At 37.1% G+C, this 72,089-nt stretch overlaps 1 long non-coding RNA gene across 1 annotated transcript; it reads right to left on the bottom strand.

Annotated features, from left to right (window-relative positions):
* Positions 1-17,183: 17,183 nt before the first annotated feature.
* Positions 17,184-58,527, bottom strand: LOC141494998 (uncharacterized). The gene is made up of 3 exons (XR_012470619.1): positions 58,319-58,527; positions 29,678-29,824; positions 17,184-17,420 (listed from the first exon to the last, which is right to left on the bottom strand). It is a non-coding gene; the product is annotated as an uncharacterized LOC141494998 (long non-coding RNA).
* Between the last annotated feature and the right edge of the window lie 13,562 nt (positions 58,528-72,089).

Raw genomic sequence — 72,089 nt, 5'->3', positions numbered from 1 at the left:
CAGTTAGAGATGTATTTTGACAGATCCCTAAGTACCTTCTATCCAGTTTGCTCCCTCCTCCACTCCCACTTCTCTTCTGCCACTGCCACCATCTGTAAACAATTCATCTTTCCTGTTCTGAGCTTGCTGCCTTCTGGTAGGACTAGTGGCATCACCATACATCACCATCATGAAGTAGATTTTCATGAGTTCTCAACAGGAATACAACAATTCAATGGAACTTCATTTTCTATTACAGGTGAGCTCACAATTCTCCCCCAGGTTTTATGGAGCTGATGCTTCTATGTACATATGTATTAATCTTCAAATGAGGTTCATCACCATTCATTTTGGTGATATACCACTGGACTCCAGTGACTCTGGAGGAGAGGGTCAAGTTCATAATGTTGCACAGCTTTGCATCATTTAAATTCAATTTATTTGCAAGACAAGATATCATCTTCTTCATGGCATTGGTCCTCTTGGAGGGTTAAAGACAAACAACAACCTTTTAACTCTCTTGGTGTGATCTGTTATAGCAGAGAATAACATAGTGCTGAGAGCAAAAACCTTGCAAATCATCATGTAAAGCCAATGATATCAAAAGGAAAGTGAGTTGGGGAAAGGAAAGAAAGCTTAAATGGAAGTTTTATTGTCCCTACTATCCAGCGGCTTACAATTTGACTGAGGAGCCACAGTAAAATACCAGTGTTCTGTTCTTTTCTGGTTTGTTTAAAAACCATTGTTTTTAATCATTTAAATTATTTTTGCCATCTAACTAAAAAAACATTGTTTAAAACAATGAATGAAAAAAGAAAAATAATGTAAGGAAAAATAAAGGGCTGGGGAAGTAGCAGGTGAAGGAACAGGAAATAACAGTTAAGGAGAGATTACTCTATAATAAATCAATTGGGGAAGGGGGCAGTTAAGATAAAACATGTGGGGTGAGAGTGGGATTTTAACAAGAGCAAGTGAGAGAGGGAAGGTAGGGTATTCTAGGCAGAGAAGAGCTTAGAAAAGATCATAGAGGTTTTGATAAATTTGGAAGAGCTGTACTGTAGACAGCTAGGGGGTGGAATGGATAGCAAGATGTTGTCAAAAAGAATTGACTTTGAATAATGCTTCAGACACTAACTAGCTAGATAACCCAGGGCATCACATCAGATCTCCCTTCTGTCTACTTCAGTTTTCTCAACTGTAAAATGGGGATAATCACAGCACTCATATCCCAAGGGTGTTTTTAGATAAAAAAAAAAAAAGATAATATGTACCACACTTTGGCAGACATTAAAGTGTTGTGTAAATGTCTGCTATTATCATATAAATGTTAGGTATTATAGTGATTAAATGGCTTCTATACTTCAGCTTGACTATGGAAATGTCTTAAGCTGGCAATAGTTTTTGCTAAAAGATACTTGAGAATAAAACTAAGGATCATCCTTTCTATAGAAGTCATCACAATAGTTGTTTTTGGTCTCTCAGCTAGTAAGACCATGGTTTCTGATCTTTTTGTTCAATAATATTTGACTCTTTGTGACCCCATTTGAGATTTTCTTAGTAAAAGACAGTGAAGTTGTTTGCCATTTTCTTCTTCAGCTCTTTTTACAAACAAGAAACCTGAGATAGTGACCTGCCCAGGGTCACACAGGTGGTATCCGAGGCTGGATTTGAATTCAGATCTTCCTTACTCCAGGCCTGAAGTTCTATCCACTGTGCTACCTAGGTTTCCTCTAATCTTTTAGAGGCTATTTTTTTTAAAAAAAATTCAGTATTCTTCCACAAAGGAGCTAAGAAGCAGTCAGATTTGTTTTCCCTTATTTGTTTTAAATACAGTAGGTGAATAAATCTAGGAAGAAAAGAGAAAGATCATATTGAAAGTCATCAAGACTTGCAGCACCTTGGAAGAGAATGAGTACAGTACTAGAAGTCAGGAGATGTGGATTCTAGGATTTCTTCTGCCAATAGTTACCTACCTAAACTTAAATCTTTGAATGGGTATTGCCTCAGACAAACAGACCTGGGGAAAACCTTGGCTTAGAAAGTCAAGGTCTCCCACTACATCCAGGGCCATTTCCAGTTATCCTGACTTTTGTCTGGCCACTGGACTGACATGACCCTGGAAAAGAGACTGAGGCTGATGAATCTGAATAGCCCTGCCTCACTTAAAACCAATTCACTTGCAAGTCAATATATCATCCTCCTTTGGACCTCTTCAAGAAGGAAGGACAAACAACAGGCACTTGACCGAGTGACTTTATCTCCTCCTGGGTTTCAATTTCTTTTGTCACATGATAAGGAAAATATAGGAGATTCATATAATTATATATATTTTTTAATGATCTAAAGTGGAGGGTGAAAAAAGAGGTCATGATCAAGCAAGAAAACTGATGGCAATTAAAAAAAAGGATCAGACAGAAAGGAGATGCAGAAAAGCAGAAGGAAAGCAACAATGGGACATAATATCCATAAAAAAAGAGTGGGTCTGAGCAAAGAGTTCCAGGAAAAGGATTGGATTTGATCTTGGTAATCTTGGAAAGAGAGAAGAATCCTGACATGGCAGATGTTATTTTGTAGTTAAAGTCAAAAAGACTTAAATTCAATTCATGCCACTGATACCACTACATTAGGCTGGCTAGAGACTTGTATTGGTGGAAGGAGTTCCTACAGAGAGGAAATCATAAAACATTTATCATGATCACAGTCAGGAAATGAATTGGTTCTTTTAGAAGACCTATTAGAAAAGATTTTACCTAGCTATTTGATCCTAGGCAAGTCCCTTAACCCCATTGTCTTACAAAAACAAACAAAAAAGAGATTAAGAAGTGAGTGGATAGAGCACCGCCCAGGAGTCAGGAGTCCCTGAGTTCATATCCAACCTCAGACACTTAATAATTACCTAGTTGTCACCTTGGGCAAGTCACTTAACCCCACTGCCTTACAAAAACCTTAAAAAAAAAGTGAGTGGGAGGTAACAAAGAGGAAGCAAATTTATAGATGATAGAAATCCAGGAAAATAATTAAAAATCATTTAATTCAATTCAATAAAAACTTAGTAAATGTCTACTATGTACAGATTAAGCAATGGGACTATAAGGCAAAAAAAAAAAAAAGGCAAAACCATTACTAGCATGGAATAGTATACATTCAAGTCCTTACTCTCTCTGGAAGCTCAAGGTTGATATGATAAGGGAACACTGGTATAAGGTAATTATGTTGTTATGATAATCTAAGTATTTGTCAAATGTCAACTATATGCCAGTCACTGAGTAGACAGGACACTCAGGATACAAAAAGCAAAAGTAAAAACCTTCCCTTCCCTCAAGGAGTTTACCGTGATGATGAGAAGACAATTCATAGCTTTATACAAAATATGCTATGCCTTAATGGCTACAGAGGTGCTATCCTGCCACGAAGGCAGCTAAAGCGGACTCTTTGTAGCTCTTAGAGCTGGGCCAGATATGGAAGACATCACCCTCATTCACTGCATCCTGGGTGGTCACTAGTCATCCTGACGTCTGTCCTGCCACTGGACTTCAGTGACTGGAAAAGAAAGGGAGGCTGCTGACTGTGCTGCCTCACTTAAATCCAATTCACATACATACAAGACATCCCCTCAAGATTCACTGGTTCTCTTTCAAAACAAAGAACCAACAACTAAGTCATAAATGGGAAAGATTATTAGTGGTGGTGGGGGGGATCCTTTGTTATATAGACTGTTCGTGTTGTTTGTCCTTCCTCCTGGAAGAGGATCAAGGTCTTCAGGAAGATGATGTCATGACCTACAAGTGAATTGGATTTGAGTGAGGCCTGGCTTTGCAAAGTCACCAGCCTTATTCTTTCCCCCCTGAGCTATCAGAGTCCAATGACAAGAGATAGCTCCAGGTGACTGAAGATGAGGAGAATAGGAGATCTTGGTCTTTTTAAGCTAAATTCTTTCCCATGTCTCAGTTTACCAAGAAGCCAGTGATTAGGATATGTAAGAATGAGGCAAAAGAAAGTATTTTTTACCTATTCAAAAAAAAAAAAACTCAGTCTGGAAGGGGAAGACCCTAATTGTTTTTGGCCACAACAAAAACAACTCCTTGGATTTATTACTGGGTCAATGACAGCCAGAGTAATTTGGGTTTAAGGCATTGCCAAGTGGTCCTATTTGAATTCCAAAGGGAAGAAGCAGGGAAGGAAGGAAGGGAGGAGGTAGGGAGGAAAGGAAAGAGGAAGAGGAGGAAGGGAAGGAAGAAAAGAGGGAGAGAAGGAAGGCGAGAGAGATGTATGTTAAGTTATAGGTTTGAAGTTTCCAAGGTAAACAGAAAGGCTTTGGTTGATCACCATAATATTAGAATTGCCTATTATGGAAGCAGGTTCTCCCAAGTCTTCCAAACACAATCTCATGTTTTTAATGCAGTACATAAATATTTCAATTTCATGAATGATATTTAATGTGTGGTTTAATTTAGATTCCATTTTATATCTTCCTCTAAATGCTGACAAGATCAGTTAGTTTTACTAGCTGCAAAAGTTAGGTAAATGGTGATGAATTTTCCAAACAAAAAGCCAGAAAGCAATGATGATGACATCAGGAATTTCATGAGATAAACAATCAGAATTTTTTAATTTTCAAAGTTTAAAATGAAGACTAGGTCTCCACAAAAGAGAGGCTTAAAGAAGACAAAAGTAGGCAGGCCAGTTTATTGGTTGCTTTGTATGTGGAGCTTCTCAAAGTTAGCCAGAAGTAAGTAGGAAGGGCTGTTGGGAAACCTTTTACCTTCCCCCAGCCCCCAGGGCATTTTATTTTACTCTCTACTCAGGGTGCTCTGATATGGATGACTGCAGGGTACAGTGGAAGAAGTGATATCCATTGCTACTCAAATATATAGGAAGCTGAGCCAATTTTATAAAAATTGGAGCTAGTCCCCAATAGATAAATGATCAAAGAAAATGAAAAGGTAGTTTTCAGAAGAAATCTCAATAATCACTTGGAAAAAATACTCTAAATCACTACAGGTTAGAAAAATGCAAGTTAAAACAACTCTTGAGATGCCACCTCACACTTATTAGATTGACTAAAAAAGGAAAATGACATATTTTGAAGGATATATGGAAAAAATTGGTGGAGTTCTGAAGTGATACAACCATTTTGGAGAACAATTTATAACTATGTCCAAAGGATAATAAAATTGTACCAGCAATACCAGTACTAGGCTGAATCCCAAAGAGATCAAATAAAAGGGCAAAGGATCCAAATGCACAAGAATATTTATAGCAGCTCTTTTTATGATGGAAAAGAATTGAAAATTTAGGGGATGCCCATTAATTGGGAAATGGCTAAATATGATTATCATGGAATATGATTGTGTTATAAAGAATGCTGAGCAGGATGCTTTTAGAAAAACCTGGGAAGGCTTATATGAACTAATATAAAGTAAAGTGAGCAGAACTAGGAGAACACTGTACACAGTAAGAGCGATAGTGAAACAATAATCAACTGTGAAAGATTTAGCTACTCTGAACAAAACAATATCCAAGAAGAAGTCCAAAGGATCCATGATGAAAAATGCTATCCACCTTCAAAGTGAGAATTGATGGACTCTAAATGCAGACTGAAGTATGCTTTTCTCATTTTCTTTATTTTTCTTGGAGTTTTTTAATGTGCTTTCTTTTGCAACATGATTAATATAGAAATATATTTTACTTGACTTCACATGTCTAATTGATATTATATCCCAAAAGATAGGAGGAAATGAAAAAATTTTGAACCCAGTTTTTAAATGAAAGTTAAAATTTTCTAATGTAACTGGGAAATAATTTCATATGCACATAAACATACATATATGTATATGTGAAGATGATATTGGTATATTATTATTAATATTATATTATATATAATTGATTGCCAGTCTATTAAGAGGAACTTGGGCTTGAACCCTGTTATTTTTACTACCTGTGTGATCTTGCGCAGATTATTAAACTACCTTGGTCTTAATTTCCTCCTCTATAAAATGAGGCCAATACTAATACCCACTTCCTAGGATTAATGAGAGAGTTAAATGAGGTGATGCAGGTGAAGCCCTCACAAACTTGAAAGCATTGTTCAAATGTGCTTTATAATAGTTCTACATCTCCTAGGCTGGGAAGTTATTGAGAAGAAGTGGAGGACAAAAGGATAGACAAAGTGTAAAAGCAAACAAAAACTAGTAGAGCTTCGGGGAACTGTGAAGTATGAATGCCAAATGGGATCAAGGGACAGTTCAGTTAAGAACTCTGGGAATCAAATGACAGTCAGGAAGAAGAACAATGAGTTTAACCTGCTGGTTGAGCCTTTATCTGGAATCCTGTAGTTTTATTCCTTTAGATTTCTTTGACTGCCTCCTGAGGCATAAGTAATGACTGCCCAAGCAGATAATAATTTCTCTCTAATCTCTAGCCCTTAGGTAGTAGCTTTGGTTACTTCATTCCAACAAGATTTTATAGTTAAAAGTAAAACTTTGGTTGAAAAGTTTTAAACAGTAGTTAATTCATAAACTGGTACTAAAAAAAAAAAAACTCTACTAACTCCAGAGTTTCCCATGGTGTATAAACCAATTTTTCCCCAGTCAGTATCCAATTCAAAACTAATGAGTTTTCCTTTGTACCTTTCTTCTCCATTTTTCTACCATCTTTCTTTCCCCTTAAAAAGACAAAATTTGTGACTTGAATACTGTAAATTTTATAGTGTTTATTTTGTTTTGGGGGGAGTAAGTGATCTGGACTTATGATTACCTCAATGTGAGGAATTCCAAGTAGAAACTCTCCACAATGTAATTCAGGCTCTCCTCTACTTGTAAATTTACACATCACTTTACCTTTACAATTTCCTCAACAATCAAATGAAAATTGGATAGCCTTGGAATTCTTTTCCAGTCCTATCTCAGAATTAGGGTGACCTGGGTTCAAATCCTACCTCAAATATTCAATAGCTTTGTGACCCTAGGCAAGTTGTGGTCCTCCCTAAACTTCAGTATCCTTGTCTATAAAATGAGTCTGTCAACAGTGAGTTTTGCCCTTCTAAAAATTATTTTGCTGAGTCTTTAAAAATCCAGAGTTAGTAAATAATTTTTTGATGAATGAGGTCAAATTTTCCCTTAGATATTAAAGAAAGCCTCCTGGTAATCAGATCAATTTAGCAACTGAAAGGAATGCTTAGAGAGAACTCTCTTAATTGTAGACAGAGCAAAGGCTTGCTTTTTAATCCTATCTAGAGCCCCTAAAGATATCTCCTTTGCTTTTGAAAGTCTGTTAGCATAAGACACTACTTTGACTAGAATGTCTGATGTCAGTTCTCCTGTCCCATGCTGTTTCCCTTCACTCATCTTTCTGAGTTTTACCTTTCCTCCCCTTGCCACCTCTTTCCTGCCTTGTCCTGGTCCCATGCTTCTTTGATTGGATAAGGCAGAGGTGAAGTTTCAGATCACATCTAATGATAAAGGTTATTTAAAACTGACAGTAAGCCTTCATTCTGGGGAGTCTGACTCTCCAGTTAAACTTCCCCATGCCTGCTAAGTAAAACTAGACTTAGAGAAATACCAATAAATGTGCTTGTTAACCTAATTCTGTTTTGCTCTTTCTTAAGGCCTCTGGTAATGTTTGTTCTTAATTATTACAAATTCTGGCAAGGTTAACACATTTATTCTCAAAAGTTCAGGAAGGACCCTTCCTCATTTTGAGGGACTTTTTCCCAACTCGATGACCTCTAAGGTCCCTTCCAGTTCTGAAATCTGTTCCAACGATTAGAGTTCTAGAGACTTTTCTGGAACCCTGAGATGTTAAGAGACTCAACTCACGGTGACTCATCTAATGTCAAGTGTAGGATATAAAACTAGGTCTTAACTCTAAGGCTGACTGGTCCCCTACTTACTATTACTGGCATCTGTCAGTGCACTTGACTTTGGGTATCTACTGAATAAATTATTGTGTTCCTTGTTCTTAAGGACTAGTGATCTAAGCATCTTGCATTTTTTTCAGAGTGCCATACACAAAGAACCTGATTCTCAAGCATTTATCCAACCTCTCAGACCTTGATTCCCTCAACAGTAAAATAAGGAGAATGAAATGGATACTGTTGTGAGAATAAAATATCTCTTGTCAGAATCATAGAATTATAAATACAGAGTTGGAAGGGACCTTGGAGATCATTGAGTCATATTCTCTCATTGGTTTATGGTCTTCATTTTTTTGTGATTTGATTCTCTCAAAAAAAGGATATTTTTCACCTCCCATTTTTCTTTGCTTGGAAATGTGTCAAGAATAGAAATAAAGATCAAAAAATTTTATTGTTCTTAATGCTCAGAGAATTAAACATTTCTCTCTTTGGGAAAATGGTGGGCTCACACTAAATAATATTCCAAACCTACTTCCTCATGTATTGTTCTCCCTTCTATTTGCTTGGCTATTGTTAGAGAAGATGATATTTATCAGTCTTGTGCTATTCTGGGAGGAAAAAAGTTTTCCCAACCTGAACAAGAAGACACAGAAATTCACTACAAGGGGCTCCCAGGAAGTCAGTTTATAATTTCAAAGCAAAGTCTTCTGCACACGCATTATGATCTCCAACAGACTCTAATCGGCATGCTAGGAAACAAGACACTCAGGAGCTTCACCCTAAACAGGATAGTTTATTTAACACACCACTGCATTTTAAACCTCATAGTTCACTAAATCTTAGCCAATAAATACAACATAGCACAATAAATAGACACTACAGGAGTGTTGTTCCTATTCAGAGATAATTCAAGAATCATGTTAGACGATCTTGGTTTTCACAGTGCAAAGTTACAAGACTGAAAAATCACTGAGTGATTTTTGAAAAATGCCATGCATGTCTTAGTTGCTAGCAATTTTGATATTCTGGTAAAGAAGAGACTTCACTCACTCACTCACTCACTCACCAGCAACTGCTGCCAACCTACTTCTCTTATTAGATGTGGGAAAAAGTGGCAGTGCTCTGATCACTCAATGACATTTGCCCAGGAATTTGATCCTGTCTTAACTAGGAGGAGGTAGAGAAAAAGAAACAGGTGGACCAAGGTGGAACTGTCATTCCTGGAGACTTAAAATAGAAATGTTCCAACTTGCTTTAGTTATGTCTTAATTTCTTTGGGGAGAGAAGGAAGAATCAATACATGTGATAACATCAGCATAAGGAACTCCTGATATGTAAATTTTCTTTACATGGATAAGGCAGTCATCTATTAGAGTCTTAAAGAATGATCTGGGGCATTGAGAAGTTCATTAATTTACCAATGGCCATAGAGTTAGTATCTATCAGAGGATGAAACTTGAATCCAACTGTTCTGCTTTTGTCTCTCTACTATGGCAGGCTACCTAGATAGCATAGTACTTGGAACACAGTAGGTACTTAATAAATGATTGCTGATTGATTGCCTCATATATTGGAATAGTAGAATAGATCATTATTTTGCCTAGCAAGGCTTCCTGGAGTTCATACTAATAATGGTCATTCTTCAGTATTGAAGAGGATCACACCAACCAATCAAGTGATTGGCAATGTGATTCACACAATTATGGTTATTATAGGGGCAGCTAGGTGGCATAGTGGATAAAGCTCTGGCCCTGGAGTCAGGAGTACCTGGGTTCAAATCCGGCCTCAGACACTTAACAATTACCTAGCTGTGTGGCCTTGGGCAAGCCACTTAACCCCATTTGCCTTGCAAGAACCTAAAAAAAAAAATTATGGTTATTATGAGGGAAGTGCAATGGAAGGCATCTTTTTCACTTGCCTTTACCATAATCATTCTGCCCCATTGCCTGATTGATAGGAAACAGGACTATTGCTGATGGCCTTGAATAGGTATAACATGGCTCCTTCAGGAGATCCTGAAGTAATCAAAGAACTTCCCTTGCTGAATAGAATAGGAAAATCCAAGTTCTGAGACCTCCTTTCACCCTACCTAAGACAGCTAAGTGGTACAGTGGAGAGAGTACCAGCCAGAAGTTCAAATCTAGCCAAAGATACTTGACATATACTAGTTGTGTGACCTTGGGCAAATCATTCAACCCTGACTGCCTCACATCCAGGGCTATCTCCAGTCATCCTGATTCTAATCTGACCACTGGTCTCAGATGGGTCTAAGGAGAAAGTGAGGCTGGTGATTTAGCAAAGCACTCCCTCACATAAATCCAATTCACTTATTTGCCATGGCTTCACCTCCCAAATATCATGGTCTTCTTTGAGAACAAAGGAAAATATTAGATCAGATCTCACTCCAAAAACTGCAAATGGTACAACTATTTTAAAAAGCACTGTACAGATTCCCAAAGGGAATCCTATACTTATTTCCTCCTATTCCAGTGTTTGCAAAAACACAGATTTAGCTTGAAGAAGGGAAAATTGCCTAACAAATAGAAGTATGCAAAGGTGGATTAGACAACCTTCCCTTTCATTGGAGATTTTCAAACAAAGATTGGATCAACTCTGTCAATTATATTATAGATGGGATTCTATTTCATGTATTACATAGAATAAAAATCCTCTGAGGCCCCTTTCAAAGTCATACTTGCAGACTCTAAGTCTTCTACCTACACAACTTGGAGAGACCACAGATCCACCTGGACACCCCACTCCCTAATTCTCAACTTTCCAGACCAGGTAACCCAGCTCACAATAGCACAAGCATCACTTTCACATCTTTCATAGGCAGCAAGTCTGAGGCCCTTTCTGTATTCCCTGCCTTGTCCCTTGACATCTGGCTGAAGGAGAGAAACCTCTCCAAATACTCAGTGTGTCCTCGTAAAAAGCTGAAGTGGAAAATGACTAGAAAGGAGAGGATAATGTGACCTAAACTGTTGGCTGCCTTGACCTGATTAGACAGAGGGATATATTTCCATTGAACTTCAGCCAAGGAATACTCAGAAAGAGTAACAGGAGGGAATGTCAGAATTCACTGAATTGGAGCTTGGCTCAGTGAGCACCTCTCTTACTGGGAAAATATGATGCCTAAATCATAGGATGACATTACAGTCCACCTCATCCCCCTCCTCTTTTGGACATGCATCACACTGGGGATATCCTTTACGTCACTTCTAATGTGTGATTTTTCCATTGATGATATATCTCTTCCTGCTCAAGCACCTCTCTTCAGCACCCTGTCAGTATCCACAACTATAATTCTTCTTAGAAGCAGGTGTGATGACACAGTGGATAAAGTATGGGGAAGAGTCTAGAGTCAAGAAGAACTAAGTTCAAATCTGGTCTCAGATATTTACTACCTGTGTGACCCTGGGCAAGTCACTTCACCTGCTTGCCTCTGTTTTCTCATTTGCAAAATAGGGATGATAATAATAGCACCCAACTTCCAAAATTGCCTTAAGGATCAAATAATATAATAATTGCTAAGTATTTAGCACAGTATCTGACACATATTATATGTATATAACTATTATTATTATTATTATTATATATGATAGTTATTACACAAATATAATAAATTATTATTATGACCATGACTCAAACTCATAATTTTTTTTGTTTTTGCAAGGCAATAGGTTAAGTGACTTGCCCAAGGTCACAACAGCTACGTAATTATTAAGTGTCTGAGGTCAAATTTGAACTCAGTTTCTCCTGATGCCAGGGCCAGTGCTCTACCCACTGCGCCACCTTGCTGCCCCCAAAGTCATATAATGTTAATAGAAGGATACTTGTCATTAAAAAGATGGGCCTTTACTTTGTGGAAACTAATGGCAATCATTAAATGCATGATATCACATAGCAGCATAATCCTTTAATGTTAGTAGCAAGATAGTATAGTGGATAGTATAGTTAGAGTCAAGAAGACATGAATTTAAATCCTACCTTTGTCATTGATCGTACGATCCTGGTCAGGACACTTAACCCTCTCAGCCTCAGTTTTCTTACCTAAAAAATGGGGATAATAATAACACTTACTTCAGGAGGCTGTTGTAAGGATCAGATGAAATAATGTACAGGATGTCCCAAAAGTCTTAGTATAGGTTTTGGTTTGGTTGATTAAACCTAAGACTTTTGGAACATCTTAATGTAAAGTTCTTTGCAACATTTAAAGCATCATAAAAATATTAATTGTGATTTATTTACCACCTGTAAAACTTTGTTTTATCTTTAAATTGAACTGGTTTCTAAAACTTTGAAAACAGAAGCAAGAAAAATGTTTTTAAAAGCACTGTACAGATTCCCAAAGGAAATCCTATCACTTTTTTCCTCCTATTCCATTATGAAATTAGTTCAATGTCTATTCACAATATCTATCGAAAATATATATGCTGAGCTAGCAGTTCTAGAGGTTGTTGATGAAACTCCATATCATAGTCTGGATAATCAACCTTCTCCATCCACTTGTTTTCTCTATATGAATAGTCAAGTCTAAATCTTCTGAGTGATTATTGATCTCATTAGGAAGGGTCAGCAGGGTTATAAGTCTGATAAAATAAGTACCCAATTTCACTCCAAAACAGGAGTATCTGGGGTCAGCTAGGTGGCGCAGTGGATACAGCACCAGCCCTGGAGTCAGGAGGACCTGAGTTCAGATCCGACCTCAGACACTTAATAATCACCTAGCTATGTGGCCTTGGGCGAGTCACTTAACCCTGTTGCCTTGCAAAAAACCTAAAAAAAAAAAAAAAAAACCAAGAGTATCTGAAGAATTTCATTAGCTATAGGGTATCTTCTTTAGGTTGGACTCTGTTCTAAGCATCAATCAACAAACATGCTTTCTTAAGTGTATACTATGTGCCAATCACACTGCTAAGTAGATATAGGATCTGATAGGATACAAAGACTTTATAAGGAAACTAATCCCTTACATTGAGAGGATTGTGGGAAATAGAACATACATAGATAAATAAATATAAGATATATACAATGTAAATAGAAAGTAATTTGGTGAGGAGTACAATGACCTGGGATAAGGAAGAGAGTTTTGTTAAGAAAGACCTTATATAGGAGACAGGACTCCAGTTGAGTTTGGAAGGAAGCGAGAGATTCTAAGAGCAAGATGAGAAAAGAATGCCTTCCAGCCATGGAAGATTGCCTGTGTAAATGCACAGAGAGAGGAGATTGAATGTTGCATATGAAGAAGAGTACTTTGGCCAATTTGGCAGGAATGCGTAGGACAGGAAGAGGAGAAATTTGCAGTAAATCTGGAAAAGAGAGGCTGGAGTCAGATTATAAACTTTTAATACCAAACAGAGGAGATTGTGGTTTGGTTTAGAAGTAAAAAGGAGCTACCAAAGGATTTAAAGTGGAAGAAGGAAAGGGGCAGATCTGTACTTTAAGAAAATAATATTGGAGTAGTTTAAAGAAGAAAAAGATTTGCATCAAAGAAATCAGTAAGGAGCTGCAATACTCCTGGCAAGAGGTGAGGAGGCCAAAGAAGATAATGATTCAGTCATTATTTTATTAAGCACATGCTAAAAACAAGTCCCTGTTTCCAAGGAACACAAAATCTAACAGGGAAGACAACATGCAAACAACAATGGGCAAAAGAGATATAGATAAGATGTAAGAGATGTTAAAGAGGTGGAACTAATGAGACTTTGAAACCCATTGGGCATGAGGGAATGGAGGGGTTAGTGAAGGAGAATGAAGATCTAAGGATGTCTGCAAGGTTGTTCACAGAAATGTGAAAATAGGTACATTCTCCAAGCCATTGGCAAATACATTTGGAGATCCAGACTCCTTGCTTAATGCATTGCCTGATATCAACATTTAAAAGGTCCTGGAAAAATTATCTGTATACTTATAAAGTGTCTTTTAGGATTTTGTCATATGCACAAAAGAAATGTTGTCAGAAAAGAGTCTTTAAGACGGTATTCTACTCTCTCTTTTACATTTATAGCCCCAAGACTTATCATGATGCTGACACATAATAGATGACTAATAACTTCTTTTTTTAAATTTTATCACTCAGCAATTGATAAGCTCTTGCTAGAATTACCAACTACTATGTTATAACTTGAATTCACCTACAAAATTCATGATTTACTTTAAAAACACAAAATTTTAAAGAAAAAACATTATCATTGGAGTTTATTTGGTTTGCTTATTTTTGTTAGGGGTTTTTAAAGATTGAGATCTCATGTTCTGTGTAGTATCAGTCAGTTATATGAGCATAAGGATCATAACCTATAGAAGAATATAATTTGAGAGAGCCTACCCATTCCATCCTTTATAGTCTATGAGATATAGTCACTAGTGCATTTGATTTCAAGTAAAGAAGAGCTGAATTCAAATTGGACTTCAGATACTATTTTCATAGGCCTTCAAAACTTCCAGGCCTCTGTGCTGCTTCTTAGACAATCACTCAAAGTTGCAACATCTGCATGTCAATCAATACTTTAGAGATATTCTACCATGTGCAGGAGCTTGCCTTGGTGGTTTATGCCTCTTTCTACAGATGTTCAAATACCTGGAAAAGGTTTCCATGCCAGCCAGATTTGATCACAAAGTATCATACCCAAGAGTATGTAATCATACCCAAGAGACAAAGCGAGTAAACACCCAATTTAGAGAGTCAGGAAAAAATGGAGGAATAAGGATGGTTTATATCAGAACTACAAATGATTGGCACAATTTGAGGCAAACTTCCAAAACAAAAGTATTGCCAAAATATAAGTCATCAAAACTACAAATGATGTCTATATTCAAAGTGTACAATTTGAACCAAACTCCCAAACAAAAATACTATCAAAATATAAGTCACTAGAACCACTAATGAAGAACATATTCAAAGGGGCAAATTTGAGGCAAATCCCCAAGACAAAACAAAGTATTGTCAAAATATAACTTGAAGCTGTTGAAGGGTCCAAGTTACTCCTTGGATAAAAAAATTATAACAACACCACAGCAATATTTCTCAACATAGAAAATCTCATGAGAATGACCAAAGTTATTGTCCTATCAGTCCTAAAAGATGTTTCTCTCTTCAGGGAAAACAAATGAAAGGCTTTGTCAAAATCCCTGCTGTAAAACAGCAGATGGATGCTGACCTTACAATATATATTAGAGGTGAAATACTATCATAGCAATACCTTTAGCTCCAATGCAATTTGGCTATCATTGAAATCAAGATGGGTGGTTCTCCAAATTCCTGAAGCAGTTTGCTCTTGCTAGAATTACAAACCCCTCTGTTACAATTTGAATTCAACTACTAAATTCATGATTTACTTTAAAAAACCCCAATTTTAAAGAAAAAACATTATAATAGGAGTTTATTTGGTTTGCTTATTTTGTTGAAGTTTCTTGAAGAGTGTTCCTACAGAATTTTATTAGCAGATTCAAAAATGAGAGTGAATGATTGTCAAATTCAGATAAAGATATTAAAAGGAAAATTGACTACTGACATTTCAGCAAGTTCAAGAAAGTAGATCAGATACAAACCTGAAAGAAAAGAGGTCAAGGTGAGAGTCTGTGTATCAAGAAATTTGTTAAACCTTTATTTGGTACTGCTGAGATATGTGAAATTCCATTGGAATTTTCTGGAACAATATCAACATAAATCCATTAGCAAAATACCTTGAAGATGAGATGCTAGAAAAGGATTACTCTTAAGATTTTCCTCCAGGGAGGAACTTCCTAGTACTGAAGAACCTCTAAGAGATCAAGTGACCTACTTGTCCAGGGGGTCAGAGAACCTAAAAGTGTCAGAAGTGAGACTTCAATCCAGGTCTTCTTGGTTTTGATGCCAACTTTCTATCTACTTTGCCAGAAATGGAATGATTGCCTCATATATCACCTGCTACTGAAGGTCATCAAGTGGAAACTAAATGATCACTCATTCCTGAGAGTGATGCATGGTTCAGGTAGATTTGGGATTAGATGATCTCTAAGCACAATTTGTTAGAGAAAATGAGGTTTTTATTATTAGCAAGTTATGTAGTGGAAGAGGTAACTAGGTCAGTATGGATGAGTTGCAGAATACGTGGAAGAAAATAATGTTTAAGAAAAGGTACTAGATTTACAGTAAGAGAACCTGAATTCAAGTTTGACCTTTACCATTTACTAGCTGTGTGGTTTTGGACAAGTTTTCTCTTTTTGCAAAACTGGGGATCTGACTTGATAATGTTTGTGATCCCTTCAAGCTCAAAATCTATAAACTTTTGGTTCATTACTTTTAAATCTTGTTCTATAGGATAGCTCCCTGCTTTGCATTGATTATGGACATAAGAATTTAGACCTATGGTTTTCTTTGTATTGGAAGATTTGAGGTGAGGAACCTCTTTATCAGGGCAGGTTGGCATCTTCTCTAAAATGTCTCATCTTAGAAAGCTGAAGGTGGGTGATTTGCCCTGAGTCCAGATCCTCTTGGCTTTGAGAGTAGTTCTCTATCCATGCTGCAGCCACATTTCTCAGTGACTAATTAATTCATCTATTCAACTAATAAAGATAAAAAGAAAAACTGCATCATGTGCTTTCCACACATCAACAACCAGCCTTTACTTATTACTTTCCATATGACAGTTCCAATGCTACACAGTGGAAATACAATTCAAAAGCAAGATAGTTCCTGTCCTCAAGAATCTTATTTTCCTTTTTAAAAATACTCTTTAGATCCCACATCCCTACTACCTATGATCTGAGATCATTTTCCCTCCCCTTTCTCCATCAAATTCCTTGAAAAAAATCTATTTAAAGCTTCTATATGCTCTTCTATATACTTTTGATTTTATCATTCAAATGATATTACTCTCTTTAAAGTTATTGGTGATAATACTGACATATTTAATAGATTCCCCCTCTTAATCTTTGTCCTTCTTAACTTCTGTGTAGCATTTAAAACTGTTGTCCATCCTCTCCTTCAAGCTATTCTCTCTCTCTCTCTCTCTCTCTCTCTCTCTGTCTCTCTCTCTCTCTCTCTCTCTCTCTCTCTCTCTCTCTCTCTCTCTGTCTCTCTCTCTCTCTCTGTCTCTCTCTCCCTTTCTCTCTCTCTCCCTTTCTTTCTCTCTCTCTTTCTCTCTCTTTCATTCTCTTCTCTCTCTCTCTCTCTGTCTCTCTCTGTCTCTGTCTCTCTCTCTCCCTTCCTCCCTCCCTCCTATCTGGGTTTTCATAACACTACTTTCTCCAAGTTGTCCTTCTACCTCTCTCATCCCATTTCAGCATCCTTCACTCTTTCATCATCCATGTCATGCTCACAAACTGTGAGTAACTACAAGGCTTTGCCCTGAGTCATCTTCTCTTTTCTTTCTACATTCTCTTACTCTATGAGTTCATCGGTTACCAAGAATTCCTTGTTTGTTGTTGTTCATCCTTCAGTCTCAAAGAAGACCAATGACATGAGGAAAATGATGTCCTTACTTGCAAGTCAACAGGATTGAAAATGAGGCAGGACTGTGCAAAGTCACCAGTCTCACTCTCTCTTCCTGAGCCATCTGGGCAAGATATGGATCAGGATGGATCAGGATGACTGGAGATGGCCCTGGATGCAATGGGAGAGTTTTAAGTTTAATTTAAGTTTAATTTAAGTTTTAATTTAAGTTCCCCCCCCCCCAGGTCTCAGTTTGTTGGAAGCAACACCTATTCAGTGATTAAGGCTAGGCAAGAAATGAAGCAAAAATGGCTTTTGTTTTTTACTTAGTCAAAAAAATCAATCTGGGAGGGGAGATCATCTGGGTTTCTGAACAAAACATTCTCTTGCTTGTCCGAGTCATCAGCTGCCATGACTTCAATGACCATTTCTACCTACACAGATGACTCCCAGATCTACCTATCCAGTCCTATTCTCTCTTCTGAGAGAAAGTAGCATATTCAATTGTCTACTAGAAATTTCAAAATTGATGTCCCATAATCATCCTAAACTCAGCAAGTTCAAAACAGCCTCATATCCAAACTCACTTCTCTTCCAAACTTTTCTATTATTGTTAAAGATGCTACATTCCTTAGAAGCACCAATATTGATAGTCTCAGTGTCATTTGAGACTTCTCAATCTCCCTCATCCAAAATATTAATCAATTATCAAATCATTTTTGTTTTAAACTCTCCATCTTGCTCATATGATACTTCATCACTCCTCACACAGATATCTCTTTAGCGTAGCTCTTCTAAATTTACCTCTTGACTAGAACCTTTGAATAGTCTCCTATTTGGAATCCATGTTTCAATAAAAACCATTATCCATACCCCAATAAAAAGAAAAATAATTTTCCTAAAGCAAAAGTCCAACCTTGTCATCCCCATTAGACAACTAAACATAAATCCCTCTGTCTGGCATTTAAAACTCTATGCAATCTTCTTTCTACTTCTCTTTCTCATCCTTTTTACACATAGTTCCTAGCTATATACTTTGCCACTAGTTGTACTGACCTATTTGCTTTTCTAAACAAACAATACTCCCTCTCTAATCTCTGCACCTTTTCTGTTTATCCTGCCTGAAATTCACTTCCTCCTCACTTCTACTCTTGGAATTTCTAATTTCCTTTAATACTTAGGTCATGAACTACCTTCTAACCTTTTACTAATAGACTGTATGCAGATTGCAAGGAGTTTTAAATGCACAAAGAGGAGTTTTTACTTTATTCTAAAAGTAATAGACAATCTCTGAAATGTCATGAGAAAGATGCCATGACACTTTGGTAACATCAATGGAGGATGTACTGTAGAGGGAAGAAACTGGATCAAATAAACCTATTGAGACCACTACTATAAAAGTCCGGGCTTTTTATCTATCCTATATCCTTTTTTTAAGGTTTTTGCAAGGCAATGGGGTTAAGTGTCTTGCCCAAGGCCACACAGGTAATGCTTAAGAGTCTGAGGCTGGATTTGAACTCAGGATAACCACTACCTACCCTGCCACTCAATCACTATTGTCAGCTAGTGCCAACCAAGAGAATTATATATGTAGGGAGGAATTAACCAACCATAGTAGGACTGGTCTTAAAAAATAAGTCTATTAAATTATGAATAAACAACATAGCTTAAATGTTACAATAAACTCCCTAATGTTCCAGAGCAATCTTGCTCTCTAACTAGATCTTCAAGAATAGTTGACAAACAGGCCTGCTCATCTTATATGAACAGACAGAAAATCTGCCCATTCTCACTCATCTTATTCTTACCTGTTTCTCTAAAGGCATTTGTAACAGTCAGTACTCCACACATCAGTGCTCTTTTATTGTGTTACTTATTTCATTATATGGGAGAACTGAAACATAAGATGAAAGGAAGTACTGATCCATTTTTCCTCAAATTGGATTATTCAAAAATAACCAACTCTACTTTCTCAATTAATCACTGGTAATTTTCAGCCAGCACTAACAAGACCTATCAGTGTCATGATGCTGGTATTCAAACTTGACACCCATAGGAATTTTGTAGGTATTTATGCTGCTTTTATATCTGTTTATATTGTATTTATATCAGTTTTACTGCCTTATTCTATTTTTTGTAATAACTATGATACTATTGCCCACGTCTTTGTTTTTCTTTGAGTAGTAGGGATAGATTCACTGTGATTGATACATAATTTCTCTCACATCTCCTTTGTGATCAATCATTTTCAAGGTGAATGCCTCATAAATGAGAAGCATAGCAAAAGTGAACTTGCTCCTTTTGGCACCAATGCCCTCATTAGAAGAGTAACATTTATAGTGGGCTCTCAATACATTTTATCGACAATGATAACTCATCTACTGAAAACCACAGCCTTGGTTGTGACTCATCCACCAATTCAACTGATTCTTCCTCATTAAGAAGTTTTAAAAACAAGTTGTTACATTATTTATGATGAACCACCAACGCACCAAGAATAAATCTTTCTTGCCACCCATATGTATGCCAGGACTTTATTGCCATATCTTTCATTATTATGAATTATTTTCTTCAATATAATGTTGATGATACCATCTGCCATATTTTTCTCTCCACTTTTGGGTGGTGGCTGCTATGATTACAAATATTATTTTTGGCACCTTTTTTATAAAGGAATAAGACTGATAAGCATTAAAAGATTCACCTTGCAGTAGCTCAACAGGAAAAAGTCTTATAAAATCATCTAATGGCATATGGTATGGCCCATAAACTTAGATATGAGTGTGCAGTGTCACCTAACTTGTATATAAACTATTACATCATCTAAGAATGGAAATAAAATGAATTTATGCTCATCTTCAGGGACTACAAATTAAGTGAAAGGTTTATATGGTCAGAATGTCTCTGTTGGGAAGGATCTCACTGGGTCCACTCATATCTATGCCTGACTTTTACAAAAATCTCTTCTACCATCTTGGTGAAAAGTGATCTCTTCCATACATTTTCCTAAGAGCGCTACTCATATTAGAAGGCAGGGGATTTATTCATTTTCTGTGGCCAAGAGACAACATGATTTTGATAATTCAATAAGAATTGTGATTAATCTTAAGGATATAGATGAAGAATTTTCTGACTAGAACAGACTTACCCATATTAATTTAGAGATCCTCAGGCAACAAAATATGTATTGAACTCATTGAAAGACAACCATATGAAAGATTTGCAATGAGTTGAACAAGGTCAAGCATACATTTCTCAGTGTCTAATTAGGAATACAGTTATCATGAGGACCTAAGCCTCCAAATTTGGATCTAATTTTAGGGGAGAAAAGGATGCAGAAGTTCTTTTTGTCATATATCACATAAAATGTTATCTTGGCAAGACTATAAGGAAGGAATAAGAGCAATTGCAGTCATACCATTGAGACAATAGTAAGTCATGAAAAGGGACCAAGTCCTAGTGGGCAAAATATGCAGGCTGATACCTAGACATATGTGAAGCAGTAAAATCATGGATATTTTTATACCATAAAGCCTTCAGAAAAAAATGATGGAGTTTCATGAATGTCAGGTAAGGGCTGACAAACACTGAGATATTAACTCATTACTATTTGTAATCCCAGCAATCACACCCCAAAGTGAAAACTCGTAGAGTATATATTTGGGATCTAGACCAGAGTACATTAAGATGCAAATTACTTTGCCAATTTGTAGAAGAAATTCCTTCTTTTCTTTCCTAACTTACTCTGAGAAAGAGGGGAATGGGATGATTAGCTCATTTGAGGAATCATTACTAAAAGTGTTTCCATTGCTTTATGCTTCCATTTCTATTCCAATTAAATGCTTTAAAAAAAAGTGATTCTCTGTTGGTGTTTATTACCATGTCTCTCCCTTACTTAATAAACCTACTATGTGCCAGATATTTTCAAAGTGCTGGGGACACATAAAAAGGGGAAAAACAGTCTCTGTCCTCAAGGAGCTCAAAATCTAATGGGAGATCTAAAGTAGAAACAACTGGGTTTCTGTTATCATTAAATGGAATATCTAGACCTAGGTAAAGTCACAAAGAGCCAAGAGAGGCAATTTCCTGGAGAATCAACTGTCATTCCCTTAAAAATGGACCTAAAATTGTAAGGGACCCGTGCTGTCTGGCAAATAGGCAAGAGAAAGGTTAGATTTGCTCTGCTTATTCCCAAGGAGCAAAACTAAAAGCAAGAAGAGATAACAGAAAGGAAGATTTCTACCCAGCTAGCTACAAGGAAAACCTTTGAACAATTAGAGTACTGAAAGTGGAATGGGCTGCCTTGAGAGGTCAAAGGTAAACCCCTCACTGGAAGCCTTCAAGCAGAGATGGATGACCAGGTAAGGATTTTGTGGAAGACTTTCATCTTCTGGGGGGTTTCACCTATAAAGCCTCTGAGGTCCCTTTCAATTCTGCTGAATCTGTCAATCAATAAACATTTATTAAGCATCAGCTTTGTGTCCAGGACTGACATTTTTAGCTGCTTTAAATATGACTGTCATGCCACCTCTTTTCCAGGGTCTTATGACTTTAATTTTTTTAAGTGGCATTACCTACAATACTGTCTGCAGGTCACTCATATAAAACCTTCCATTCCTTTCAAAGTTAACAATTTAGCTTACTGTTAGATGACACCTGGGATCAAGATACCAAAAGCAACTCTGAGATTTTTCTATTTTTCAAACCAGTTAGTTCTGAGTCAAAGACCCTGGGGATATAAGATAATGTCATTTTTCTATAGCAGCTCTTTGTTCTGGGCAAGCTAAAGACTGCCCACCTGGAATGACCTCAGAAGAAGCTAAAGAAGTAGGCTAAGAAAAATCAGGGCCCATCCCCAAGGAATTCAAGACTTAAAGGCATTCTTCCCATATTTTTAAATTTAATTTTTTAAAAATATTTTATAGATTGTGCTCTTGTTTGCCTCTCTATTGCTTCCCAAAGATGAGAAACTCCTCCAATAAAACTATTCTTTATAACAAAGTAAATTAAAGCTACTAATCAACACATTGGTCATATCTGACCAGTTGACTTGTGTACTCATTGCCTGCCACCTTTCTGTGACTGACTTTCAAAGGCATGATATACCATCTTTTGTTTTAACAATTATGAAATTAGGCTGCAGCTACTATTGATATCAAGTGAAGAAGGAGATAGGATAGTCCTTTCTCAAAAAAATACCTTGCTTTGAGAACTGGGAATAGTGGGGGGGCGGGGGGGAGGGAGGAGAGCACTAAATAAAACTGCCTATTTTTGACCTGCCATTATGTTCCTCCTCTCTCTCCTCTCTCTCTCTCTCTCTCTCTCTCTCTCTCTCTCTCTCTCTCTCTCACACACACACACACACACACACACACACACACACACAGCCCTGAATCAGGAAGAACTCTAAGGTGAGAAGCCTTGAATAATTACCTCAATTCCCCAAGATTCTTAGAATGATCCTGAGAAATAAGCACATGCTTACAGATGTGCAGGGAGATGCCCTATAAGATCTACTAGCCAATGAGATAAGTCATTGAACAATCCTTTGAGTTCTTGAGGCATGGCTTCACTATCAGCATGCCCCAATAATGAAGTAATAATCTGGGCTGGAGGTGACCCTCTCCACTAGCCACCACCGAGGCTCCTCTTCACAGCATGAAAAGGAATCTCCCTCAATAAAGAGTGACACAGAGTCCTCAGCATTCCAGGACCAGACAGTGAGATCCATTTGAAGTTAATTGGTGAATAATGAACTTGTGAAGGTTTATGAGCCTTGCCCAAACACTCACACAAAGGTACAGTGTCAACAATTGAAGCATTAATGGCTGATAGAACAGACAACTCACCCTTTCCTTTGCCTGAAGGCAAAAGCAACATTAGACAATTTCCAAAGTGACAAATTCACTTTTCTTGGACAGTCTTATTAAAGGGAATAAAGAACATCTAAACTCTGTAGGTAACCTTAGATTACTTTTTGTTCTAATGTTCAAAGCAGGAGAAAAAGGCTTTTACTATTCCACCATTTGCTTTATAAGGGAACAGGAAAGTATAAACCCATAGGGAAATAGACACATTGGCCAGGATGGTCACCTGTGCCCAGTGGCATTCAAAGCCTTTCATCACCTGACTCTACTGCCATCTTTCCAATCTTTTTATACCTTACATACCACACCAGAGACCTGAGTTGAGGGGGCAGGAAGTGAGGTAGAGCTGAGCCTCCCCTCTGATTGCTAAGGGTTGAGTCCATGCACCTGGTGTGAGATTCATGTATTCACCAGGTGTCTGTTCTCTCACTTGCTGCACCCCCCATGTTCCTCACACAAGACAATCTATCTATCTCCAGACTCCAGGCAGCTTAACTTGCTGCCCCAAATGCTTAGAATTCTCTGACTTTATTTCTACCTCCTAAATTATTTCCCTTCAAGTCCCAGCAAAAATCTCATTTTCTACAAGAATCCTCTCTAAATTTCCTTTAATTCTAGTACTTTTCCTCTCAATATCCAATTCATTACACATATACACACATCATATCATCTTTGTACAAGGTTGTTTGCATGTTGGCTCCCTCATTATACTGGGGTTTTTTGCCTTTTTTTTCCTATCACCAGCTCTTAGGGAAGTTCTTTGTACATTGTCTGTGACTAATAAATATTTCTCAACTGACTGATCAGTGGTATTTACACTTACAGCATGAATTTGTGTATTTGATAAATTCACACAAAATAAATCATGTATGTACATGTACACATGTGTACATGGAGATCTAATTATGTATATCATGTGTAATTATATATTATATTCAGCACTTATGATTTTTATTGTGGGGGGAATTCTTATCCTTATGTAAAACAAAGTTGGTTTATAACTTGAAAAATATCTAGACTAGAAGGAACCTTAAAGATCATCTAATCCAATTTTTACATTTTATGGAAAAGGAAACTGAGACTCAAGTTAAAAAAACCCTCACATGGAGAATTTCAGTGACAGAATTCAAACCTGGACCCCCATGACTCCAGTCAATGTTCCACTAAGTTACTTCTCTTAGAGTATTAGATAGCTATCTGAGATCCAGAGGTCAAGTGTCATAACTCATGGGCAGACCTAGTAAATGAAAGATATTTTATCCAAACTCCAGTCTTCCTGATTCCCTGTCCATCATTTGATCCATTATGCTCTCCTCTATGTAATAATGCAAATAAAATGCATCCTTTTAAGACTACTGACAATGATCTTATGGTATTGAACTTCTACCAATCTTTTCCACCAGGACTACCCTTTAGTTGCAGGCTTCAGAGATATTTATATCAAGTGAAACCATGGAAAAATGTTGAGTCTGGAGATTCCTAAAATTCAGAGGGATCTGGGTCTGAATGCCAATTATTATATTACTCAACATCACAATGTTGAGTAAGTCACTTATCTTAGATCATAGGATCTCAGCTACTATGGATCTCAGAGGACATCTAATCCAATCCTGACATTTTACAGAAAAAAGAAACTGAGACCAGGGAGGTTAAATTACTTGCCCAAGATCACAAAGATAATAAATATCTAAGGCAGGATTTGAACTCCCTGGCTCTACTTCTTAGCTAATGTCTCTTGATTCACAGCTGTTGTTTATCCTTTGTCCTTGAAGGGGACCATCAAGGATGTGGTGCCATGACACAAAGTCAATTGGATTTAAGGGAGGGAGGGCTGTGCAAAGTCACTAGCCTCATTTTCTTCTCCATAGCCATTTGGTCACTTTTTCTCTAAAAGGATAATCTTTGCAATCCTCATGAAGTTGTTAAGAGGAGAGTGCTTTGCACACATTATTACAACTAAGTGACCTGATACATTGCTAGCACAGCTTAATGGAGTACATGAGTCCTGGCTAATCGCTTCAGATGAGGATGCTAACGGCTCAGTCATTAGAGTGGGATACTAATGAGCCCAAGGTCAGAGGGTCCACCTCTATCCAGACCACTGGGTTTAGTTAGCGTTCAGGCGAAGACCGTATTCCTTAGTCTAGTCTGACATCCTGAAAATGTACTTCCTTTGGTCATAGCAGGGGTCGAGGGAAGAAAATTTTGTCAAATCTATCACCAGTACTGGAGGAATTGGTCCTGCAGTGAGGTGAGGCGGTTCAACTTTTAATACAAAGGAGAGAGCATCACTTCTATTTTTAAAAACTACATATTGCACTACAAGGAAAAAGCCAAGTGAATGCAAAAATCTTCAAAATCCAGGCTTCTTTTTCTTGATCTGCTTGGGGGAAAAAAACCACCCCCACCAAAGGACCCCATCCTTTCCCAACTAATTTAGGTTCTCTGAACTGATTTTTCAGTCTTTTCCCCACAACTTTCTTTCTTTTGATCAACTTGAAAGATAAGATTTTTGCTCAGGTCTCTCCCAAAGAGTTGTGGGTGAGAAGAAATGGGGGAAAGGACATTGGCCTAGGATTCTGGAAGCAACTACTTTCGCCTCCCCCCCCCCCCTTAGATCTCAATATTAATTAAAGGGAATGTAACATATCTAACTATCCCCAATCATTTTTCACCATCTTCCTGCCAGGCTTTCTTCTTTCCACCTTTTGCTCTGCCAACAGTAATAAAATCAAAACCAACATATGTTGGGGAAAAGGGTGTCAGTCCAATACTCTATGGTTTTATTCACCCTCCTGATCACTTTCTTTAAACCACCAAAAGTCCCTTCCTTGGCCACCACCCTTTCCATTTCTTGTTTCTTCTTATTAAAATGTAACATCATTTGAAGGTAAAAATGATCTCTTTTTTGTATTCATATCCTAGTAATAAGTATAATACCCAGGACTTGAAAGCTCTTGCATTCTTTTTCACCTCAGACAAAGAACTATCTTCTTCATAAAACCTTTCCTGCTTTACTCCCAGGTGGTAGGGCAGCCCCTCCCCAAACTACTCTCTATTCAGTTTGTGTTCATTCTGTTTATATTCATTTATGTACCTGTTGTCTCCTTGATTTGAATGCAAACTCTATGAAGACAAGAACTGTTCCACTTTTGCTTCTACATAGTTCATAAACTCATACGTATTAACTAAATAAATGTTTCTTAACGGATTAATTTATTTTCTCATTCTTTCATTCATTGGTTATAAAAAGACTTGGGGAGGTTTCCCTATCCCTTTGAAATCAAAGGTCAAACTACTAGATCTATATCCCAAAGAGATCTTAAATAAGGGGAAATGATCCATTATTCAAAAGTATTTACCGCAGCTCTTTTTTGTAGTGGCAAACAATTGGAAATTGAAGGGATACTCATCAACTGAAGAATGGAGAACAAGTTGTGGTATATGAATATAATGGAATACTATTGTTCTCTAAGAAATCATGAAGGGAATGATTTCAGAAAAGTCTGAACCTGTTCACAAGTGAAATGAGCAGAACCAGGAGAATATTGCACATAATAACAAATGTGAGATGATGATAGACTCAGCTTTTCTCAGAAATACAATGTTCCAAGATAATTCCAAAAGACTCATGATGGAAAATTCTATCCACATCCAGACAAAGAAATCTGGAGTCTGAATGCAGACTGAAAAATACTGTTTTCACTTTTCTTTGGTTTTTTTTTCCTCTTGTGCTTTTTGCTTTTTTTGTTCTATTTTCACAACATAACTACTAATGTGGAAAATTGGAACAGCTAGGTGGCTCAATGGTCCTGGAGTCAAGAGGACCCAGGTTCAAATCAAACCTCAGACAATTGACACTTTCCATTTGTGAGACCTTGGGCAAATCACTTAACCCTAATTGCTTCACATCCAGGGTCATCTCCAGTCATCCTGATTGATATCTGGCCACTGGACCCATGTGGCTCTGGAGGAGAAAATGAGGCTGGGGACTTAGACAGTCCTCCCTCACTCAAATTCAATTCATGTGCTTGTCATGGCATCACCTCCCTGATGTCATGGTCTTCTTCAAGAAAGAAAGACAAACAACAATGTGGAAATACAATTAATATGACTGTACATATATAACATATCAGATTGTTTGCTGTCTTGGGGAGGGGGAAGGGAAGATGGGAGGAAAAATTTTGAACTCAAAATCTTTTTAAAAATAAATGTTGAAAACTATCACTACATGTAATTGGAAAAAATAAAATTCCATTAAATGTAAAAAAGAAATAATAGATCAAGATTAAAAAAAAATCTGTAGTTACTGCCTCACAGGGTTGTGTGAGGATTCAAGGAGATACATACGTAATAAAAGTGTTTTGCAACCTTTAAAACACTATATAAATGTCATTCATTCTTACTACTGCACCTTATTCTCTTCCCTTGTAGGATGAAAGGTGTGAATTGCCTTTTGGCTAAAGAATTTACCAGCCCCCTGATTCTCCCAGTTCCATCAGGTCAGGACTTTCTGGTTTATTAGCTACTGCTTGGAAACCGTAAGGGGTGATACCTCTCTTTTTTTGCTGATTTTCATTGTTAACAGCTGATTCAGGCAGGATTGGCAAATACCTCCGACTCAGCTGTTCCTTGCACCTGCAAGCAGACTGGAGCAGGTCTGTGATCTCAGCCTACCCTGGCATGAGCACTGGAAATGAGGTTGGCTGCTGTCCTATTGGGGTCTCCCTCTGGCCAGGCTGCACCATGTTGGACCAAGGCCAAGTATCAGTGGTCACAACCAGCTGGGGTTTTGTTTTCCTCTTCTTTTGGCTAGATCAAACTGAAGGTCTGTCATTTGAACCAAAGTCTGACCTTGTATTAAGAACAATCAACAAGAAAGAATAAGATGAGGCCATCACAGCTTTGGCTTATTAGAATTTTAGAACCTGGGAACTGAGAATGAAAACAAAAAAGGGTTTGCTCTGAATTCATTTGTGATGCAAAAATTAAAGTCAGTGACCTTCATGCCTCTAGTCCAAAAGAATCTGTCTTTTCCCTCCAAAGTGCTTGGTTTTACAGGATTGGTTTTTACATAGAACTATGACGTTTGATTTAAGGAGGGTTAAACTTCATCAAAAAGGCAACCTGATTTCTTTGGTATGACCCATTGGGGTCTTCAACCAATCTCCTACCACTACCTATTTGTATAGGCTGCTCCTCTTGGTTGGATTATTCTTCTTCCTTATCTGTCTCTTGGAATCCATAACTCCCTTCTAGGCTCAACTCAAGTATGATGTTCTTTCTTGATTCTTTCAGAAGTTCTCATTGGCTCCCCACCCCCATTGCTTTGCACTTATTTTGTATAAATTTCCGTTATCTAACATGTGGTATTCTAGAACTGATACGATTTGAAGTAACTGGGTTCAAATCTCACCTGTGATGCCAGCTACTTGTGTGGCCCTTGGCAAATTGCTTCAACTCCCTGGATGTCTGTTTGTCTTTAACCTCTGAGGCCCCTTCCAGTTGTGATTCTTACACTAGGATTCTGAGTTCCCCACCCACTCCCACAAAATATAAGCTCTTTCCAGAAAAGTATTGTTGAGTTTTTGTCTCAATTACCCTACTGCCTTGAATAGTATCTGGGACACTGTAGGCACTCAATAAATGGTTATTGAAATGAATTTAATAGACTTTCTTTCCCAACAATCCTGCTGGGATGTCTCCAGTTTTTCCCACCATTTCTTACTAATCTTAACTGAGTTGGAATGACTTCTCTGAGAAGAGTAAGACATTAGGCAGCTAGCAATTATAAGAACTAGCATTATATAGCCCTTTAATATTTTCAAAGAATTTTACAAATATTATCTCATTTAATCTTCACAATAACACTGGTAGGTGGACGTTAAAATTACTTCCATTTATAGATGAGGAAACTGAGTAAGGAGGAAGCTAAATCACTTGCCCACAGTTATACTAGTAACTTAAAACCTATAAATATATGGACTAGATTTGAATTCAAGTTATTATTCTGTCTACTGAATTATCTCTTTGCTGGGCTTAGAAGATGGGTTAAAAGGGTTTCTCTTTCCCTTATGAATCATTTGTTCTTCTTGTTGCTGTTATTGAGTTGTTTCAGTTCTGTCCAACTCTTTGTGAACCCATCTGGGGATTTCTTGGTAAAGATACTGGAAGGGTTTGCCATTTCCTTCTCCAGTCCATTTTACAGATGAGGAAACTGAGGTGAAAAGATTTATGTGACTTGTCCAGGGTCATAGTAGTATAGGAGCATATATATATATATATATATATATATATATATATATATATATATACACACACACACACACACACATACACATACACATTCCCTATGTTCTATCAGCTTTGAGTTGGTTGCTAAGATAAGTAAGACATAGTCTCAGCTCCCATGGATTTACAATCTAAACAATAGATTGTATTAGCATACAAATAGAATATGGATGCCATAAAAAAGGCACAAAGAAATTTCTATGGAGGGAGAAAGAGATCACATCACATTCTTTTTTTTTTTGTGGTCCTATGGGAGGGGATAACCTTTACCTTCTTTAGAGATCTGAGATAGCAACCAAGATGTCCCATTTACAGAGAGAAAGATGGTGCATTATGTGGGCATTGCTCTTCTCCCCACCGCAAACTCCAAATCATGTGATGATAATCAGCCAATAGACACCTCCTATGTGACAGACCCTGGAGATATAAACACAAAGAATTAAACAGTCCCTACATTCTAGGTGCTGTGTGACCCTGGGCAAGTCATATAATATTTCTATGTTCTTCTAGGCACCTTGGATAAAGAGATTAAAAAGCCATATTCCCTGCCTTCAAGGAACTAACATTCTACTAAAAGCCAAATAATGAAATGTGAATGGATCAAGAAAACCAGTGAAGAGTGTTTCCCACCTCCTCAGAAATCAGTAAAATTCAATCCCATAGTCAGGTCAGGTCACCCCCAGAAGGTTGCAAAACACAAGGCCTTTCTTCTATACTTATTTTTGACTCAGAAAACTATTTTGTTCTCTCATTTCTTTCGAAAGGACCTCAGATCATTCCACAAGACAACTATGTAACATAAATCACTTAGAAAATAAGTTTTTTTTTTTATTTTTCCAGAAACAATATGTATTTACCCAGGGGAACTGTTTTTGTGAGTTCGGAGGTTTTATTTTACTTTTTTGCAGTATCCACCACGTACATCTTAAAACTCTTGCAAAACATGATATAAAGAGCACCAGTCACAATATTCAATTAATGCTTACTCCCTCCCTCCTTCAGACTTGCAGCTATGCATTTTCCTTTACTATCCTTCAGAAATGTCATTTTTCAGACAAAAGCTCAGGAGCAGCAGATAAAGTCATAAGTGATAACATAGATCATATGACCTCTGATCAGAGATGTGACTCTCATCAATAAACTCCCACCCATAGGTCTGATTGTCTTTGATCCCTCATATTAACTGGAGACCTTTCAGATCAAGGAGGATGCTTCTCCTTAACCTTCCAGAGGCATCAGGAAATACTCCTCAGAATGGAAGCCAGAATGGTGCTCAAACATACTATATTTGTATGGAGAAAACCTTCCCCAGTACATCGAAGACATTTTCCCATCATGCAGCTTCTCCAGAAGTATCCTAATGGTATCAAACGGTCTTCATTCAACATGTTCCTGTCCCAGAGTCACTGTACACACACCCTATTCCCATATTCCAAGATCTCTCCTTTCATGATTAGTTGGTCCAGATATCTCTCCCCAAGGCTTAGCCTCCTGTGACTATTTGATTCATCATGATTGATGGCATACTCCAGATGGCCAGAATTATTACTTATGATTCAGTATGAAAACACATTCTCCATCTCCTTTATTTCATTATTATGGGAACCAGTACTGGTTCTGCAATTTCATTAGAATAAGTATCTCATGATGAAATACTTCTTCCTGCCTTGTATGGACTTAGAGAGCTGCCTAAAACATTGAAAAGTACAGTGACTTACATAAGATCACATAAAAAGTATGTGTCAGAAACAGAACTTGAACCCAGGTCTTCCTGGTTCCAAGACCAGCCCCCTACCCAGTATGTCAAATTGCTTCTCATTAGGGATAGTGTTTGGAAAAAATGAGAGACAGTATTTAAAACAGTTAACTGCTGGAACCACCACACTGAGGAAGCTGTTGTTTGTGTTCTGTCATTTCAGTCATATCCAATTCTTCATGACTTCATGTTGGATTTTCTCAGTAAAGGTATTGGAGTGGTTTGACAGTTCCTTTCCAATTCATTTTACAGATGATAAAACTGAGGCAAATAGGGTTAAGTGTCTTACCCAGGGTCACACAGCTAGCAAGACTGGACTTGAACAGGGAGAAAGGTCTTCTTGATTCCTAGCGCACTGCCCTATTCACTGCACCACCTTGCTGTCCACTGAGAAAGCTACTTTATCCTCACTTCTGTTGGGTGCTAGGTGTCATACTTTTTAGTTCTCCTTATTTGGAGTCCTGAATGGCTCTCCCTAATACCGAATTCCACTGTCAGTCAGATCGTCCCTAAATATTTATTAAGCACCTACTAGATTCTAGGCATTTTGATAAATCAATGTGTCTGATAGAGTCAAGCAGAAGGGAGGTTTCATGGCAGATCTATAATTTCCCAAAACATAGAATCCAGACACAGCAGGTTTTTTCCTTTAATAGGCTGGGTTTTTATGAAACCCTCTGTTATCAGTGATGCCCGAGGTGATACAGTTGGAACTCTGAAATCTAGTTTAAGCACCTATAGGCGCCATGTTGGAACTTGGAATGCTTAAAGACTCTGAACAGAATTGTGACTTGTGAGGAACACATTCCTCATCTTCTTGCCCGCTGAGACACTTCAGAATGATATTTATAAGGAAGAAACAAACTCTGAATCCTTAGCAAATCAGAAATGTTTTTAAAAAGGATTCTAAATGTACAGAAAAAGGAATTTGAAATGTGTTGGCAAGGTCCAAGATTTTTTTCCATGTCTGCAATACCACCATGCTCCTCATTTATTGGTCATTTATTTATCCCCACAACTGTTTCTCTTCAAACATTTATATTATCTATAACTACTCAATCCGTTCTGGACCCCTTTCCTATTTTTCTTCTTTGTGAGAACCAAATTCTCCTCTATAAGCACTTCTAAGACTAGGTTGTGCAGGTCTAAATGTGTTCATTCTATTATTCTTGATGGTAAAAAGTTTGTTCTAAAATATTTATAGCAGCTCTCTTTGTGATGACAAAGATCTTGAAATAACAGAGATGTTCGTCAGTTGAGGAATGGTTGAACAAGTTGTGAAATGTGACTTTGATAGAATACTACTGTGCTATAAGAAATGATAAGCTGGAACCAGAAGAACATTATGCACCTTAACAATATGGGGTGACGATCAACCCTGATAGACTTGCTTATTACATCATTGCAATAATCAGAGACAATTTTAGGGGATCTGTGATGGAGATTACCACCTGTATCCAGAGAAGGAACTGTGGAATTCAAATGAAGACCACAAATTATTATCTTCAATTTTTCTTTTTTTTTTTTAGTTTAGTTTTGTTTTTTGTTTTTTGTTTTTTTTTGCAAGGCAATGGGGTTAAGTGGCTTGCCCAAGGCAGCTAGGTAATTATTTAGTTTCTGAGGCTGGATTTGAACTCAGGTACTCCTAACTCCAGGGACAGTACTCTATCCACTGCACCACCTAGCTGCCCTTATCTTCAATTTTTAAAAGTTGTTTTATGTACTATGTAAATTTGCTATCTCTAATGTTTTCTTTATTCCTTTTGGAACTGTTTCTTTCTCAACACATTGAATTTGTATCTATGAGTAGCATGGAAACAAATGTAGAGACTATATTGGAGTGCCTCCTGCTGGGGGGGGGCGGAACGGAAAGGAGGGAAGGAGAAAAAACCTGTCAAATTCAAAACCGTGCAAAAAAATGATTGGTAGAAATACCAATGTATGTAATTGGGAAAACAAATAAAATATTTATATGATTTTAAAAAGAAAACCTCAATGATCTTAGGAAAACATAGAAAGATACAAAAATAATGGAGTGAAATGAGAAGAACCAAGAGAACATTGTATACAATAATAGCAACATAGTTTTAAGAACAATAACTTTGAACAAATCATTTATTTTGTCCATTACAAATACTCAATTATACTTTATTATTATTATTATTATTATTATATAGAAAAAATCGTAACTAAATTCATATGGTGGAACAAAAGCTCAAAAATATCAAGGGAATTAATGAAAAAATGCAAAGAAGGGTGGCCTAATCTTACCAGATCTAAAATTATAAAGCATCAGTCATCAAAACTGTGTGGTACTTACTAAGAAATAGAGTGGTAGGCCAGTGGAATAGATCATGTGTAAAAGAAACAGTAGCAAATGACTATTGTAATCTGATATAATAATTGTAATTTGATAAACCCAAAGACTCCAATTTCTAGAATAAGAACTCACTCTTTGATAAAAACTGCTGGGAAATCTGGAAGATAATATTGCAGAATCTTGGCATGACCACCATTTCATTCCCTGTGCCAGGATAAAATCAAAATGGGCACAGGATTTAGATGTAAGAGGTGATAAAATTAGAACAATAACTAGTTTATCTGTCAAATCTATGGAAAGAGGAGCAGTTTATGACCAAAGAAGAGATAGAGAACATTATAAAATGCAAAACAGATAATTTTGATTACATTAAATTGATAATTTTTTGTAAAAATAAAATCAATACAACCAAGATGAAAAGAAATATAGTAAGCCAAGAAATGATTTTTTTACAGCTAGTGATCCTGGTAAAGAACTCATTTATAAAATATATAGAGAACTGAATCGAATTTACAAGACTACAAGTCATTCCACAATTGCTAAATAGTCAAAGGATATGAACAGATGGTTCTCAGTTGAAGAAATTAAAGCTATCCATAGTCATATTAGAAAGTGCTCTAAATCATTATTGATTAGAGAAAATGCAAATTAAAACAGTTCTGAGGTACCACCTCACATCTAATAGATTGGTCAACATGACAAAAAAGGGAAAATGATCAATGTTAAAGGGGATGTGGGAAAACTGTGACACTAGATGCATTGTTGATGGGAGTTGTGAACTAATCCAAATTTTCTGGAGAGCAATTTGGAATTAAGTCCAAAGGGGAATAAAACTGTGCATTCCTTTTGATCCAGTAATAGCACTACTAGGTCTGTATCCCAAAGAGATCACAAAAAAAGGATAAAAAACTCACATGTACAAAATATTTATAGCAGTTCTTTTCATAGTACCAAAGGATTAAAAATTGAAGGGATGCCCATTGATTTGGGATTGGCTGAAATTTTGATACATAAATGTAATGGAATATTATTATTCTGTAAGAAATCATGAGGCGGGGGGGCAGCTAGGTGGCATAGTGGATAAAGTACCGGCCCTGGAGTCAGGAGTACCTGGGTTCAAATCCGGTCTCAGACACTTAATAATTACCTAGCTGTGTGGCCTTGGGCAAGCCACTTAACCCCGTTTGCCTTGCAAAAAAAGAAAGAAATCATGAGGGACAGGACTTCAGAAAAACCTGAAAAGATTTCATGAACTAATGCTCAGTGAAGTGAGCAGAACCAGAAGAACATTGTACAACCTAACAGCAACAATATGTGATGATCACCTATGATGATCTTACTCATCTCAGCAATTCAATAATCAACAATGATTCTAAAGGACTTATGATGGAAAATACCAGCTGCATTCAGAGAAGGAACTATGGAGACAAATTTTTAAAATTTGTTTTATGTGTTGTTTTTTTCCCCTCATGGCTTTTTCTTTCCCTTTTTGACTCTTCTTTCATACCAGGTTTAATATGGATATATTATTAACATAGTTATACTATTAGATTGCTTTCTGTCAAGGAAGGCAGAGAGGGAAAAAATGTGAAATTTTTCCTTACAAAAAATGATTGTTGAAATTTATCTTTGCGTGCAATTGGAAAAATAAATAGATGTTAAGTTTAAAAAGCTAGAAAAAATAAAATACATATTAACTATAAAGGACATATAAAAATGCTATTTGTATTCAAAGAAAGAACTGATAAATAGTAGTATATCTAGAACAACTTAACAGAAATAGAACTATTTGGGTTCAATAGTAGCCCTCTCTGGGGAGAGAGGAAGAAAGAAACAAAGAAAAGAAATTTACACAATAATTTTATTGTATATTTGAAAGAAATCACAAGTTTCATGTACAATCTTCTTTTTTATTGTACTATGTTATAGAAATGCTTATTTTACTCCAGAAATTAAAAAGAAAATTTAAAAAGAATAAAAATGTTTTTTTGTAAATCTTTTCCATTGTTTTTCGGTAGTAGGCATTCACTTTTCATTCTTGAATTTTCCAGGGGGGAATCATAATGATAGCTAACTTTTAAGTTAAATATAGTGTTTTATATATTATCTAATTTGAGCCTCATAACAACCCTATTATTAACCCCAATTTTTTGTTGTTCGGTCATTTTAGTCACATCTGATCCTTTGTGACCCCATTTGGGGTTTTCTTGGTAAAATATGACAATGGTTTGCCATTTCCTTTTTTCCAGTGGATCTATTTTGTCAGAGGTTAAGTGACATGCCCAGAGTCATCCAGGGAGGAAATTATCTGGGGTCCACATGGGATCTCAGGTCTTCCTCATTACAGGTCCAGTACTCTATCCCATTTTATGGATGGTGAAACTGAGGCTGAGAGAGGTTCAAAGACTTGCCCTGGGTTGTACAGGGAGTAAGTGTTTAAATCAAGATTTAAACTCAGGGATTAACAGCTCCAAGTCTAACAAATATATTTTCTATATAAACTTAATTGTCCTACACCTCAAATTATAATATTAGGTTAAGAGAATTAAATATTCCATTTTGTCTTTTTATGTTATTCACCGATGTGCTGATGTTGCCATCAATCTCTACAGATATACTTTGCTTTAGGCCTTGAAACAAAACAAAGCAAAGCAAAGCTGTGTCCTCAAAAATCCTGTCTTACAAAAAAAACTAATGAAGGAGAAATCTTCACATCAAAGAAATTCGAAGACAAACCTTTTGTAATTACCTCTGGAGTAGTTAAAATAGGATTTAGTTTCTAAAAATCAATTTTAAGCAACTCTTCAGGAATATATTCAATCTTTCAAGCTAGGCACATCTATACAAAGGAAATCTTTTCGTTAAACATAAAGAAATTTCCCATCTGTGATCGAATAATCCTCCAAATGATGGACCATCAATTTAACCAAATGCAATATAATAGCATTTGGATTACTTTCAGTTCCTTGTAAAGAATATAAAATACTAATCAGTCCTATAGCTATGCACTTATATATAAGTATACTATTTATATAGAATTTTGTTAGATTTAAGTATAAATAGTATAAATGATAATATTTATATAGCATTTAAGTTGTAATTAAATTAAGTTGTAATTTAAGTATTTAAAAACACTTAAATATTGTTTCCTTTGTCCCCATAAAAGTCCTGGAAAGGTATGTTATTCACAATTACAGATGAAGAAATTGGGGCAGATAGGAGTTCAAATGACTCTCCAGGATCATATAGTAGCATCTGCCAGACTGTGGGCTCAGTGCTTTAATTCATCTTCCATCTTTGATTTTTAAAAAAGTTTAAAGGAAATCAGATTGGTCAGTTCCAAGAAAGTGGTAGTCATAGTTCTTACGCTCCAAAATATTTTTTTCATGATAAAGGGCAGAAAATATGTTTGTGCAAATAAGAGGCCCAAGGACAGAAAAGTAGGAGGTCAAGGATTTAAGATAAAGTTTAGAGTGAAGCTGCCAAGGTCATACAAAACTGAAAGAGCCATGCTTTGGAAAGGGAAAGCATCTAACTCAAGATACCATCCCTTTCCTTGTTAATATTCTGGGTTTGGAGGTCCCAAGGGACCATCATCTACCTACAGTGTCAATAGTAATTCCATTGACCTAGACTGTCCAAAGCCCAGAATTGAACCTAATTGAATTGAAATGAAATAAATTGAATAGAATTGAATTCCAAAGATTAGAGACAAAGGTTGCTTGACATTCTCCAGAAGGGGAGTAAAGTTTTCTTGACTAATATCTGATGTCCCCGGAATTTTCCTGGATGGAGACATGAGCAGGAGAGATCTTGTGAACTATTTCCATTTCAGAAAAATGTGCTAAGTGGAATAGGAGATTGAAAATATAAAAATCACAATTGTACAATCACAGAGAGATAGTGTTGAAAGTGGTCTTGGATTGAAGAAGAGGTGGGTTCAAATCCCCCATTACATCTCGCTAACCTATGACCTTAAATAGTTATTCTTTCCGAGTCTAACTTTTCTCTTCTAAAATAGGTATAGGATAAGGATATGTCATAACTCATTGTGAGTCCCAAATGAGATAATAAAATTTTGTAAACCATAAAATACATTATTATATGAATTATTATGTGCAATATTAATAATAATAATAGTAATTTATCATTAGTTTATACAAATTAGTATGACCAATAAACTTAATCCTAGAGAAGAGTACCTAAAATGTACAACCCTCCATTCTTTGTGGGGTGGGATGGGAGAGAATGTTATATTTCATTAATATCCATTTAAATAAATACAAAAATCATTTCAGAGAGGGGAGAGCACTAGCATTTGAAATACTAGTGCAACCACCATATATAATATGCAACCTACAGATCAAGAATTCTGAAAAGTTCAATAAAGATTCTCAGTAGGGGAATGTCAATGGAACATATCATCTCTTCAGAAAGAGATCAAGTTTTAGGACAAATATTCTCATCGTTCCCTGTTGTTGTTTGTTGTTTGTCCTTTGTTCTCAAAGAGGGCCATGGCATCAAGGATGTGATGCCCTGACATGAAAGAGAATTGGATTTAAGGAGGAGGGGGGTTGTTCCCTGCTATTATAACTCATCTGTGACAGCTGCCACCAAATGATTGGTGATGCTTAATTAAGATAAACCAAGAACAGCAGTTAGATTAATTTTGGTATAAAGACTCAAGAAAATTAAGAAACAATGAAACATCAAGTAAAATCTTTGCATTTTTCTGCACCAGTTTTAGAGGATTTAAGAGGACATTTCTTTATTTTACTTAGTGGAAAATTACTCATAGCACTTATGTGACCATATATAACAGCAGATTTGGTTATTTTCATTTGGACCTGAAATAAATAAATAAATCCCTAGTAAAAGTCAACCAGTGAGTCCTCACAAGCTGACTTAAGCATCCAGAGTCATAAATAAAATTATACTTTAGGGAATCAAATTTAGGGAAATGGGGGGGAGAGGCAGAGAATCTTCTTTGTGGAGAAAAAAAGACCAAATTACAAAAGTTAGAAATAAAATATATAATAAATAATTAAGTGTTCCTTTTTGTTCTCTTCATGGAACACCTCAAATACATAGAGAGTGAAACTGGTTAATATGTTTACTATCAAAATAAACCTCTTTTTTCACTTTAAACCATGATCTTATTGAATCAGATATTCTTAATTTTCTTGACTTTTTCTCAGAAAATTAATCTTTGTTGTTCCTAGTCTATCACTAATCCCTTGGTAGCAGCTATCACAAGTAAAAAATAATAACAGGGAAGAACTGGAACTGAAACTCAGTCTCTGAAGAAATGTCATCACTGTTACATTGGCAATCTCCAATTTATTACAACTCCATAATCTTTAAAGAAAGTCCAAAAATTCACTGTTTTATATTTCTGAATTTCAAGTGAGTCCTTAGGACTCATTGCATGTTCATGAAATTAGATGATTTCTTGCTCCTCAGATCAAAGCTAATGTGCAGCTCAATAGAATTTTCAGGGCTCCTAAGAGATCATCCCTCAAGGTAAGGGTGTATTGTACATTTTGCCATTGGGCTAGAGGCCAGATTCTGCACTGGGCTGTCTGAAAGTCCAACTTCTCCTAGGAAACAGAGGCAGGCAAGCTGATGCTTAAGGCAAAATTGCTGCTAGGATCATAGATTTAAAATTGCAATGGAATGTTTGAGGTACTCTAATCCAACCCCCTCATTTCAAAGCTAAGAAAATGGACCCAGAGAGTGTCTTCTTCAAAGGTTACATGGATAGCAAGTGGCAGAGCTATAATTTTGGACTCCAAAGTCATCGCTCTTTCTAGTAAACTGGACTGAAAGTAAGGAGACCTAGTTTTTAGACTAGTTCTGCCACTACTCATCTCACTTTGATATAAGGTATTCAATTTCTCTATGCCTTAAGTTTCCTTGGTGGAAAATAGAAAAGGGAGTAATGGTCTTTACCCTATTGGTTTAGTGAGCATTATTCTGAGCATAACATGAAATAACAAGCATGAAGTTTCATTCTAAGGTAAAAGTCCTAGGGAAAAAAATGTGAGGCCACTAGCTATGTGATCCTGGGAAAGTCATTTAACCCTATTTGCTTCAGTTTCCTCATCTCTAAAAATGAACTAGAAAAGGAAATGGCAAGTCACTCCACTATGCTTGCCAAGAAAACTCAAAATGAGGTCCCAAAGAGTAGGACATGACTAAAACAACTGAGCTTTCCCATTAGACTCTGAGCCCTTGAAGGGCAAAGACTGTTTTTGCTTTTCTTTGAAGCACCAGCGCTCCACCAGACTAATATCAGACACTTAAAAAATGTACAATGACTTATTAAAGAGTGATAAGGTTTGAATGCAAAATGGTATTTGCATTTTAAAAGATGATTCTTAAAATTCAAAACCCTAATTTGAAAGAAGCTTTTGCAATAAGAACAAGATTAAGCCACAGCATATTTCCTACCCCAAACCATGAGGAGAGTATTCTGGATTTGAATTTAGGAATAATGAAAAAGTAATGATTTCTTGAAATTTAATTTCCATTCACTACTGTGCCACAAACTAGATGAGTTCCCTTGGCCAAATCTTGGCGTTTCTTTGGATCTCCGAGTTGGGGTAAATGGTCTCTGATGCCTTTCTATTAGACCAGGGATCTGATCCCTGATTCTGATACTTACTAGATGGGTTTACCTTAGATCCTAAGATTCATTTTCCTCAATTGTATAATGGTGTTAATAATCATAGAATTACTCACTTTATAGGATTGTATGCATTTTAGAATCTCTAATTTCCTTCAAAGTTCAAAGCACTATTAGCACCAAGCTGTTGCAGTCATAAGATCTTTTCCTTAGTAAATCTTTTACTGTATAATAAGCTTCTTCTTTTTTTTAAGGTTTTTGCAAGGCAAAGGGGTTAAGTGACTTGCCCAAGGCCACGCAGCTAGGTAATTATTAAGTGTCTGAGACCGGATTTGAACCCAGGTACTCCTGACTCCAGGGCCAGTGCTCTACCCACTGCATCACCTAGCCACCCCTTGGAAGCAAGATTGTCTTAACTTTCTTCTTATCTTTACTGTTTAGTTCAATGCCAGTAAGCACTTAATAAATGCTCACCTACTGATGGGCTAACCTTATACCTTGTATTTCTTTGACATATACTTGGATGTAATTATATTTGAACTTATTATCTTCTCTATCATAATATAAGCACCTTGAGATCAATAATTGCTTCATTTTTGTCTTGTATCCCTAGCATCTGGCATGTTATAGGACATCAATAAATACTTGCTAATTCAATGACTGATGAACTATCAAAACATAAAAACGAATTACTATGATGTATTGGGAAAGGGCCAGAGCAGACATGAGCTCCATATTTCCTTTGTGACCTTGGGTAAATCTCTTATCCTTTCTGGTCTCAGAGTCCTTATCTGTATGAGGTTGTGACCACCAATTATCATTGGGCTTTTATTCTTATAAAGTTGAATCAATTTTTTTATAGGTAGTGCCTATTTCACTGTACTATGTTTCCACTATGAGAATGATTTCTGAGGACACTTCTACTCTGAAATCCATATGTCCTAGGACTGGTTTGGGACTGTTTTTTCCTGATCCTATATTCTAGGTCTGGTTTCAAACTGACATTTCCCAGTTTGGGCAATTCTCTTAAATTTTCTGGGCCTCAGTTTCCTCAAGTGTAAAATGAAGAGATCAGACCAGATCACTTCTAATATTCCTACAAGCTCTAAATCTATGATGCCATACCCATTTTCCCCTGGAAGTAGACCAATTTAGTTCATATTTATGTAACTTTAAGATTTCCAAAACTCTTTGCATCTGGGCATCCCATTTGATCCTTAGAATCTCCCTGGGAAATTAAAAAATGAAATTGTGATTATCCTTATTTTTCTTCTGAGGAAACTGAGGTCAGAAAGTGATTAAGTGACTTACATAAGATTAAATTGCTATAAAGCATCAATTAAGACAGAAACCTAAGCCCTCTTCTTCTAAATCCCCCATCCTTCCAGTGTATAACTCCTAAAGTCACCTACCACAAAGGAAGCACTGTCTGACAAATTAATGGAATTCCAAAGGTACATGCTGGCTAATCCATACTACAAGAGACCACCCTGTGGGGAGAAGACAAACAAGCAGACTAAGCTCAGCACTTTGCCAACCCAAATGACAGGATGTTCTTGTGATCAGAAAGAGTATATTGTTCCTGGAGTCCTTATATTTATTTCTTACCAGAATGCATTGAGTGTCCCAATTCTCCTTTCCCTTTTACCAAATCCAATCACACTCAATCTCTTTGAGTAAATAGTTAGATCCTTCAGACAGGCTGAGACTGTCAATTGCCATCAGAAAGGAAGTTAGATGGATAGAGAAAGAAAAAAAAGGATGGAGATGCAAACTTTAAAATCCACCCTCCAGTCTGATATAGATCTGCAAGGCTGTCCAACAAGTAAACAGTCCCTAGTGGCTGGCATATTTATGGACCCAAAAACAAGTGTAGGAATGTAAAACCATCCCTCAAAGGTTACATATTTCCAAGAAGTTGACATTGAGATCGAAAAGGGTAGTAAAACAATCCTGATAGACTGGTCAAATTTCCTATTAGGCCTTTGAGAATCCCTACTTTCAGAATTGTGTTTTATTCTCACCTTTGAAGAAGGAAAGTTGTTACAGATGGCCAGAATCAGAAGCAAAGACCATCCCCATAGGCCCTCTGAGGCTTCCATCCTCTAAGACCATGTTTATAGTAGGAGATCATAATACAGTGGAAAGCTATAGGGAAATGATTCAAAATTATAAGGAAAAAAAAAGTCCAGTGATAATTGATCTCACTCTTATACATCCTGCCTTTTCTGTTCCCTCTTTTGTTGTCTCTCCCACCCCCCCCCCCAAAGAAATGCAAGTTCCTTCAGGACAGAGACTATCTTTCTTTTGCTTATCTTCATATTCCATAGTGGTATTTAATAAGTGATCATTGCCTTGATTAATTCCCAACATTATAAATAAGTAGTTTTCAAAGGAAGAAATAAACACAAACTATTAACAGCCATATTTTAAATGCTTTAATGATTAATAATTAGTACAAATTAAGGCAACTCAGATTCCCCCTCACCCAAAAAGGAAAACAACAAATGTTGGAGGAGGAGTTGGATTTTCTAATGTGCTGGAGAATAAGCATATAAATCCATTATTGTCAGAGTTGTTAAAGGCCTAACCATCTGAAAAACAACTTAGATCTATACTCACAGAGATACTAAAGTGTGACTACCCTTTGACCCAGTGACATCACTACTTGGCCTTTGGGTCAGCTAAATGGTACGTACAGTGTATCAAGGGTCAGTCTGAAATCAGAAAGTCTCATCATCTTGAATTTAAATCAGACTTCAGATCTTACTGTGTTACCCTTGGCAAGTCACTTAACCCTCTTTACCTCAGTTTCCTCATCTGTAAAATAAGCTGGGCAAATTACTCCAGTATCTTTGCCAAGAAAAATCCCAAGTGGGTTCTGACAAAGACATGACTGAAACAACTGAACAATACTAGCAGGCCTTTATACCAAACCAAAAAAAAATGTGGGGAAAAAAACCCATGAGCATAAAAATATTGAAAGTAGTTCCTTTAATTGTGGTAAAAATGGGAAAATCAATTGGAAAATGATTCAACAAATTATGGTATAAGAAAGGAGTGGAATGCTATTGTACTATCTGCACAGGAGAATCAGAAAAATAACATATAATAGCAATATTGTAAAGACAAAAAGGTGTGAAAAACTTAAGAAGTTGGAGTGACATAGTGACCACCCATGATTCAGAAGAATTAAAAAGGAACCATGCTGACCAACTTTTCAGGGAGTATCAATGGACTGACTCGGGATCTAGAATGTGTGTATGTGTGTGTCTGTGTATGTATATGTGTCATTCCAAGGACATGTCTAAAATGATATCAAAATTTGGTTGCTCAGAGAAATTCATTAATATTATACATCAATTTTATTGTGGCATGCTTCTTGGGTTCTAGATAATGGGCAATGTTCTGATGCTCTCCCAGTCACCACTGGAGTGAAACAAGGATTTGTCCTTACTGCCATGCTTTTTAGCATGATGTTTTCAACCTTCAATGAGAATTAACACAGTATCAGGGTCAGCTACTACACAGATAGGAAATTTTTAAACTTTAAAAGGCTACTGGGGTGGCTAGGTGACACAGTGGATGGAGCACTGGCCCTGGAGTCAGGAGTACCTAAGTTCAAATCCAGTCTCAGACACTTGATAATTACCTAGCTGTGTGGCCTTGGGCAAGCTACTTAATCCATTGCCTTACAAAAACAAACAAACAAAAAAAAAACAAAAAACAAAACAATACAAAAACTTTAAAAGGCTACAAGCCAAGACTAAAGTGGAGGGAATGTTGAAATGTTGATATATGATTTTTTTTCTTTGCAGATGATTATGAAGCTGAGATATAATAAAGGATGGATCAATTCTCTGCTGTTTGTGCTAATTTTGACCTAACAGTTAACACCAAAACCCACAGAAACTCCATCAACCAATATCACACCATCTATATAAAGAACCATTGGCTATGGTAAATAGAGAAGTTTGGAAAACTGTGAATAAGTTCACTTACTTTGGCAGTATACTTTTCAGGGAGGTACACATTAATAAAGAGGTTGACATACACATTGCAAGAACTAGCTCAGTATTTGGGAGGCTCTGAAAGAAAATATCTTAAAGAAGAGGTACTGGGATGCCTACCAAACTGAAGGTCTACTAGGCTGTGGTGCTGACCTCATTTCACTGACCTCATTTCACTGGATTTCTTCCATTTTAATTGCCTTAGGAAGATTCTGAAATAAGATACCAGACTCTATGGTCCTTTCTTGAGCTAAACCGTTCAAATGTGAATTGACCACATTGTTCAATGCCAAATGTACACTTGTCAAAAATATTCAGTGGAGAACTCATAAGTCCAGCCTGCACTTGGTGGTCAGAAAAATTGATACAAGGAATCGGTCTTGTTTGACTACATATCTGTGGGGAAAAAAACCTACTTTTTTTCATTGTGGGGGCAGAAGTAAGAGGGAGAGAGAAAAATAGCTGACATGGATTGAAATCTGTTTCTGTGAAGCTTGCTTCCTGAGTGAACCTGGACATGTCACAACCTCTCTTATTTCTTCATCTTTACTGAAGAATTTGGACTACATTGTTTTTGGAATTCTTTTCAGCTCTGGGTCTATGTATGACTCTGTGACAATGTTCTGTGCTTCAAGGTTTCTAAATCAAAAGAGTACATAGACAAGCAAACTAACCAATGGTGCAAATTATTTGAATAGATAAACAATATAGAAGCTTATCAAATTAATTAGCAGAGCATACATTGCAGCTGTTTCTAAACAATCCTACTAAACATCCTTGGCACTGTAGCAGCTCATTGATCATTTACAACTCCCCACTGCTTGAAAGTCAGAGATTCCATCTTTTTCGTGGCCAAAAAGGCTGAGCTCAAGCTTAGAATAAGCTCCAGTCATTTGGACTTGTCCCTCTTCTTCTGAAACAACAAGAAATTGAGAGTGATATGGGACATCAGAAGCCATTTCTTCTTTTTATAAGTGAGGATATTGAAACATGGACAAGTTAAATGATTTGCCCAGGGTCACACAGCTAGTATCTGAGGCTGAATTCCACCTCAGTTTTTCATGATTCTAAGCCAAGCACACTATCCATAGTGTCTGCAAATCTAACCCCTACATGTTATAGATGAAGAAACTGAGTCCTAGATAGGGGAAGAAGACTACCCAGGGCGATTTATTGAAGAAATTGAGATTTAAATGTGAGATTTGAAACCAGATTAGGCAGTACATAAATATTTATTAGGCACCTACCAGGTGGCAAACACTATGCTATGTACTAGAAATACAAAGTCTGCTACTTTGAGCATTAGAGGTACATTGTCTTTTGCCAATTCCTATCCTGCAGAGCTAGCTCTTTGTACACTGTTCCATGCTGCCTTTCTTTAGTTTTTAATTGATTTATCCCACAAGTAGAGAATTTGAAGGAATATACAATTTCACAAGCTCCCTGAGACAAATTGGCCAACTGAATTAAAGAAATAATAAACTAAATAAGCTCATGGAATAATTGGCTATAAAGTCATATGATTATAGAACTTTCTAGTTTAAAAGTACCTCAGTTACCTCCTGGTTCACCTTCCCCCCGCAAAGAATCCCCTTTGAAGCATACCAAAGAGGTTATCTAGTCTCTGTTTAAAGATTTCCATTGAAAGAATCTAGCTTAGTCACTGAACAGTAAAATTCCACACTCTATATGTTCAAAAGCATAGTTAGTAAATCACAGAAACACAACATTCGGGATTAGAAGATTTAAAGCTGGAAGGAACTTTAATATTCATCTAGGTCTTAGAGGGGGAAGTGGTCTGCCAAATTTTATACAACTGGATAGTACCAGAACCAGATCTAGAAACCAGGTTTGTTTGTTTTTTTCTCTCCTCTCCAAGGCTCTTTCAAAGTCATGCATTTTTGGTTTTGGTTCTGATTTTTTTCCAAATCAGTCTCAATAAATGCAAATGATCACAGTGGCAAGGCAACATTCCAAGGCAAATAGGAAATACATAGAGCAAAAATAAATAAATGACATATGGATAAAATAATCATTTTATCCATGAGCAAAGAGATATAATGGATTGGCAAAGAGTGAATGAGTCGTAACCTCTAACCAAAGACCCACTCACTAGAGATTCAGAGTGTCTCCAAATGCTTGCCCCAGCTTCCTAGCCAGGACCAGAGATACTTCAATTTGACAAATCAATTCAGCAAACACTTCTTAAACCCCTACTATGTTCATAGTAGCTACTAAAAAATGCAGTTTGGACTCTCAAAGAATTAACATTCTTTTTTCTTGGGAGGAAATATGTAAGGAAGTAAATATGTATCTGTAAGTACCATATACAGTATGATGTGACAGAATCAAAGTAAAAGCAGACAAAATGCTAAAGTGGGGGGGGAAGGAAATACTTTCTTTGGGGGTCTCTGAAAGGGATACGTGAATAAGTTGGAACCTGAGCTAGGTTCCAGAATTCTGAAAGGTTGAAATAAGGAGAAAATATATCCAGTCATGAGGAAAAACTTATTCAAATGTTTGGAGGCAGGATATTGAATGTCAAATCCAAGATAAAGTTTGTTGTCTGGTTTGGCTGGTATATAAGGTATATGAAGGGGAGATGGGAAAGATAAGTTGAAATCAGACCTCAGAGGGTCCTAAGTACCAATGGAGAATCATGGATGGATTTCCCTTTTCTGTGATGTCAATTCTTTGGTTTGGCAAATAATCATAAGAAATTACAATAGATTCAAAGCTCACTGAAATTATTCATTTGAAAGATGATAAGTAGCTTAGCAAATTTTGTTTCCAATTTTTAAGTGTGCACATATGAGAGGTTTTTACAGGTGACACACTTCCATGTTTTCAGCAACTTAGAAAAGAATAAGAAGGATATGATTAATAGTATCAAACATTGCAGACAAGTCAAGAAGGATGAGAGTTAAGAAAAGACCACCAGATTTGACAATTAAGTACGCACGTTACCTTTGAAGAGAGCAGTTGTATTTGAATAAGGAATAAGGTTAAAAAGGCTAAGTACATGGGATCCTGGAAGGGTGGTAGTATCTGGAACAGAAATTAGGATTTTGAAAGTGGGGTGACCTTTGGGAAGAAGATAACATGATGAAATCTACAGGAGGAAATGCTTCCTATCCGGGGCAACTAGGTGGCGCAGTGGATAGAGCACCAGCCCTGGAGTCAGGAGTACCTGAGTTCAAATCCAGCCTCAGACACTTAATAATTACCTAGCTGTGTGGCCTTGGGCAAGCCACTTAACCCCATTGCCTTGCAAAAAAAAAAAAAAAAGAAAGAAATGCTTCCTATCCAAGCACATTCATCCTCAAAAGTTCATTTTGACCTACTCAAAATGAAAAGAAGGCATTGGGTGGGGTTCCAACCTTCTCTGAAGTATAGAGCTTATCCCTCACGGTGCCTGCCACCTATATGAAGTAGTCTGCATGCCAGAGTGTGGTACACTGGAGAAGGGAAGAGAATTGTGCCTCAACAGCAGCTGATACAGTAAGTTTAACCACTGAGATAGTTCAATACCTTGTGCAGAAGAGGAAACATTGGGAACTTCCAGCAGGAAGGAATGTTGGGGAATGTTGCTTCTTAATGTTTGAGAGGAGTGGTTTAATTGGGTTGGAGATAAGCCCTGTGGTTTGGTATCACCATGGAGGTGAGATGAATCTATCTTACACTTTCCAGTTCATTGTCATGGATCCCTTTAAATCCTTTCAAGGTCTACTAGGAAGCCACCATCCTCACTTTGAAGACCATTGGTTAAGACTGTAGGTGATATTTTTAGAAGGAAAGATAGGAAGAAAACAAACAATTATATATCACTTATGTGTCAGACTTCTCCAAATGTTAACTTATTTGATCCTCACAACTAGGAGAAAAACATTATTATTATCCCCATTTTACATTTAAAGAAACTGAATCAAACAGAAGTTAAATGACATGCCCAGGGTCACACAACTAATTTCTGAAATTGGATTTGAACTCTGGACTTCCTTATTCTAGGCCTATTGGTCTAATCCAATGTATTACCTGGTTCCAGGTTTTATTATCATCCTCACTTGAAGAATGATGAAATTGTAACAAAGAGAGAGGTTGAATAACTTGCCCAGAGTCATACAGCTATTATTTAACCAAGACCAAATTTGAACTCAGGTCTTCTTAAACTCTTAAGTTCAGCACTCTATCCACTATATTAGCCTGATGCTTCAACTATCCCTCCATTTTATACAAGAGAAAGATTGAGGCCCACAAAGGTGAAGAATGACTTGTCCCAGTTCATATGGCTAGCAAATACTGTAGTCGGGATTAAAAATTCAAACTATCTGATTATACAAACAATAGATTTCTACCTAGACCATGCTAGATCTGAGATGGTTCTATTAATGGACAAAATGTTCATTCGCAACTTTGTTAAGTATTCCTTTTTTTTTGGTTTTTGCAAGGCAATGGGGTTATGTGACTTGCCCAAGGTCACACAGCTAGGTAATTATTAAGTGTCCGAGGCCACATTTGAACTCGGGGACTCCTGACTCCAGGGCCAGTGCTCTATCTACTGTGCCACCTAACTGCCCCAAGTGTTCCTTTTTAAAAGGTAAATCAGACTTGAAAAATATTTCTTATTATTGACATTTAGCCAGTATATCAAAAAGGTTTCACTATCTATAGTCTTCTTGCAAGTTTACCTGGTGTCTCATACACACAGGCAATAAAATAAAGTCCACTCTTTTTCCTGCTGGAACATAGCCCATTACTGATCCTGCGGACTACTGACTATTCCCAGGGTTACAATAAATCAGTGACCAGTATCAAAAAAGATAGCAGTCACAGGCATAAGAGCCATTTCAGCCTCTAGGGTACCTTCCCACTAAAGATTGCACTTAGACATGACTGTCCTGTGGTTATAGAGAACCCACAACAAGAATGGGACTTGAATAAGACATGATTTGAGAGTATAAAACAAAATCTTTTTTTTCCCTTTTGTGCTGCAGTTGGAATTGAAAAGTGACCAGGAGACAAGTGTTGGCATTTCTGAGCTTCCCTCTACTTGCTGAGAAAAATAATGATCTGTTGATCACTGATTGTCATTCAAACTGTGTGCCCACAAAGCAGGCAGCTGTCTCCTCATTGGACTCCCTTCCTCAATATGTTCTGGTTGTCTCATGCCCACACACACACACACACACACACACACACACACACACACACACACCACAGAAATTACACTTCTTGTGACTCTTTCCTAACCACATCAGTCATCATTCACTGGCAGTAATCATCAAAATATGCCAGCATTTGCCCATGATGATGATTGTAAAGGTCTCCAAATAATGACTGTTTTCTCCGCTGCTCAAGAGGATTTGCTTTTTAAAAATGATTTCATGACATTTGAGTTCCTGATCAACGATATAAATTAGCCACTCTCAATTAGGTAAGGATGAAAGTTCAACTTTCCATAATTAAAGCAATAATATGTTTCACCTCTAGGCTAGGATAAATCCTAAGGATCAGTGATTCTTACAGTTCTGAAGGAAAGATTAAGTATTCTAGAGGAAAGTTGTCCTGTAGACTTCCTAAAGTACAGATTCATCCAAATTTGTGTGATTTGATTTCTGAATAGATTGATCAGCCAGTAGATATTTACTAGGTATCTTCTCTGCGCCTGGCACTGTCTTTGACACTTGGAATACAAGCACCAAAACAGAAACAATTGCCATTCTTAAGGAACTTGTATTTCAGTAAGGTAGGCAACATGTTCATACAAATCAAATAGCTATAAAGTTAATAAATTAAAGTGCATACAAAGTGCAAGGGATTTTGAGAGAATATACTAATTAGGAACCTGAGACATTGAAATAAAGATGGAAGTTTGAAAAATGAATGGCTTAGGATAAAAGTTAATGAGTTTTGGGATGCTGCATTTTAAATATCTACACCGTATCCAATTTGATATGTAGGGTTAAAACTCAGAAAAGAGATTGGAGCCAGCTATAGAGAACTGGGAATCAGCTGTATGCAGATGACTGTTAAACCTATGGGTGGCAAAGAGGTTATCAAAAAGAGAAAAATGAAAAGGGAACTTAAATCAGAACCCTGGAGAGCACCTATAATTAGGGATCCTTTATATGAATGATGATGAGATGGTTAGAGGAAAAGAGGCGATTGGCAATAGACTTCATCAATATTATTATGTTGATTTTCCCATCTGTGATCAATCAAACAATTATCAATGTATCTGTGGTGGAAGTGAAGCCAAGATGGTGGCATGAGGACAAGCTTTCACAGGAGCTTTCTTCTAAAATATTTCAAAAGCCTTAAAATTATGACTCTAACTAAATTTTCAAGAGGCAGAACCCACAGAAAGACCCAGTGAGGCAAATCTCCAACCCAAGGGAAGGTTCCTTTCCATGGAGTTGGAGTGGGCAGTAGTGCAGCTGGGACAGAAGGTGGGAACAAAGGAGCTCCAGTCTTCTGGGAACAGCCTGCAGGGGTGCCTGGGTTCCTGGGGGCTTTGGCTTGTGGCAGTAGAAACAATTTGCAGACATGTCAACCCAGGGAACACCAAGAACAACTTGGAAGATTAATGGGGAAACTTCTGTCACAGTAAGTGCAGAGCCCAGACCAGCATAGCCCTCAAGCACAAATCCTGGGAACAGAAGCAGGCCCATGGAGCTACCCAGCAGAGAGCCTCCAGGCAGCTGCTTCCAGAAATCTCAGTCCAAGGAAGGTAAGGGTAGTGGGAAACTGTGGAGGTCTTTCCTCTGGCCCTGGGACAGGACTCTGGTGCTTTGTCCATTTTCAGACCCTGGTTGCAGCCTGGAGCCCCCGATTTCCATAGAGCAGGGACCCTCCTCACAGCTCCAGGCAAAGGGGTGTGCTTGTGGTCATCCACAGACTAGAGCACAGGCCAGGAGAACAATAAGAGCTTCTTATAAGACCGTGAAGCAACTGAGGCCCTTCCAGTGGTGCCCCAATAACAACTCAAAAGCTCCAGAAGTCCCTCAAAACCAGTGCACAGACTGGAGAAATGAGTAAACAGAAAAATAGGAAATTGGTCATAGACAATTACTTTGGTCCCCTGGAATATCAAAACACACACTCAGAAGATGGAAAAGTCCAAACTTCTGCATCCAAGGCCTCCAAGAAAAATAGAAATTGGGCTCAAGCTATGGTAGAACTCAAAAAAGATTTTGAAAATCAAGTAAGAGAGTTAGAGGAAAAATTGAGACGATAAATGAGATGCAGGAAAAACATGAAAACCAAGTCAACAGCTTTAGTCAAAGAGATACAAAAAAAAAGTCAAAGAAAACAACATGTTAAAAATCATTTTAGGTCAAATGGAAAAAGAAGTCCAAAAAGTTAATGAGGAAAAGAATACCTCAAAAAGCAGAATTGGCAGATAGAAAAGGAGATAAGAAAGCTGTCTGAAAAGAATCACTCCTTCAAATGTAGAATGGAGCTAAAGGAAGCTAATGAATTTGTGAGGAATCAAGAAACAATAAAACAATACCAAAAGAATGAAAAACTAGAAGAAAACATGAAATATTTCATTGAAAAAGAAACTGCTTTGGAAAACAGATCCAGAAGAGACAATCTAAAAATTATCAGGCGGGCGGAGCCAAGATGGCAACAAGAGGGGATCGAGTCTTAGGAGCTCTCTGAAAAAATTCATCAGCTAAGGACTCTAACTGAACTTCCGAGAGACAGAACCCATAAAGGGACCCAGTGAGGCAGTTCTCCTACTCAAGGTAACTGGGAAAAGAGCAGAAAGGCTCTGCTCCCCAGGCCGGAGGGGCGGCCCGCCAGAGGGGTGGCCCACCAGAGCCAAAGAACCTCAGCCTCCCAGAGGCAGCCCTAGGGCGCTGGGGGTCTCAGCTCACAGCAGTGGGGGAATCTCCTGAGCTGCACCCCGAGGAGCACCGGGCACAAAGTGGGGGACCAGCGGGGGACCTCTGCCAGAGAGAGCATGTGGAGCCCAGCCCTCAGGGCATACAGCAAGCAACATCTTCTTTCCCCAGCCCTGATCCAGGAAACAGAAGGAGGCGGAGCCCATAAGCAGGAGCCCCCAGGGCATGAGCCCATTGAGCTGAAGGAGGGGAGTGAAGAGAGACTGCCTAGTTCTGTCCTCTGCCCCTGAAACAGGACTCTGGGGCTCTGACCACATTCAGATCCTGACCACAGTCTAGGCCCCCCCATAGAACAGCAGCCCCCCCACACATCAGCCCCTTGGCAGAGGGGGGCGCTTATGGTCATTCACAGACCAGGAGGGAGGACAGAGCCGCACACACTGAGACCCTTGTGGGAGTGTCCCAAAAGCTCAAGAAACACCAAAACCAGGTCCAGGCTGGGAAAATGAGCAAGCAGAGAAACAAAAACAAGACTATTGAGAAATAGCCCAAGAAGGACCAAAATACTCAGTCTGAAGATGAGGAGGCACAAGCTCCTGCATCTAAAGACTCCAAGAAAAACAGAAATTGGGCTCAGGCTATGATAGAGCTCAAAAAAGACTTTGAAAATCAAATGAGGGAGTTGGAAGAAAAACTGGGAAAAGAAAGGAGAGAGATGCAGGAAAAACATGAAAATGAAGTCAGCAGCCTAGTCAAGGAAATCCAAAAAATTGCTGAAGAAAATAGCATGCTAAAAACCAGCTTAGGTCAAATGGATAGAACAGTTCGGGAAGTTATTGGGGAGAAGAATGCTTTGAAAAGCAAAATTGGCCAGATGGAAAAAGAGATAGGACGACTCTCTGAGGAGAACAAATCCTTCAGACAAAGAATGGAATTCAGGGAGATTGATGAATTTACCAGAAATCAGGAATCAATACTTCAAAACCAAAAAAATGAAAAATTGGAAGAGAGTGTGAAATATCTCATTGGAAAAACAACTGATATGGAAAACAGACTTAGGAAAGATAATTTAAAAATTATTGGAATACCTGAAGGTCATGATCAGGAAAAGAGCCTTGACATCATTTTCAAAGAATTACTACAGGAAAATTGCCCTGATATTCTAGAAGCAGAGGGCAAAATAGAAATGGAGAGAATCCACCGATCCCAATGAGAAAGAGATCCCAAAAAAACAACCCCTAGGAATATTATAGCCAAGTTCCAGAACTCCCAAGTCAAAGAGAAAATATTACAAGCAGCCAGAAGGACACAGTTCAAATATCGTGGAGCTGCAGTCAGGATCACACAGGACTTAGCAGCAGCAATTGTGGAAGCTCGTAGGGCTTGGAATACAATATACTGGAAGGCAAGAAAGCTTAGAATGCAGCCAAGAATGAACTACCCAGCCAGGCTGAATGTCCTCTTCCAGGGAAAAAGATGGACTTTCAATGAACCAGGGGAATTTCAAAGGTTCTTTTTGGAATGGCCAGAGCTGAACAGAAGGTTTGATCTTCAGATGTGGGACTCAGGTGAAGCATGGAGATTGGAGGAGAGGGGAGAAATATGAGGGACTTAATGAGGATGAACTGCATGTATTCCTGCATAGAAAAATGACACTGATGATACTCATATAAACCTTCTCAGTTAGTAGGGCAGGTGGAGAGAGCTTTTGTAGTTGAAGCACAGGAGAGGGCTGAATTCGAAGATGAAATGTGGTGTGGAAGTGGAGTCAATGGAGAGGGGGGGAAATGGGATGGGAGAGGGAGGGGGGGGAGAGGGGGAATAGTCCAAGATATTTCACATAATATTTTTTTTTATTACAATGAGCTATTGCAATGATATGGAAGGGGGGAGGCAAGGGGGAATGAGGGAAACTTTGCTCTCATCAGAGATGGCTAGGAGAGGAAACAGCAAATATACTCAATGAGGTATAGACATCTGGAGTAAGAAGGAGGGGGAGCAGGGGGAAGGGGTGGGGATGTGAATAAAGGAGGAGAGGATGGACCATGGGGGAACAGTGGTCAGATATAACACATTTTCTTTCTTACTTCTTGCAAGGGGCTGGGAATGGAAGGCCTGCCCAAGACCACAGGGCCAGGTGGATTCTGGGCCTAAGGGGTGTTATGGGGGCTCGGGGCTTCTTGGCCCCAGGACCAGGGATCTGTCTGCTGCGCCACTCAGCGACCCTACAGCAGAGTTATAGTGAAAGGAGAGAGAAAATAGAGTACATGGTAGTGGAGAAATAAGAAAGGAGGGAGTTGCGATCAGCAATGGCAACGTTGGAAAAATATGGAAATAACTTTTGTGATGGACTTATCATAAAGAATGAGATCCACCCGTGACAGAGTTGTTGGTGTTGGAACAAAGACTCAAGCACATTTTTTGTTATGATTATTTGGGGGAGGGTGCAGGGCAAGTGGGGCTGGATGGCCTGCCTGGCGCCACAAAGCAGGGTGATCTTTGGGTGTCTGGAGCCGGATTTGGACCCAGGTGCTCCTGGCTCAAGGGCCAATGCTCTGTCTGCCACCCAGCCACCCCTACTATTATTATTGCTATTTTATTTTATTTTGGGTCTTTTTTTCTTTCTTTTTTTTTTTTTTTTTGGTTTTTGCAAGGCAGTGGGGATCGGGTGGCTTGCATGTCACACGGCTGGGTGATTGTTGGGTTTACAAGGCTGGATGTGGACTCGGGTGCTCGTGGCTCCAGGGCTGGTGCTTCTTCTATTGCGCCACCTGGCCATACCTACAATTATTATTATTTTTTTTTATTTTAATTTTTTTCTCTCCCCTTTCTTTTTTTCACCCAAACAAGTCTATCTATATTCATGGGGGGAGGGGTATTTTGTTTACTTGTAAACAAGAATATTTTATTAATGTAAAAAAAAAACATTTGTACAAAATGAGAATAAAAAATAAATTTAAAATTAAAAAAAAATTAAAGAGATGCAAATTAGAACAAAAAAAGAATAAAACAATTTTAACCTTTGTTCTCATTAAAAAAAAATTATCAGGCCACCTAAAAGTCATGATCAGGAAAAGAGTCTTGACTTCATTTTTAAAGAATTTCTACAGGAAAATTGCCCTTATATCCTAGAAGCAGAGGGCAAAATAGAAAGTGAGATAATCCACCAATCTCCTCCTGAAAGAGATTTTTTAAAAAAACCCAGGAATGTTACAGCCAAGTTCCAAAACTCCCAAGTCAAAGAGAAAATATTACAAGCAGCCAGAATGAAACAATTTAAATATCATGGAGCTACAGTTAGAATTACACAGGACTTAGCAGCATCCACATTAAGGGGTCATAGGGCTTGGAATATAATATTCCAGAAGGCAAAAGAGCTTGAAATGCAACTGAGAATCAACTGCCCAACAAAACTCAACATCCTCTTCCAGAAGAAAAGATGGACTTTCAATTGAAACAGGAATTTCAAATGTTCCTGTTGAAATGACCAGAGCTTCAGGTGGACAAGAAGGGTAAATTATGAGGGACTGAATGATGATGAACTGCATGTATTCCTGCATGGGAAGATGATACTGATAATACTAATATAAACCTTCTCATTTATTAGAGCAGTTAGAAGGAGCATATATAGATGAGGCACAGGAGAGAGTTGAAATTGAAGGTATAATATATTGTAAAGATGGAGTCAATGGGTGAAAAGGGAATGCACTGGGAGAAAGGAAAAGGAGAAGTAGAATGGATTAAGATACTTTATAGAAAAGAGTCAAGAAAAATCTTTTGCAATGAAGTGGAAGGGGGGAAGGTGAGGGGCAGTGAGGGAGCCTTTACTCTCATTGGAAATGACTCAGAGAGGAAACAACAAACATAATTAATAGGGTATAGAAATCTTTTACCCAAGAGGAAAAAGGAGAGGAAAGGGATGGGAGAAATAAAACAGGGGGAGGGAAAGGGGTGTAGGTGGGAGAGGGTAGTCAAATACAACACATTTTTTTTTTATTTTGCAAGGTGGTGGGGTTGGGTGGCCTACCCAGGACCACGAAATTGGGTGGTTGCTGTGTATCTGGGGTGGAATGTGGGCTCAGGCCCTCCTGGCCCCAGGGCTGGTATTCTGTCCATTGTACCACTTGGCTGCCCCATAGCACACTTTTGAAAAGGGACAGAGTGAAAGGAGAGAGAAAATAGAATAAATGGGAGGGGGGAGGAATGGATGAAGGGAAATATAATCAGCAACAGCAACTGTGGAAAAATATGGAAGTAACTTCTCAAATGGACTTATGATAAAGAATATAATCCATCCCACAGACAGAGCTGATGGTATTTCAGCACAGACTGAAGGACATTTTTTTTTCTTTCTTTCACTTTATTTCTTGTGAGTTTTTTTTTTATTTTGGCAGGGGGAGGGGGAATTATATCTACTCTTACATCAAGACTATTTTAGTAATGTGTAAATAAATAAAAATGCAAATTAAAAAAGGATCTACTGTGTACCAAGGACTGTACTTTATATCAAATATTGTACATATAAAAACAAAGAATGAAATCATTCTCCTTTGCAATATGCTTACATTCTAATGGGGGAGACAAAAATGATGATTATCTAAATAGAAGCATCATAAATATAGAGTGAATAAATTCAAATATACACAAATTAGATAAATACCGGGTAATTGGGGAGGGAGCACATTGGCAATTGTTGGATCAGGAAAGGCTTCATACAAAAGATGTTATTTGAGCTGAGTCTTGAAGGAAGAGAAGGACTTTAAGAGGATTGTATACTCTGCATCAGAACTGGTAAATATGAATTTACCAAGTCTCAAGGGAGAACAGGAGTCAAGTCAGCTGAACAGAGTCAATAGCCAGAAGTGATGAAGGCAGGTTGCATTAAATCAAAAGCATTGGGTTCTTTTTGTGAGGACCTCTAAACACCAGACTCAGGGTAAGGAACTCTGGACTTTTGTCACACATATTAGAATCAAACAAGAGACCCTGGAGTCCTGGTCAAAGAACGTGGAGCAAGACAAGACTAACCCTCAAAATAGGAGCTTCTCTGGGTCAGAGACAAATGACCCAGGGAATTTTCCAGCAAAGTCAAATCAGTTCCTCAGAAAGGACTGTGAGAATGGACTTGTGATTTTATTTTATAGAGGACTTGAGAGCAAAGGAACTCTGCTATCAAGGCAAATTGTGGATATCCTGGGTAGGACTGAGAGGTTAGATGAATTACAGTGGTCATACAGCTTACACGAGAAGGGAGAGAACAGAGGGAGTTTGGTCAGCAAGAGAGCCAGAAGAAGGACTGAAGGATAAAGATCTGCCCCTCTACCCCTCTACCTAAGAGTTGCAGCTCATTAGGTACCAAATGTTTAGTGACTGTCACTATTAATTGGGAAGTGTTAATTCTTTAAGAAGGTACCAATAAATCTTGTTCAGGCATCAGTGACTTCTTAAATTATGCACTTTTGAGGCCCTTGCAATCAAAGCTCTATCCATTTGAATTCAAGGCACTACACTGAACCAGTATGGAATAATGCCTCCTCTGCCTAGCACAATTCTGCCCTACCTTCAAGGTTCAACTCAAAAAACCACACAATCCATGATCCTTTCCCTGATTATCATAATTGAAAATATAGTACAGTCCTGAGGCCCCAGTTTCCCTGGAACCTCAGTTTTCTCAACTGTAAAGTGAGATGACCTTGACTAGATGACCTCTCTGGTCCCCAACAGTTCTAGAACTCTGAAAAGACTTTTTATTTACTGAACTCACAGAATGCTTTAGAGAGATCTCTCAATATTTCAATATCTAATTTAGAGAGAGCTTTAAAGTTTAAAAATACTTTCCAGGTATTATCTAATTCACTCTCAGAGCAACTCTATGAAATGGATGACACTATTAACCCCATTTTACAAATGAAGACTCTTATGTGGAGAATTTGCAATGACTTCTCTAGGTCACACATAGGGGTGTATTGGAACCAGGTCATAGTAACTCACGCCCCTTACTGATCAGTTTTCAGTGTGAGCATTTATGCCTCAGGAACGGGCAAATACTAGAAATCAGAGCTTAATTTGTTGTTTTACTGATGGTCTAGATTTAAGAAAGAGATGGGGCAAACATTAATGCAAATTAAATTTTAAAATGTGCTCTGTGTACATTATTGTTGGTTTTTTCAGATTTAGTTGTTAAAAATCCAACTTTGCTTCCCACCTAGCACTCAATTTTCTCACCTGTGACTCTAAGAAGCTGTACCCCAGGCATCAGTCACAAAAACCATCTTGGCAGACCAGCTAAATGAGGTTAAGGATAGCAGATAGGCCTCAGAACTGTCAGTGAGTTAGGGAATGTTTACCTTGAGTATGTGAAGACTTTCCCCAGCAGAAAAAGGAGGATGAGAACAATTTGCTCCAACAGCTGAATTGGCATTGTGAAGTGCTTAGGGCTTGGTAAGACATCAAAGACACTAAAGTTATCTACTGCATTCCAGGCCATTGTCAGTCATCTTGACTTGTCTTGCAACTGAGATTTGCTGACTCTGGAAGAGAGAGTGAGGCTGGTGACTGTACAACTATATCTCTTTTAAATCCCATTCATGCACCAGTCAAAACATCACCCCATAATTGATCCTCTTAGAAAACAAAGAACAAATAGCAGCAACAGCACACCCTTGGTTACACAGCCAGTAAGAGTCAGGGGCAGGATTGGAACTCAGGTCTTCCTAGCTCTAGGTTAAAAACTATGCACTAACATTGGCAAGATGATTAAAGGTAATTTATCTTAGAAAGAGCAAAGAACTGAGAATCAGGTAAAAGTTGTATTCTGCTTCAATCTTTGACATTCTATTCATTTGGCCTTGGGAAAAAACAATTACCCAGTTACTCAGCTTCCTTATCTTTAAGATAGGGATAATATCTATTGTTCCTGCCTCCTGAATTTGTGAAGAATACATGAAAATGTAAAACCTTACAGCTAATTTTAATTCCTTTTTTGGCCCTCATTTTCATTGAAAGCCCCAGTTTGAAACCCAGGCTTCATTGAAGTCTGGAAGTAACCCTCCATTCTCTAAAATTCCAGGCCAAGACCTGGAAGACTAAAAGCCTAGATTATTTTCCCACAGCAGAATGAGCCCTGACTCTGGAATTAGAGGATGGGTTCTAATGTTATCCCTCATGCTCACTCCCTACCTGTCTTAGAGTAAGTCATCTACCTCCTATACATCAGTTCACTCCTCTGAAGAATTAGTACAGGGAAGGGCAACTTTCCCAAATACCAATGATGAAGTATGCTACTCACCTGACAGAGAGGTAACAGACTCACACAGCATAAGACCTACATTTTTTTACTTGATTATTCAAATTTGTTAAAATAGTTCTGATTTTTTTTATTTTCAGGGAATGTAGTAGTATGGAAAAATAAGCTTTTAATTGAAAAAATGTTTAATAAAGGAGTGGGACTAGATGATCTCTATGATTGCTTTTTGCTCTGGTGATGAAATGTATGTCTGTCTTCTGAGGAACAGCTTAGCTAAGAACACAAAGGCTTATCACAATAAAGGTAAATGTATTCTTTTTAATCCAAAGACATTTATGAAGTCCACTAACAAAAGAATAAAAGAGTTATATTTGGCATTGGTGGTGGTGAGTACCTATGAGAGAAAGATTAGGGTTCCTTGAATATTTGCAGTAAGAATGACATCCATCACACCAACTATACATTGCAAAAATTTTCTTTTATTACATACTTTATTAAACTGCAAGCTCTTTGAAGGTACAACATACAGTACCTAAAGCAGAACACTACATACAATAAATTTCATAAGATATTTGCTGAATGCTGGGTTTTGTCAATCATTCATTCAACCCCACTAAGCAGCCACAGAGCCAAGTGGTGAAAAATCAAGAAAGAATGAGAAGGCAGGGTTTTTTATTTCCCAAAGTTTAAAATCTAATATATATACATATATATATATATATATATATATATATATATATATATATATATATATATACAATATGAAACAGCACAAACAAAACCATTAAATGATTAATTTTGCCTGTAAACAAGCATTTTTTACTTTGGTATGAGTGGTTTGCTCAGTATCAAGTCAGATAGGTCTGAACCTGTGATTTTCATCCATGTGGAAATTTGCCATTATGGAGATTCTTGTCCAATGCAGATTAAAGTGTATAGAGAATTATTAGCCAGTCTTAGAGAGATGTCCACAAAACTGACAAATTAAGCAATGTCCAAGGTCACATACCCTGTTATATGTCAGAGATAAAACCTACTGGCTCCATGGTCAGTCCCCTATCCACTATACCATACTGCCTACCTTTGAACAAACTTAGGCAGCTTAAAATGATAAAAATGTTCAAATATTTGTTAAGCTCTTTTGTATATATGGTACTATGGAAGATACTGGGGTAAAAAAGAAAGAAAGAATAATCCCTGACTTCAAGAAACCTACCGTCTAGGAGTCTAGTTTAACTGGAAAATAAAGTGTAAGAAGAAGGCCAGTATGAAATAAGATAGTTGAAATCCAGGACACAGAAAGTGTAGAATGTTAGAACAAGGAGTTTATGTTCCATCCTATAGGTAATGGGAACTACTGAAAGATTGTGAATAAAAGTTTATCCAGATTAAGCTTATGCATATATTAGACTAGCCAGATGAGGTAGGAAGGTAATAACATAGTAGAAAACACTTGGAATTGGAGGCAGGAAGACATGAGTTCAAATCCTACCTCAGATACTTACTGTGAGACCCTAAGCAAGGCATTTCATTTCTTCAGCCTCTCTCCTCATCTGTATGGTAATATTAGGACTCACCTCATAGAGCTGATATAAGGATCGAGTGCAATAATATATATGCAAGATGCTATGTAATTTTTAAAGCTCAATTTGAATTTTAGTTATTATTAAACTAGTCTATACTTGCTAGACTATATAGATGAGATGATTTCATAATGCAAGACACTTGAGAACAAGTCAACTAGAAATTAATGTGCAATTTATCAAGATGAATAGAAATTCCCATCATTCTTGGGCTTGTAGAAACAAACATTAGAAATTCAAACGTTTATCTTAGGAAATATCTGAGGTCAATGGGAAAAAAGATTCCTCAGAATTTCTGGGGTCATTTTCCTTGTCTTCCTGGTAAACCTTCATGTTCACACTTGATATTGTTTCCTGTACACATGTCACAGCATTCTGTAATTCAAAACTGACTCGCACCACCTGTTTATACACCATGAGACTGAATCACTCTTAAATAATTTGGTAAGCAGAAAATTTTCACATAAGGGAAATTAAGTTACAAAGTAGAAGGGACCAGATTCTCTTGGCAACAGATAAGATCAAATAATTCAATTCCATGTGTCCCTCATTAGGAGGACCAGTGTTCCTCTGGACAAACTCCCCTGATCATGGAATATTAAACTTTTAGCTGGAAGAGTCCTTTTATAGTCTTTTACAGATGAAGAAACTGAGGCAGAGAAATGTTAAGTGACTTGTCCAGGGTCAAAGAACTTGTATGTGTCTGAGGTAGGATGACATATAATTATTAAAAGTAGCACCAGATGAGCATCTGGGAATAGACAATATAGATATCAATTTCTTCCTATGTGGTAGGATAAGGAGAAAAAAATGCAGTGAAAATGAAGACCCTAAGTTTGTTTATCCTATAACTATTTTGTGGTTTCTCCTTTCCCCCCTAAAATGTGCTTTCCCGTTAGGTCTAGAGATAATTAAGAGTTAACAGAAGACATAGAAGATATTAATTACTTAGCCAAGTTGGCTAAAGGAGGAAAATGGAGACCTGTTCTCTCCTGTAAATGTCTCCAACCAGGGGTAAACTCTAGAATGTCATTGAAGCAGGCTAGATTTCCTGGGATCTCTTTTTTTTCCAGTTTCTTCAACTTTATTTTTTTTTTTTTAGATTTTTCAAGCCAATGGGGTTAAGTGGCTTGCCCAAGGCCACACGGCTAGGTAATTATTAAGTGTCTGAGGCCGGATTTGAACTCAGGGACTCCTGATTCCAAGGCTAGTGCTCTGTCCACTGTGCCACCTAGCCACCCCCAACTTTATTTTTTGAATGTTATTTTTTATTTTTTCAAATTATATGCAAAGATGGTTTTCAACATTATATTTTTGTAAGGTTTTGGGTTCCATATTTTTCTACCTCACTCCCTTCCTTCCTTCTTCCCCAAGGCAGCAAGTAATCTGCTATAGTTTCAATCATGTTTAACATATCTCCATATTAGGGGCAGCTAGGTGGCATAGTGGATAAAGCACCGGCCCTGGAGTCAGGAGTACCTGGGTTCAAATCTGGCCTCAGACATTTAATAATTACCTAGCTGTGTGGCCTTGGGCAAGCCACTTAACCCCGTTTGCCTTGCAACCCCCCCCCCAAAAAAAAACATATCTCTATATTAGTCATGCTGTGAAAGAAGAATCACAACTAAAGGGGGAAAATAATGTGAAAATATTATATTTTGGTTTATATTCAAACTCCATAGCTATTTTCTCTAAATTTGGATGGCATTTTCCATCACAATCTTTTAGAATTATTCTTGATCACTGAACTGCTGAGAGGAGTTATGCTCATCATAGTTGATCATCACACAATGTTGATATTAATGTATACCATGGTCTACCTGCTTCTGCTCAGCATCAGTTCATGTAAGTGTTTCCAGGCTTTTCTTAAGTCCACCTTTTCATGATCTCTTACAGAACAATAGTACTCCATCACATTCATATACCATAATTTGTTCAGCCATTCTCCAATTGATGTGCATCATCTCCACAATGTCCAATTCTTTGCCACTACAAAAAGAGGTGCTATAAATATTTTTGTACATGTGAGTTTTTTATCCTTACCAGTGATTTCTTTGGGATACTAGTGGTATTGCTGGATCCAAAGGTATGCAGAGTTTTATTGCCATTTGGGCATAGTTCCAAATTGCTCTCCAGAAAGGTTAGATCAGTTCATAACCCCATCAACAATGCCTTACTGTCCCAGTTTTCCCACATGCCCTCCATTTTACTTTGTTGTCATTTTAATCAATCTGATAGGATTAAAATAATCCCAATATTGTTTTAATATATGTTTCTCTAAATAATAATGATTTAGAGCTTTTTTTATATGGCTTATAGATCATTTTAATTTCTTCATCTGAAAACTGCCTGTTCATATCCACTGACCATCAAAACTCTTTGGTACTGGCTAGGAATTAGAGTGGTAGGTTGGCAGAATAGATTAAATAAAAAGAAATAGTAGTAAATTACTATAGTAATATACAGTTGGAGAAACCCAAAGACTCCAACTTTGGGGATAAGAGCTTACTATTTGTTCAAAATTTTTGGGAAAACTTGAAAATAGTATGGCAGAAATTGGGGAGAGACATATCTCATACCCCATACCAAGATAAGGTCAAAATGGGTTCAGGATTTAGCCAATTGGGAAAACAAGGAATAGTTCATCTGACAGATCTATGGAGAGGGCAGGAGTTTATGACCAAACAAAAGAGAGAGAACATTATGAGATGCTAAATGAATAATTTTGGTTATATTTCCTGGAATTTCTTAAGCTCATAGTGGGCTTCCCCCTCACTGGAGGTTTTCTAGTAGAAGATAAATGAGCATGTACTGTATAATAGAAGACAGACCTTTTCAGGTATGGGTAAGACTAGGTAACTATTGAAGTCTCCTTGAAATATATAATTCTGAGTTAATTTGATTCTGTCCTTGCAAAAGTCACTAAAATCTTTCTGGATCTTTCCATATCAATGTGGGCAATATTGATAATCTCACAGGTCTGTTCTAGCTCTAAAGCTACATTTCTGTGATATGATTTTGTTGATTTTTCTATGTCCCTATGAGATGCCTTTAAACTATCTTGGTGGTATAGAACTGTCATCTAATGTACTGAGATAAAAGCATTATTTTAATTAAACTGAATTGAATTGAATTCTGAGTTAAAAGAGAAATAATGTCATTTAGGACAATAGGAAGCCCAAGAATGAGAAGCTAACACCAACCAAAACTTCATACTGAGCCCTGATTCAAGAACCTCAAGATTACAGCCAGCAAATAATTTCAGCTCTAAAACTCACAACCAAAAATCATAGACTTCAGTCATTATAAAAATAAGAGATAAAACTCTTGCATAATAACCTACTCTAAAGAAATTTGCAGAATTAGCAATTATCTTCATGAGGGTAAAAAACTGCTATTTTCTACAAAATTAGTCCCCATGAGATAAATTTCTAAAACAATCAATAATAACAAACTCAAAAAAGAATATCTGAAAAATAATAAAGACCAATCATACCAATCAGGAAACTCAAGCATGACCTTATGAATGATACTGTTAACTTTGCCTAGTGGATGGAAGAGAAAGACCTTTGAAATAAACAAACCCACATCTACAAAGATAAAAGAACTGGATAAAAACATAATTTGAACATAAATGCCCAACCTGGTTTTCAAGGCAATACTTCTAAATTGTTTACAGTTATCTACTCAGGCTGTCACAGCTTTGATTTAAAGAATTTATCATGTGAATGATACAATCTAGATGAAATGCCAGCACTAGTTTAGAAATCATCAAGAGATGCAAGGGATTAGCTACTGTTGGCAAATTTGCTTATGGCAGCAAAATTCAGTGACAGTCATCACTTTGCCCAATTTCACTCCTTTGATTTGGTTCTGGAATCTGTCTCTCTCTTTGACTAAAATCTGTCCAAATGCTGAAGCTCACAGTTAAATATTTTATTCCAGTGTGTGTTGATTTGACTGCTGTAAAGACATCTTCACCTTCTACCTTCCATTTATCTGTCACAATCTCTTAGCCTCAAACGTGCATCATTTCCCCCATCCTATGGGATATTTATGAAGCACCTACAATCTGCTAAGTGCTGCACAGAACACACTCATAATGAGTCTCTCCCTCTCTAGAAATTTATAGACCAAGACTACACAGGCAAAAGAGTTTTTTCCTTTTGGAGCTGATTAATTTTCCTGTAATCTTCTTAGCAGAGATGGTGAAAGTGGTGCAACCACCACCCCACCACCACCTCCAGGCTACAGAATAATAATACTTTTTGTTTCTTTATTTCCAGTACAGATCTATGATTATATCCATCTATGGCACTCCCTCCAGTGCATATTAGTAACTGTTTTGCAACTTGTATTCTAGGAGGGCTACTTGAGGTGCTAAGAGATTAAATGACTTACTCAGGGTTAAAATCAAGACTTGAATCTAGATCATCTTGACTTTAAGGCTGGCTTTCCATTCATGAACTAAACTACCTCTCATCATCAGAATCATCATGTTATCATCATTGGGATTTATATGGCACATTTCATTTTGAAAAGTGATTTATATATACATTGATTTGAATTTCACAACAACATTCTTAGGTATATACTAAAATAATCATATGGATCTGGGACCTCCAAAGTACAGATGTTTTCTTCAATAAGGAAAGGGAGAAAAGAAAATTTACATGATCATTATATATTTTAAAAGATTAGCAAGTAATACATAATAAATATGTAATTTCATGTGCAATCATCTTCTTTATTATACTATATTAGAGAAATTCTTGTTTTATTCCATAAAATAAAATAAATAAATGTGAAAAAGATATATATATGTATATACGTATACATATATATATATATATATATATATATATATATATGTTTGTGTGTGTGTGTGTGTGTGCTTATGTAAATATTCTGTAGTTTATCCTGTTAAATGTATGTTGGTATTTAGACAATAGGAATTTTTCATCTATTTGTTTTTCCTATGTGGATGTAAGAAGTAATAGATCTTGCCTAGAAGGTTTACAGTGTTCTGAGGCTAGATGCAACCATAATAACATAATCCACAAATTATTCCTGGAGAATCTTTCCCCAATTTATACTGTGCAGTGGAGGTATCCCACTCCAAAAGTGAACATTTTTAGTGAGCATGAGTCTCCCTGTTTTATGCTTTAGTTTAATCATCAAAGGGTTATTGGACAAAACTGTTGCTTCAAGTTGTCTTTCAAGTATTGCTGAGTATTTTGATACATGAATGGAAAATACCTTGTTAAAAAAGAATTTTTACAGCAAAGTTTTCGTTTGCTGTTTCAGATTATGTTTTAAAACTTAATTAATTTATTTATTTTGAATTTTATAATTCCCCCCCCTAATCTTGCCTTCCTCCTCCCAACCCCCATAGAAGGCAGTCTGTTAGTCTTTACATTGTTTCCATGGTATACACTGATCTAAGTTGAATGTGATGAGAGAGAAATCATATCCTTAAAGAAGAAAAATAAAGTATAAGAGATAGCAAACTTATACAATAAGATAATGGGTTTTTTAAAAAAATTAAAGGTCATAGTCTTCAGTCTTTGTCAAACTTCACAATTCTTTCTCCGGATACAGATGGTATTCTCCATCACAGACACTACCAAATTATCCCTGATTGTTGCACTGGTGGAATGGGCAAGGCCATTAAGGCTGATCATCACCCCCATGTTGTTGTTAGGGTGTAAAATGTTCTTCGAGTTCTGCTCATCTCACTCAGCATCAGTTCATGCAAATTCTTCCAGAAGGTAGCCTCATTCTTACAAGCAATGAGAGACAGTTCAGTGAATGGGGGTGGCCGCTCAAGGTGATTCTTTCTTGTCCAAGATTCCTCAAAAGTCTTTAAGTGGTCAGTGTTGTTAAATGTTCTTAAGAGTGCTTTTGACTTGGTCTAGTAATGCTGTTTCTTTTTCCTTTTGGGGGTTTATTTATTTTATATTATTACAATAATCTTGTTATGAGAGTAAACATAATCCCCCCCCCCCAAAGATGAGAAATCTCAAGAATAGTGAGAGAGAAAAAAATGTACTTCAGTCTGTGTTCAGATTCCAATGGCTCTGTCTCTGGGGTAAGTTGCTTTCTTTATCATAAGTCCACCATAGAAGTTATTCAATATTTTTCCCATAGATGCTATTACTAGCTGTATTTCCCTCCACCCTATTCCTCCCCACTCTCATTTATTCTATTCTCTCTCACCTTTCATCTTATCCCTGTCCAAAAGTGTGTTGTATCTGAGTACCCTCTCCCACAATTTTCTGTCTCTACTATCACCTATGCCCCCTTCCCTCCCCCCCCCCCATTCCCCCCTTATTCCATCCCTTTCTTCTTATTTTTCTCTAGGGTAAGATAGATTTCTATGCCCTATTAAGTGTGGATGTTATTTCCTCTCTGAGCCATTTCTGATGAGAATGAAGGCTCACTCATTCCCTCCATCTTCCCCCATTCCACTCCATTGAAAAAGCTTTTTCTTCACTCTTATGTGAAATATTTTGCCCCTTCTTCCTCTCCTTTTCCTTCTTCCCAATACTTTCCTTTATCACCCATTGACTCCATCTTTTATTATATTATACCATTATATTCCGCTCCTTCCTATTTCCTGCCTATATATGCTCCTTCTACCAGCTCTTAGAAATGAGAAAGTTCATATGAGTTATCAGTATCTTATTCTCATGCAGGAATACAAACAGTTCAATATCATTAAGTTTCTCATAGTTAGTCCTTCTCGTCCAACCCCTCTATAATTCACCATAGTCCTGTACTTGGAGATCAAACTTTCTGTTCAACTCTGGTTGTTTTGATAGGAAAGTTTGAAAGTCCCCTGTTTCATTGAAAATCCATCTTTTCCCCTGAAAGAGGATGTTCAGTTTTCTGGGTAGTTGACTCTTGGTTGTAAACCCTTAATGTAGATACTGCCAGATCCTATGTAATTCTGACTATAGATCCATAGTGGTTCAATTGTTTGTTTTTGGCAGTTTTTAGTATTTTCTCTTTGACTTGGGAGTTTGGGAATTTGGCTATAATATCCCTGGAAGTTTTTCTTTTGGGATCTCTTTCAGGAAGTGACCAGTGAATTCCCTCAATTTCTATTTTACCCTCTGCTTCTAGGATCTCAGGGCAATTTTGCTGTATTATTTCTTGAAAAATGAAGTCTAGGCTCTTTTCCTGGTCATGACTTTCAGGTAGTCCAATAAATTTTAAATTATTTCTTCTGGATCTGTTTTCAAGGTCAGTTGCTTTTCCAATGAGATATTTCACATTTTTTTTTCTAATTTTTGGCTTTTTTTGGAAAAGTTTTAGTTCTTCCTGATTTCTCACAAAGCCATCAGCTTCCTTTAGTTCCATTATGCATTTGAAGGATTCATTTTCTTCAAAGAGCTTTTTTATCTCCTTTTCCAGTTGGCCAATTCTGCTTTTTTTTAAGACATTCTTCTCCTCATTTGCCTTTTGTTTTACTTTTTTCCATTTGGCCTAAACTGGTTTTTAACATAATATTTTCTTCAGCATTTTTTGTATTTCTTTCACCAAACTGCTGATTTGTTTTCATGATTTATCTGTATTGCTCTCATTTATCTGTGTTGCTCTCAATTTTTCCTCTACTTCCCTTAATTGCTTTTCAAACTCTTTTTTGAGCTCATCCATAGCCTGAGCCCATTTTTTTTATTTCTCTTAGAGGGTTTGGATACAGAAGCTTTGAATTTGTTGGTTTCTGAATCCTCCAGGGGACCAAAGTAATTTTCTATGGTCAGATTCTTCTTTTTCTGTTGCTTGCTTATTTGGGACACCCCACTGAGACCTTTATTCCTCCAAGGTCTTATGCTCTCTTGCTTGTACTTTGATATGTAGATGACCACAGGTGCTGCCCTCTGCCCTGGAGCTGTGAGGAGTGTCCCTGCTGGGCTATTGTAGTATGGAAGCCCAAACTACAACCTGTATCTGAGTGTGGGAAAACAGCTGAGTCTTGACCCAGGGAGAGCAGAGAGTTTCAGTCTACTCCCAACCCCTTACGATCTGTGGGCTGTGTTTCTCTGATTCACTGCTGCAGGTTCTCACCACAGGGCTGCTCTGAGGCCTGGGCTCCTCACTCTATACTCATTCTGGTGCAGCAAAGCTATCTCACTGCCCCCTCAAGTAGTTCATGGTGATCCCTGGGCTGCGCTGTGCTGTGCTGCACTTCGGCCATGTCTTTTCTCCAACCCCCCAGTCCCAGTGAAACACACCTTTCCCATGGAGCTTCTAAGTTATCTGGGACTGGGAAATTGTATCACTCAGTCTTTCTGTGGGTCCTGCCCCTCTAAATTTTGGCTAGAGTCAGAATTTTATGCCCTTTTGGGATATTGGAGGAAAGGAGTTTCCCAGAAATATTGCCTTTACCCACTATCTTGGCTCCACCCCCAGATTACTTTGAATAATCAAAAATAGCAAGTTCTAAGGATCTTATTTTGTTTAATCTTGTAATTACTTGTAAAATGGTAAACATTTGGTCATTCTATTGTGGAATACTTTGCAAAAGTTTTGTCCATTTCCTTCTAATATCCAATAAGTATTGCCATCAAAACTTTTTTGTAGATTATCTAAAATTTAATGTCATTGTCAGCTTGCAAGTGTTTACTTTCCTTTACCTAATATTTATTTTGTATTTGATTTTAAATACTTGTCTTCCATAACTAGAATATAAATTCTCTGAAGGCAAGATTTCTCTCTCTCTCTCTCTCTCTCTCTCTCTCTCTCTCTCTCTCTCTCTTACTTTGCATCCCTAAAATCTAGTACAATGTCTGGCATATAGTATAGAAGCTTAATAAAAATGCTTATTGATTGATATTACAAGATATGAGGGTTTTTTCCATTTTTTGGTAACTTTCTCCCTTTCAGATACTTTGTAATTCGATCCCTTCAATGCCTTTATAGAAATATATCAGCTGTAGCAAGAACCCCCTATACATACAGCTAATTTAAGCTGACTACTTTTCTTCATGCTGTTCTTTTTAGTAACATTTCAATATCCTCTTTAAGTCCACCTGAGAATATGATGTTAGTTTCCAGGGATGGTGGGAAAATGGTTCATTATAAAAATCATTGCAAATATTTTCCATGTTTTCTTGTTATTGCTCTCATTTTTTATCCATAAATGCCTGGATTGAGGCTCTACTACTACTACTCTCTATTTTATGAAGCAATACTCTGAGAATCATAAAAGACACGTCGCCATAAGATTTTACTAATAAGTTAATTTTCTGAACCAGTTCTCCCTTTTGCTGTCATCATTCTCCAATGAACAAATAAGTGTTTGATGACTAAAGTACTTAGGTTTGTCTTGCTTCCCTCTTATGACAATTATTTCATACTGATCAAATTTCTGTATAAATTATTATTCTTTGGGCCTATATTACTTCTTCCATCTCTTTACTAATTTTAATCAGTAACTTGTTTGAATGAGTCAGAACTAAATTGTTTTATCTTCATCTTCTATCTTTTTGTATTTTATTTCTTCTAACTGTACTAACTTTGATCTTTACAATAAGAAGTCAATTAACTAATTATTCACAGATGACTGATTCAGGGTTAATCTCACATCAGTAAAGAGTATTTTACTGCCTATTAAATATAATTTATTTTGTGACATTATTTAGTTTTATTCATTTGTGATGTTAATCTTTTTATCTAATACCTATCCAATTCTCTTCTAAAACATAGCAATGGTATAGTACTTTCAACTTTACAAATATATTTTTTAACTTCACAACAACTTAGGGAGGAATATGCTATTATTATCCCCATATTACAGATGAAGAAACTAAAAAAGACAGAGGCTAAGTGACTAGTCCAGAGTTACATAGTCAAGAAATGCCTGAGGTAATATTTGAACTCTAATTTTTCTGACTTCTGGCCTCATGCTCTATCCATTATACCACCTAGCTGTCTTTGCTACCACCTAGTTTTCTCAATGAAAGTATTCATGATATAAAAACATGTGTCTTCTATGTTGTAAATATTTAGTTTCTCTCTTCTGTATTCCTGGACCAAATTTTCTAACATATGTCTTGACATCATCACTTATTCTCACCCTTACATTGAAATTACCAAGTATCAGGTGTATGTTGATTTAATTTGGAGAGTCTAAATGCATTTTCGCAGAATTATGTAATTCTCTTCATTCTCTTGAGATGATGCAGCATAAGTTGCAAATGTTTTTGTACTAGTCTTTTTGAAAATGTTAATCAACATTGTAATATGACATGACCAAATACCCCATGAAATAATGTTGCTAGATACATAAGAAAATCAATTTGACTAATTCTCTTTTTTCCTCTCCAAAAAGAATCTTTGAGCTATCCTTCCACTTAGCTATAACTCCTTTTTTCTTGTAGCTTCATTTATAATGAAAAAATATCAAGATTAATATAATTTGTTACAAACAGCAGTATATCCACTCAATATGACGATCACTGAACAAGGATTTCATATTTAGAGTATAAATAGTCAAGTTAAAACTTTGCTTTCTCATACCAATCTGTAAAATTGCAACTTTATAGTAAATGCTTCCAAATTATCCTTTTAGTTTAATTATATTTATGGGTTAATGTAAAGGATAACCTTTCTGATTCTGTTTTCCACCCCTATTAAAAACTACCATTATAACATAGTTACCTTGGTATAATGAAACTCAAATAAAATAATATAAGATGGCAATTATAACATACTTTAGAAATAGGAGTAAAAAATAGAAAACTGATGTACATATATATCAGTTGGGTCCCTCTCGTCCTTCCTAGAGAGCAACACAACTCACCTATGGAAGAATTCTTTAACCTTAAAAGATGAGATCATCCGATAAGATTTATCAAAAAGTTAAAGGATGACAGTACTATTGTGCATGATATTAAAGTCCAAGCACCCCCAACCTTGCTACCATAAAGAGACCTGCTAAGGGTTTTCAGCTATCTACATAAGAATCTCAAAGTATATTCCTAGGGTCCTTCTGCACAACTTATTTTATAAACTTTTTCATTGGAAGGATACTCTTCATGACTTTGCTTCCTGCAATTATTTTCCATTATTTTCCTCTTACTTACAACAGAGTATGGTCACTGAATCACCAACTTTGTATCAATGAGGCTCAAGCTTCTGGAAGACCTGGACCTTACCTTATACTTTCCAATAGCTTCCAATACTTATTGCAGAGTGATCACATGGTAGGCACTCAGCAAATATCTATTGAGAAAAAGAACAAATATTTAATAACCTGAGGTGAGAAAACAGGAGTCCCTC

The sequence above is a fragment of the Macrotis lagotis genome, chromosome 8, assembly GCF_037893015.1.
Source record: "Macrotis lagotis isolate mMagLag1 chromosome 8, bilby.v1.9.chrom.fasta, whole genome shotgun sequence".
Lineage (NCBI taxonomy): Eukaryota > Metazoa > Chordata > Mammalia > Peramelemorphia > Peramelidae > Macrotis > Macrotis lagotis.
Note: the sequence above shows the minus strand (reverse complement) of the source record. Positions and strands in the feature narration are given on the sequence as shown.